Source organism: Lygodium microphyllum, chromosome 12 (assembly GCF_053477565.2).
Source record: "Lygodium microphyllum isolate KBCC chromosome 12, Lygodium_microphyllum_v1.1.10, whole genome shotgun sequence".
Classification (NCBI taxonomy): domain Eukaryota; kingdom Viridiplantae; phylum Streptophyta; class Polypodiopsida; order Schizaeales; family Lygodiaceae; genus Lygodium; species Lygodium microphyllum.
Genome location: NC_141146.1, coordinates 59,781,647 through 59,853,735, shown reverse-complemented (window position 1 = coordinate 59,853,735; position 72,089 = coordinate 59,781,647). Strand labels below are relative to the sequence as shown.

General features: G+C 42.6%; 1 protein-coding gene across 7 annotated transcripts; it reads right to left on the bottom strand.

Annotated features, from left to right (window-relative positions):
• Positions 1-60,463: 60,463 nt before the first annotated feature.
• Positions 60,464-70,858, bottom strand: LOC148027811 (P-loop NTPase domain-containing protein LPA1 homolog 2-like). Of its 7 annotated transcripts, none has more exons than XM_087689509.1 (10): positions 70,364-70,501; positions 69,358-70,112; positions 69,170-69,265; positions 64,102-64,370; positions 63,666-64,009; positions 63,329-63,410; positions 62,736-63,215; positions 61,890-62,630; positions 61,347-61,460; positions 60,464-61,239 (listed from the first exon to the last, which is right to left on the bottom strand). In XM_087689509.1, the coding sequence occupies exons 4-10, from the start codon at positions 64,348-64,350 to the stop codon at positions 60,802-60,804; spliced, it is 2,448 nt and encodes an 815-aa protein (XP_087545635.1). In that variant the 5' UTR covers positions 64,351-64,370; positions 69,170-69,265; positions 69,358-70,112; positions 70,364-70,501; the 3' UTR covers positions 60,464-60,801. The 7 variants fall into 7 exon arrangements, with proteins under 7 accessions (XP_087545635.1, XP_087545637.1, XP_087545636.1 ...); XM_087689511.1 differs by having other exon boundaries at positions 69,358-69,539; positions 70,364-70,499; XM_087689510.1 differs by having other exon boundaries at positions 69,170-70,112.
• Positions 70,859-72,089: the final 1,231 nt, after the last annotated feature.

Below are 72,089 nucleotides of genomic sequence, written 5' to 3'. Positions count from 1 at the left end.
AAGCTGATCTTTTATTTTTATCCCTCCAAAAGAAAAAATTATTGAAACATATCAATGGCGTGAAACTTGATTTTCTGAAGTTAACCATAGAGGGTCACAACTCATGAGTTGATGGTGCCCCATACATAAGTTGCAACTTCTGGCACACTTTTGAAGATGTCTTGTAGGAGGGAATCACCAAAAGAACTACTTAAGACATGCATTGAAGAAGAGCATGCACAAGAATCCTTTGTCTTCCAAGTAAGAAATACCCCCTCACAATTGTCTTCATCCCAATCATCTAGAATAGGAGAGGGCATCTATAAATGTAAGATAGCTCCTAAAATGGCATACCGCATATGCTTCTACACAAACCAATCTCTCATAATAGCACTTCAATGAGATATTCAACTCCCTCAAGCCTGTCCTCAATAGAGCAATATGGCATTTAGATTAGGTGCAAAGACAATGAAAGAAGGGGTTCGAGAGTAAGAGGCACTTGTGAAAACACCACCCATACCACAAGTTCAACAATTCAAGCAAGATAGTTCAAAGCACAAAGGTAGGAATAGATCTAAAAGAGTATATTGGCAAAAACATGACAACCATATACATGTGATCCTTCATTTGGATCAAGTTGAAAATGCAAACATGGCTAAAAACATAGGCTAAAGATTGGAGGAAGAGAATGCTCATGAAAAAAGTGAAAGTTTGATTGGAAGATAACAAATCATCACATACAAAAAAAAAGTAAAAATTGAATCAAAACACAGGTTGAAATAACAAAATCTAGAAATTAGCACCAAAATCCAAGTAGAAATCAAGTCGAATAGGGTTGAAAATTGCCATCTAACATTGTATATTATTGCTTAGATCTGACCAAGTGAGATCAGCAAATGTAAGATGTTGTAAGAGTCAAAAGCACGACCAAAACTAAAATAGCAATTGAAAACAATAGGCATCATGAGAACCAAGAGGCATAAGCTCTAATAGCATGTCAAAAAAGTATGGAGCAATGGAAGCAAAGAGACACTACTAATATAGATTGCCATGAACACAATTTTATATTAGCAAGAACACAAAAAAGCAAAGAAAATAGACTCAAGAAACAGAATCCATATACCAAGGCTCAAGAATGGTACAATGACATGAATAGTGAGTCATAATAGCATGCACCAATCTCTCTCTCTCCATCTAGAATCAATCATGCTGATGGAATTGTATGATGATGACTTAATAACTAAGGAGGAGGGAGACTGAATATAAATAGGAAAATTTAGTGCCAAAAAAATACCAATCATTGTAAGCTACAAATGGAACCCAAAAAACAAGTTAACCAACCTAAATGGCTCTAATATAAAATCAAAATGCACATTGGACACAACTCTAACATCCAAGAGATGTACTCTACTAACAAACCCCCCCTCCCCCGAGGCTTGCATTATCAATAGCCCTAAGTTTTCCTTGATCCCAACTAAAACCAAAGTTATTGATAGTCCCTTATGTTGAGATTTGAAATCACATCCATGCTGCCCCTTTGTGAGAGCAGATGGTGACGGATGATTTTTTATGCCAAGAAGTGCTTTAAAATAGCCAAAATTTCTAAATTTTAGGGGAAAAATAGACTTCGTCGAAGGCGGCGATGGCAATCAGTACAATTTTAAGCGGTAATGGCCAAAAGTGCTTAAAAGACCCACTAGATGAAAGTTGGTGAATTTTCATAATTTTTTGGCATGTCAAACGAGACCCTGGGAGATGCCCAACAGTGGAGGACTTCAAGATGGGCACCCAAGATTTTTCGGACCACGAATCGAGTACCAGATGATGGAGAGGGAGTGTCTAGGAGACCAAGACCCAAGGTCAAGTGAGAATGGACTTTAAAAGTCCCAAAGGTCATGCCTTTTGGGGGCTCCCTTTGGGAGCCAACAAACTCAAAATCGGGGGGGGGGGGGAGTGGGGGGACATCCATTTTTTTCAGGCGTGAGCAGAAAGAAGGCATCATCATGGCCACGATTGATGGAGGGGGCTATGTGGCCTGCAAACAACCCCCCCAACTGACCGGATGCTTGAGATGCACTCTATCTTCACTCCTCATTGCCTATCTTTGTGCGTGTAATACCTACCCGGTTGTGGAGATGCAGTTTTAGTCTTTCTCTCTCCTGCATAGAGGCACTTCATGTGGCAAGAATAAAGAAGAGAATCGGGAGATGGATGCTTGTCCGGGAGGCACCGGATTGTTCCAAGAGGCTGAGGAGGCTGAAGGCTGAAGATCTATGCTGAAATTCATGGCTAGTTGGTCGATACACAGTCCCAATTAAATATCCAAAAAACCCGAAACACGCAAAAAGACGGTATGCTCTATTTTATGAAAGAATTTTGCTTATTTTTTATCGTTCATGGTCTAAATGGTTTGCACATGAGTTGAAATTGTATTTGAATGTTCCTTACATTATGTTTGAGGGCTGCAATCACTGTTATGCAGAACCCGTATTAATTTACAGCAATTATAAATTTTCAAAACCCAAAAAACCACAAATTTTGATGAAAATTGATAGTTTCTTTGATTTTGAGTGGGGGGAAATGAGTGGACATGGAGTACAATAAGAGAAAATACTGAGTTTAAGTTCCAATGATCAATCATCATTAAAAAACCAGAAAATACCTATTTTCTATTAAAAATAAATAGAAAAAAATAGAGAAAAATGAAAAAAATAGGTTTCTTGCATTCAAAAAAATAAAAAAATAAGATATATGTATGTGAATGTCTGACGGGGCTGAAGCATGAGGTTAAGCCTCAGTTTAGCCCTTTTCCTTTGTGTTAAAATGCGTATTTATTGCTTTTACATACAAAAAATGACATAGAAGAACCTCTACACCTTTGCACCATATAAAAATCTAAACGATGAGGGGGAGGATGATGTTATACCACAGTTTAAGCGCTGAAATAATACAAAGTTTGATTGTTCTCTTTATGCATAACATTTAGGATGCGGTTTATTTGGAAATAATGGATCTAACAGCATGAGGTTCACCTTGGTGCTAGGTTCCTGCAACGAAGCATTGCGTATTAGCGAAAATTCATTAAAACAGTTGTTTTTGCACGACACATGGGCTGATTTCAAACTATAATTATTTGTGCACAATAACGCATGCACCATTGCATGAATCATACACATGGTATCTATTCTTGCATGCATAGCAATTAGTTGAGTTATAAATGACCCACGTTGGAGAGACTAAGGCGCCCAAGCTGTAGGTATAGACGGTGGGTCCAAGGGGACAAGTAAGTGAGGACTGGTACATTCCTGGAACGATATAATATTGGTACTAAGAGCGCAGTCTGTTTCGTATGTGTTATATGTGTTAGCGACACATCGAGGGGCCAATCCCCAAGGTGTAGGAGGGTCGTAATGGGGCCACAACAATCAGCCAAGGGGTGCCTCCTATGTTGTTCTACATGGTGAATTACACCAAAATGTGTAGGGTCTCCCTTTGAGGATTCTGAGAAGTTTAAGGGTTGGACTACAAACATGATACAAACGCAAAATGTACGTACGATGGCAGGGAAATGTGTCATGTAGACGCTCCTAGCCACAAGGCCGTGGGGTATCTTGTGCATGTCAGAGGACTGGCTAGTGCTATAGCTAGTGCTGGCCTATTTTAGGTCCCATCAAATGGGCTGAAGACATGCATGCTGCAAGAATCCCATATGCATAGAGAGGAAGACTATTGCACCTACCCATCTCTCTATAACATTGTACTTGGATGTCACTTTCATATATGATGAATGCAATGTTGAGATATCGAGCTCCACTCCTGATACGCCAGGGTGACCATTGTGTATTTATGTCACCGACTTGTCAATTACAGATGCGGTTGGTACACCGCCCCTAAATAATAGCTACATGATAGCTATCCTTATCTACTCTAGTTCGTGGCTCAGTTAGTATGCCACCTTAGTTAGTTGAGTTTGGTTTGAGACCCATATATAGGGTTCTTCTATTTCTTTGTACTTGAGTTCTTTTGGCTTACACAACTAAGAAGAGAAAAACTGTTTTCAGCCTCCACCCTTGTGTGTCTTCCCCCATTGTGCAAGCAAGAAAGCTTCAAGCGAGACTCCTTCCTTCTCTCCCACAATCTTGACATGGTATCAGAGCCTTGTTCATGGTAAGGAGCTCAAGAAAGCAAGCCAAGCTCACGGTGTTCTGGTAAGAGGAGCAGTGTTGCTTTCATTTTCTGTTTCGGGAGCAGATCTCTGCAGGTAGCACAGCCGGAAAGTGCAGGAGTGCATTGTCTCAGGTTGAGACGCCCTTCGCGGTGAAGCAAGAGGGCAGTATATGCTGCGGGATAAGGGCTTTAGCCCTTGGCGACCTTGTTTTTTTTATTTGAGGCCATTTCGGGGCCTGTTTTGGAGGCGGAAGTTTTCTGCACGCACTCAGGAAAAGGCCCAGTTTTATGCTGTGCAGCCACTGTTCTACAGGTCGGTCAATAGTTACTGTAAAAATTGCATTGTATGCTTGTGCGCAGAGACATTGGGAGTTACAGAATCATCCCTGTTGCCTGTTGATGCAAAATCGTCACTAGGAAGTGACTGTGTGGTCAAATACCACTTTCGCCAGTTTTGCAGATTTTCCCTTGTGAGGGTGAAGCTGTGGTTTTTGCAGTGACAGAATTTTTTGCAGTCTTCTGTAATGGCATCTGATTCTCTTTCACAGATTGTCACTGAAAAGCTTGACAAGAACAACTTCCAAGCATGGAAGTTTAGAATGACGAATTTCCTTATGGGAAAAGGATATTGGAAATTTGTTGCAGGAAATGAAGAAGAACCAGTTCTTCCTGATGTTCCCAATCAACAGCAAATGCAGGCATTTAAAGCATGGCATGAGAGAGCCAGGAAAGTTATGTATTGGCTGTCTATCAGCATTTCAGACTCTATGATTGTGCATATTCAAGATGCAAGTATGCCAAAGGAGGCATGGGATACTTTGTCAAAAATGTATAGCACAAATACGCAAGCCAGGAAAATGCAGCTCAAGCAAGAGTTGCACAATGTGCAAAGAGAAAATATGAGCATCAATGACTACCACATGAAGGTGAAGAAGATTGCAGATGCACTTGCTTCCATTGGGTCACCAGTGGAAGATGATGATTTAGTTTCTGTGACCTTGAATGGTCTAGGAAAGGATTATGCACAGTTTCGGACATCCATTTCAGTTCGTGAAAGATTTCCTGATTTTGAGGAGTTGATTGCTCTTCTAATTTCTGAGGAACAGAGAAATGGTGGTGCATCTTCTTCAGGAGGAACTTCAAAAGAAGCTGTCTTCTACTCAAATGCTGGAAGAGGTAGAGGCAGAGGTAGAGGAGGCCGATTTGGAGGCCATGATAGAAATCAGAATATGCAGCAAACTCAAGAAAACCAGTCCTATGGAGGACGTGGTAACTCTAGAGGCAGGGGGAGCCAAAGAGGTCATGGTGGATGGCAAAGAGGCCAAAATGCAAACAGTAATGTTGAATGCTACTATTGTGGTAAAATGGGTCATATGGCTAAAGACTGCTATAAAAAGCAGAATGACATCATGAATGGAAAACTGCAACAAGGAAATTATGCATCCTCTAGTAGACAGGGTGATGACAGAAATGAGCATCTGTTTATGGTGCAGCACATGAACAATTCTGTGACAAGTGCAGAAGAAAGCAACGATGTATGGTATGTTGACTCAAGTGCATCAAACCACATGACAGGTCATGCAGAATGGATGGAGGATGCAAGGAAAATGGAAAAACCAGGATTTGTGGAGACTGGTGATGATACTGCACATCCTATTGTGCAGATTGGAAAAATTCCCTTGTCTATGCAGGATGGGAAAAAGAAATACCTGTCCGATGTATTTCATGTCCCGAATATCACCAAGAATCTGGTTTCTGTTGGTCAAATGGTTGAACAGGGCTTGCAGGTCAGATTTAATCCTCATGGATGCTTTGTTGAGGATATGAAAAATAAAGGTCGCTTGATAGCAAAAGGAAAGAAGAAGGGCAGAATGTTTACATTGGATGCAAACATGTCTGAATTGAGTGCAGCAATGTTTGCACATGGGACCGGTGTAGTTGCAGATATTGATATCTGGCATAAACGCATTGGTCATGTTAATGTACAGCGACTTAAATCAATGCAGGCCCAAAATATTGTTGCAGGATTGCCAAAATTCAAGGTTGCAGAAATGCATAAGGTATGTGAAGCCTGTCAGTTTGGAAAACAGGCAAGGAAACCATTTCCTAGACATGTTCAAGAGAGTAAGAAGCCATTGGAATTAATCCACTCTGATGTGTGGACAACTAAAGCTGCATCTCTTGGAGGCTGTCATTATTTTGTCAGTTTTATTGATGACTATAGCAGAAAAGTTTGGGTGTATTTTATGAAAAAGAAAAGTGAAGTTTTTGGGCATTTCAAAACTCTTAAAGCGATGGTTGAAAAAGAAACAGGCCTGCAGATAAAATGCCTAAGGTCAGATGGAGAGGGAGAGTACCTCTCAAATGAGTTTGCAAGGTTCCTGCAGGAGCATGGCATAAAGCAGCAATACTCATGCAGTCATACCCCACAACAAAATGGAATTGCAGAAAGGAAAAACAGGCATATTAGAGAGGTATCTCGTGCCATGCTCAATGAAAAAGACTTGCCAGATTTTTATTGGGCTGAAGCAGTTGCTACAGCAGTCTACATAATGAACACGACTCCCACTGCAGCAATGCATGGAATGACTCCAGAGGAGAGGTATACTGGTAGGAAACCAGATATTTCTCATTTGAAAATTTTTGGTTGCATTGCCTATGTACATGTGCCAGATGAGCTGAGATCCAAGTTGGATCCAAAAGCTGAGAAGTGCATCTTTATTGGTTACTCTCTGCAGCAAAAAGGGTATAGATGCTATAACCCTTCTACTCGTAAGTTTACAGTGAGCAGAGATGTTGTTTTTTATGAGATGAGTAGCTGGTATAAACTAGTAAATGTGATTGATGATGTAGATGCACAAAATGGTAATGCTGCACAGAATTCACAGCAGCAGTCACAAAATATTAGTGGACCTGGAGCATCCTCTAGCAGTGGTTCACATTCTTCGCCATGGATAGGCAGATTGAGATCAGGAGAATCTTCTCAAAGTAATGCAGATAGTGGTATGCTTGTAAAAGAGAAGGTTGATCAGCCCATGTTTGATGTGAATGCAGGTCACTCTTATGTGGATGGTGAATTCAGTGGCTCAGAACAGAGCATTGATGATGAGTTGGGTATTCCTTCTATTGTTACACCTGGAGTAAGGAAGACCAAGGATGTTTTGAGAGCACCTGGGAGTGAACCTACTTTGCGCAGGTCTACGAGAGCTAGGTATCCTGTGGATAGGCTGCAATATGATGGATTTACAGCCATTCACTATGCATATATGGTCAAAGTGAAACAGGAACCAGAACCCACTTCTTTGAGGAAGCCATGGGAAAAGAAAAATGGGAGAAAGCCATGGATGAAGAAATGGATGCCTTGGAAGCTAATGCTACATGGGAATTGGTACCTTTGCCTAAAGGTAAAAATGCAATTGGCTGTAAGTGGGTTTATAAGGTGAAGCACCATGCAGATGGTTCTGTGAACAGATACAAGGCAAGATTAGTAGTCAAGGGGTATGCACAAACATATGGTATTGACTATGAAGAAACATTCAGTCTGATTGCAAGGATGGCAACCGTAAGAGCGGTCATTGCTATGGCTGCATCAAAGGGATGGTCTTTACATCAGATGGATGTAAAGAATGCCTTCTTGCATGGTGATTTGCAAGAAGAGGTCTATATGGAGCAGCCACCAGGTTATGTGCATGCTGTTCATCCTGAGTTTGTTTGCAGGTTGAAGAAAGCCTTGTATGGCTTGAAGCAAGCACCTAGAGCATGGTCTGACAAGATAGGATAGCATCTTGTCACTATTGGCTTTCAGATTTCCAAGGCAGATTTCTCACTTTATGTGAGAAAAACAGAGAAAGGTATTATGCTACTTGTCATTTATGTTGATGATTTGATTATGACAGGTGACAGTGATGAAGATATCCTTCATGTGAAAATGCTATTGAAGCAGAAGTTTGAGATGAAGGATTTGGGAGAGCTGCGTTATTTCTTGGGCATTGAGGTGATTAGATCACCAAGTGGGATACAGCTCTTGCAGAGGCAGTATGGATTGGACATGCTGTCCAAATATGGGATGACAGACTGTAAGCCTATTTCAGTTCCTTTGGAGCAGAATGTGAAGCTGAGCACAGATACAGGTGAGCTTTTAGAAGACCCTACTATGTACAGACGCATAGTATGAAGTTTGATTTATATGACTATTACCAGGCCCAATTTGAGCTATGCTGTTGGATTGGTAAGTCAGTTTATGCAGGCTCCAAGGAAACCACATTTGGATGCGGCTAGACGCATACTCAGGTATGTGAAGTCCACATTGCAATATGGACTATTTTATGAGACTGGGGTTCAGATACAGTTGCATGGATACACTGATGCTGATTGGGCTGGTAGTATTTCTGATAGAAGATCTACCAGTGGATATGTGTTCTCTTTTGGGAGTGCTGCAGCCACTTGGAGCAGCAAGAAACAGCCTACAGTTGCCTTGTTGAGCACAGAGGCTGAGTACAGGGGTGCAGCAATGGCTGCATGTGAGGTAGCTTGGTTGCATAAGCTACTTTATGATATGCATCAGTCTACAGATGGGCCAGTTGTCATTTATTGTGACAACATGAGTAGTATACACTTGGCAAATAACCCAGTCTATCATGCTAAAACAAAGCACATTGAGGTGCATTATCACTATGTGCGAGAGAGGGTTTTACTAGGTCTTATTGATCTAGTTTATGTCAGCACAGAGGATCAGGTAGCTGACATATTCACGAAGGCATTGGGCGCAGAGAAGCTGCGCAAGTTCAGAGACCTGCTTGGTGTGCAAGAATTGGGATTGAGCTCGAGGGGGAGTGTTGAGATATTGAGCTCCACTCGTGATACGCCAGGGTGACCGTTGTGTATTTATGTCACCGACTTGTCAGTTGCAGATGCGGTTGGTACACCGCCCCTAAATAATAGCTACATGATAGCTATCCTTATCTACTCTAGTTCGTGGCTCAGTTAGTATGCCACCTTAGTTAGTTGAGTTTGGTTTGAGACCCATATATAGGGTTCTTCTATTTCTTTGTACTTGAGTTCTTTTGGCTTACACAACTAAGAAGAGAAAAACTGTTTTCAGCCTCCACCCTTGTGTGTCTTCCCCCATTGTGCAAGCAAGAAAGCTTCAAGCGAGACTCCTTCCTTCTCTCCCACAATCTTGACATGCAATAGCATGATACTTTCCCATTTCAGCTACTAGTGTCTTGGTCATTGTCAATCTTATACACAAGATTGTGTTTATGAGTCCAAGTCTCAATCTTGGAACCGAATTCACTTGTGTAACAAGGAGGTCAAGTCTTTGTCGATGTCATCATGAGCTTAATCTTTATCTTCCATCCACCATAGCTCTTGTCATGCTGTAGATCCCTCATCGTTTGACATGGTATCAAAGCCCACCAGTCGGGCATGGCACTGTGTCTCCAACTCTCTTTTACTGTCATGTAGCTTGGCTTGGGCTCAGTCCCCAGCTTAGGACCTAATCTTCCACTTCTTCTTCTCACTTCCCTGCTTGGCAGCCATAGCCACCTTGCTTTAAGCTCTTAGATCTCTTCAACATGAAAAGATCTTGGCATGCTTCCCTCTAGAGATCTCTACTCTTGCTCCTAAAGCTCCCCTTTGTCATCTCAGAGCTCAACATTAGGCCATCTATAGCTCAGCATTGTCAACTCTGTCAACTTCTATTCTATGTGACCTCCATAGCCAATAGGACCTAATGTACTTGGAGCTTTCACAACTCTATCTACACGCCACATCTTAAGTCGATCTCTTCTAGGAAGTTGTTCTACAAATTAGGGCACTTTAGTCCATCACAAAAATCCCAACATTATGCGCATCAAAAGGCAGGATTGTGGAAATTCAAACTTGCTGACGAGTCTTCATCCATACGCTCTATGCTGCTAGCATCCACCACGGTTTACCCTGTGGCTATAGGGCTTTGGAAGCTTACTACATAAGCTTCATCTTCATCAAATATTTCATCATAAGATTGTGTGTACGCGCTGCTACAAGTAGAAATTCAAACAGCCAGAAACCCTAATCACAGTCTACCATAGCCAAAGTTGACTAAGCTTCATTTCTCACTTCATTTGCTTATCTTTGCTAGTTGGAAGGCTCAAGGGACCCCTACAAATCTCATCTACTCAATGCCACTGATTAATCAACAAGGAGGACAAGTTTTTTAGGATTTTTGAAGATTTCAAGATCTCAAGCTCAACAAGGAGCTTAAGCTCTTTTTCAACCTCTTCCCACTCTTCTGATTGGAGATCTTGCCTCTCTCTCTCTGAACTGATTTACCATCAAGATTTTACATGCAAGGAGGGGACTCAAGCATTGAAGGGTTCACATTAAATCATCAAGCAAGAAGAATCAAGATCAACACCAAGCTCATCAAGATAGTATCTCTTGATACTAAGTTAGTGCTTCTTGGCACTTGTGCTCTTTAGCACATTCAAGATCAACTCTTTGCTAGTCATTTGGAGCTGATATCCTATCATGGGAATGTCAAATAAGAAAATTTCTATATGGCTACTTCCAACAAAGAGTAAGATTACTCTTGTTGCTCATTTCAAACACATAGAAAATGTGCTTGTCTTACTTGTAGGGAATGATGGAGTTGTGACCATTCAAGTGCTATCACTATTTGAAGAAATTCCTCCTACCTTGGAGAAAGTACAAGAGTTTGAAGTCATTTCCATTTCCTCAAAGATGATACCTTTTCTTGAGGGGGACATGAACATGAAGATTGATGCAACTGTTGCAAGCAAAGTCAATGAAGTAGAAGACCAGAAGGACCTAAAAGAAGAGGACCAAAAGATCAAAGCGGTGGACACTGACGTTGCAAGCAAAGTGAAGAACAAGTACAATATCAAAAAGAGCAAGCTAGATTACACCGACAAGAATACCTACAATAAATTGAAGATCTATGCGAAAAGAAATACTGAAAACTGCAAGGGCCTGCTGGTCCTTGACCCAATTTTTTACTAGACTTTTTTAGCCTTGTAATGCCTAGCCCTAATGCTTATGACATAAGCTTGTAGACTCCTCACTCTGGATGTCCACCATGTTTGTGGTACCCACACTTAGCCTTTTCTGCGATGGCCTCTAGTGTTTTTCCATGTTTATGGTGTGCCCACACTTTGCGGGTGTTGCTTTCACTAAAGCCTCTACAAACTTTGTACTTTTGGTTGTGATTAAGGAGGGGTATTGAGATTTGGAATCACATCCATGCTGCCCCTTTGTGAGAGCAAATGGGCTGAAGACATGCAAGCTGCAAGAATCCCATATGCATAGAGAGGAAGACTGGCACCTAGCTACCCATCTCTATATAACATTGTACTTGGATGTCACTTTCATATATAATGAATGCAATATCATGATGCTTTCCCATTTTAGCTAGTGTCTCATGGTCATTGTCAATCTTATACACAAGATTGTGTTTATGAGTCCAAGTCTCAATCTTGAAACCTAATTCACTTGTGTAACAAGGAGGTCAAGTCTTTATCGATGTCATCATGAGCTTAATCTTCATCTTCCATCCACCATAGCTCCTATCATGCTCTAGACCTACGTCTTTTGACACCTTAGTCAATCCTCCTTTTGTGCAAACATCCAAACTAGTTTATTATTAATGCAAATATTTTAATGCTTTGAGGATATTGTGCATTTCATATGTGATATTGTAGCTAGCTACTACATCTAATTGATGTATGTGCTCCTTAACAATCTATGTAAATAATGTGCTAAGTATTCTATACCTTAAATAGATAGGTTGTACTTGCATTCAATACTACTTGAAGATATGAGACATCTTCGAGGACTTTGGAAAATTTTCAACTCAAAAGGGAGAACTTATCATGAGGTTAAGATTAAATCCTATTTTGTGATATATATCATTAAAAAGATATTGATGAGTAGATTTCTAAAGACATTTTGACTTTTTATGCTTAAGTTAGACTAATTAGATTGAAATTATAATTTCCAAAAATCCTCCAAATGTCTAGAATCATGTGTTATCCTTCCACTTTCTCTTTCTTGGCATTCTTACTTCATCATATATGAGTCTATGCACTCCTAAGAACTAACCTTAGAGTCAAAAGAAAGGCTTTCTTAGTTGTGAACCTTTAACCTTTCCTCCTCCTCCTTATTGAGTAGTGTTTGTGTGTAGTCCCCTTATGTGGGCATTCTTACTTCGTTTTATATGAGTCTATGCACTCGTAAGAACCAACCTTGGAGTCAAAACAAATGCTTTTTTAGTTGTGAACCTTGATCATTTCCTCATCCTTATTATTGAGTCATCTTTGTGTGTAGTTCCCTTATGTGTCATTGTTTCACCTTTTGAATAAGAATTTAGTGAGAGAAGAGTGACTAGGGAGGAAGAGGAGGAAGAGGACAAACATTCCAAAGAGCCCCTCATCTCTTTTGCCTATCACAAAGGTGTTCTTTTCATCATTTTATATTAGGATTTTTGATTTGGGATTTGAATTATGTGGCATGCCACTTTATGTTTCACACACCATTCAATGGTCTATAATTGATTTGTGTGTCACATGCTTATAGTTCTTCGCATGTGTATGACATGCATCACTGTGTCATCTTATCAAGTTTCTTGTTTGTGTTTCTTAATTTAAAGCTTTGATTGCAACCAAACTTGGGTAGCTCTTAACACCCCACCCATCTTTATTTGAATTCAGGTAGTTGTTTCAAACTTTGCCCTACCATTAATTGGGGCTTGCTTGACCACTCATTGAACCAATTCTCCAATGATGCCCAAAACACTCGAGCATCACAATTGGAAAAAGTCACTTGTTTGGGATATTCTTCTTTCAATGAGAAATTAGATCATACTAACTATTCAAATGGTGTTTATCAACATCAATGGTGCCATTTGTAACAAACCATATGTGCATACCATGCTTGCTAGATTGTTAAAATTATCCCAAATTTTTTCTTGCAACTACTTGCTTAGTTGCAACACTCGATTCCGACTTACATATATATTTGACAACATGCTGTTTGTTGCTGCAAAAACTATGCTAATACAACTCATTAGCCCATACAAAAGCAAATGGAAGTTGTTTGGATCATCATTGTATTATAAATGTAAGAGCAAGGCTCAATCCTCTGATTTCATGAAAAAAACCATGGCATAAAGGAGAAAGTAATAATTGCAAGGAGAGTCACCATCCTCTAATACTCTAAATGCAAACAAACAAACAAACAAAAAAATATAATTATAGCATGAAGCATAATCATGCTATTGAGAATATTGCAAATGCATAGGGTGAGATACCCTCAACGTGGAACAATCGAGAGCAACCTTCAATAGTTTTCCATTTCATTATTCTAATATCAATATTACTAGGCCCTAACCAAGACACATGGAATCTAGTTAACTAAACGAATATAACTCTGTCACATCAAGGAAACACATTAAGGGAACCAACTCTACACTTGATTCAAAGACAATTTTTTCTCTTAACAAGTAATTCATGGCCATCATGATAGTCTCCTACAAAAGATCGGATGGGTTCTTGGCCTTCTTAACAAGCTATCTCTATAAAAAGGTAAAGTTGTCCAAACAATTTGGTCCACCCACTATATAATGGTTACTATTAAGATATCCACCCACCCAACCTACATAAATCATTTTAGCTAATAAGCAAGTTATGGTACCAAGGTTCATCTGCAAAAAGTCTAGCAAGATATACATAACAAATTCTATTCTAGAAAAACTTGCATTGTCTTGATTCATAAAAGCCCATGTGAAGGCTTCTTATTTTACCATATTAGGATCTCCTTCCAACCAAGTAACCTATCATTGGGACCTAAAACGGGCTCGACACTAGCTCTATGGCACTAATGGGGCCTCTACTACACACCCAAGCCACACTTCACGGCCTCGTGGCCAAGAGTATCTAAGGGGTATACTACCCTAATCTCTAATGTAAAACTTCTCATTTGTATGGATTTTAATCCAACGGATAAACTTCTCATTTGTATGGATTTTAATCCAACGGATATCCCTTCCCACACTCCTCAAAGGGAGTCTTGCACATATCAATGTAATACACCATGTAAGCACAGACAAAGGGAGCGCCCCTTGGCTGATTGCTATGGCCCCACTACAACTCTCCTATACCTCAGCACAAGGATTGGCCCCAAGATGCACCGCACATACATAGAACACATACAATACATTCTCCCCTCTTTTAATGAATTGTTTTAGGATATATAATATATTCCTCGCTAAATATTCCCCAAAGGAAACAAACCACTAACCCTACAACTTAGGGTAACTCGCCTCCTTCTGTGATCAAATTTGAGAATTTGGTATTGATTTATTGTTGTTCCAGCCACTCCAGCATAGGCAAAGACTCTTCAATAGTTCTCTTCAAAGGAGTCGGGTTTCATACCTGGTAGACCCGCATCTTGATTAAGAAGAGCCTATGGACCATCACAAATGCCAAAGAGAAGAAGCCCCGAAATGTAGATCTTGTAGCTACTTGGTAGAAGAATGATGACAAAGAAAAGGCCATCATCACATTGGAGTTGGATGACAACTACATCTATCATATGGATGCTTACGACACATCCCATGACACTTGGGATAGCTTGGATACTTTGTTTGGTGCATAGTCCAAGTCCTCAAAGTATGTTTATTGATTGAATTTTTTTAACTTGACATGAAGCCTCATACATCCCTAGCATCCCATCTAAACTACATGGAAAGTCTTCTAACCCAGCTTGCAGGAATACATCTAAAAATGGATGAAGATATATGTATTGGTGCCTTGTCTAAAAGTTTGCCTCATGATTATGATAATGTTTCAACCACTTTAATCAACGTGCCAAACCATAAACTAGTTGACATTAAGGCCTCTCTATTGGAATAATAAAAGAAGATCAAAAATAAAGAATAGTCAAGTACTTCTAAGGATGAAAAAATGTTGTATGTCAACAGGAACAAACGAAAAAAGGACCATATATTTTATGACTTCTACAAAAGGAGTGAACACTCTAAGAAGTTCTGTCATGCCAAAAAGTGGTCTCAAAAATCCTATCTTGCAACTATAATAGAAGAAGAAGATCATGGAGCAAAGAAAGAAGAAGAAGAAGAAGAAGAAGAAGAAGAAGAAGAAGAAGACCATTAGGAGAAGAAGGACAAGCCTCACCAATCCTTCTATTTCCAATTTTCTGATAGACTTTTTTGAAACCTTGTATAACCTTGCCCTAATGCTTCTATCTTAAGCTTTGTAAACTCCTCATATAACCTGGCATTGCAGCCTCTATACACTTTGTGAGGCCCTTGTTACAACCTCTGGATGTCCACCATATCTTTGGTACCCACACCTAGCCTTTTCTACGACAGTCTCTGGTGTTTACCATGTTTGTGGTGTGCCCACACTTTGCAAGTGATACTCACTAAAGCCTCTACATACTTTGTTCCTTTCTAGTTGTGATTGAGGATGGGTGTTGAGATTTAGGCAATCACACCTTGTGTGTCTCTTTGTATGGATCAGTTGGCTAAGGACATGTATGATTACTAGATCCCATAAGCATAATGGTAGATAGTGCTACTTATCCTGAACCTATAAAGCATTGTACTTTCCTTTCATTTTGAATGTAATATGATGGTACTTTTGTCCTTTCAGTCAAGTATCTGAGTCATTCTCCAGCCACACAGGATTTTTTGAATAAGTCCAAGTCTCAATCTTGGAACCTATTTCACTTGTGTGACATTCTATCTTCAACTCTATGTCTTCATGAGTTCACTCTATGTCTTCAAGCCACCATACCTATACTCTAGATCCGTGTTTTTCACAATTTAGAGTGCTCAAACATTTTTTTCATCAACAACCATCATTGTGAAGTATCAAAAGCATTTCTTTTCATGCCTTTACTCTAAAGGGGGCTGTCGCGTTACCTAGGGTGCCAACACGCACCAAGTATGCTTGTGCTATTAGACCCTCAATTTTCAAAACCACGTGTCCCATATGCCATGCATCAAAAAAATATATTAGAATTCAATGCATTATCAGCCCTTAACATCCCCCTTCTCCCTACTACTTAAGTTTATCTATTCAATTGTAGGTTTAGAAAGCATTTTTATGTATTTTTCCTTCATAAAAGCAGTAAATACCCACTTTAACATAAAGATAGGGTTGAACCTCATGCCTCAGTCTTATCATGCATTCACAAATACAACTGTGATTTTTTCCTATTTTTCGAACGCAAAAAAAAACCTATTTTTTCTTTTTTTCTTTTTATCTATTTATTTATTGATAAATATTGATATTTTTTATTTATTTATTACAACCAATTAAGGTTGTGGAGAATTTTTTGTCAATCACATTCCATCCCATGTGAATACCATTTACACAACAAAACCCCAAAAACTCATGATTTTTCTTAAAACCGCAATGTTGCGGGTTTTGCGTTTTATAAAGAAATTATTAAATGACTGATTTTTATTGATTTCCTTAACATTTTTGATAGATCACAGCATTGACAACCAATTACAACCATTTTCAATCATTTACCAACAACAGAGTTTATCATAAAACAATTGAATTTACAACATACTCATTGAACAATGCCTTATGTATCATATGTATCTCATGATTGGAGACCCATTGACACTTCCCAACAACCATTGACGCTCCTTCCAGCCTTGATCTACGCTTCTGCATCATCCCACGATCAAAATCTCTCATTTCAGCCCACCCCCTTCTCTCATAGAATCAACCATGGAAACACACAAGAGGAGAGAGGAGAGAGGAGAGAGGAAGACTAGAATTTGATCTTTCCATTTACTGCATCATTTTTTGCACGGATTGAAGCGATTGGATGCATAGAAATTGTTCATCTTGCTGCCCTCTCCATTCCTTCTAATGCCTATAGTTGTGCCAACTCCCATTTTTTAATCAAAAAATGGGGTGCCGAAAAAAAGGCACCCCCTCCCATGTCATTCAGTTTTTGGGCTTTTTGCCTCTTAACTAAGTCATTAAGGCTTAATCATTAACATGTTTAGCTCAAATTTTAGATTTTCACACTACATGAAAGTGGGTTTTTTCCGAACGGAAGCCTATACGAACTTTGATTCAAGATCTGACTAGATAGGCAGCTTCATAGTGCCGAAATCTATCAACTTGGCCTCCATCACACACTTTTTGGCTCTCGGATCACATAGCTGCTTTATAACGCGAAACCTTTGCGGGGGATTAAATGGGGGTCAAATGGACTCCGATCGACAAACCGATACTTGCATTGCATTCTTGGCATCAAACTCTATCGAGAAAAACTCTAGCTCATCGATCGACAATTGTTTCATATTCCATGAAAATTTGGTCTTTTATGCCTCTTGAGCACTTTTTCGCATTAAAGTGGGCTCCGAAAATCCTCTCATTGGCAACCATGGGATAAGGTGACTCAGCTGTCAAATCCAACAAATTGGTCTACACAAACAACAACCATAAAGAGCATCAAGCTACCACAAAATAGAAGACTCAACAAAGCACAAGCACAACTTCACCCTACCCCCTGAAAAAATCAAGGCATGAAAATCCTCAAGGGATAGGCCTAGCATAATCTGATAGAAATCCAAAGTGAGTTGCTAACCAACTACTCCAACATAGACATGGGCTAAAAAGAACCATCAAAGAAGTCATCCTAGGTGGTGGCCTAAACTACCTACCCAACTTAGGATAACTAGACCAGGAACTCCTACAAAGGACTCGTATAGCCTAGTTAGTATATATTTTCATTTAAACACATTTTTCTTTCAAGGTTTCCATACTCGAACGTGTAAAAAGAAGGAAGCTAAGCGTAGTGACCCAAGGAGAACAGGGCATCGCCCTCAAGTTTTGACTTGGTACCCAAGAACCTACCAAGCTCTCGCAAGACGACACTTTAATCTTTTTGTCTTTTGCTCACTTTTGTTTTTGCTCCAACCTTCCTTAGTATTTCTTTTCCAGCTAGATGCCATCCCTAGGAAGACAAGGCATCAGTCCCGGGTCAACTCATCCCCAAGAACCTACCAAGCCTTCGCAAAGCGGTAATCAATTGCTCTTAGGATTTTTCTTTCTTTTCTTTCCTATTTTAGGGGTTAGAACCCCTTTTTACACATCTATGGATTTTTATATTGCAAATATATCCATGCTTATTGCTTCCTTTTATTTCGGCAAGCTTCTCTAACTATCTTACACTAGCAAGGACTCCTAGAATAGTTGCCTAGCAGGCTAGCAGAAGAGGGTCGCTATGACTACCTTCGAAAAACAGGTCTTAGAATGCATGACAATGTCTTTACAGGAGATAGACAACTACTCAAACCTCCCCTAGATATACCTAACCTAACCCTGGGACTTCATGTCTTGAATATCGATTCCAAAAAAAAAATCCCCGCAAGTATATAAATACATATAGCATAGAGAGAAAGTACTCAAAAAGGAAAAATATCACCTAGACTAGGCCATAAGAAGCTTCTACATAGCAAGAGACTCCCTCCAGGTTCTGTTAAATATGCTTAGCACAACACTAAGACAAAACCATTAACCATACCTTCACTAAATAGACACATGGCCCTCTTGGCCTAATGAAATGTGACGTTTTACTGCAGAATGACTGGCCCTCTTGGCCTAACAAGATAATTCACAAAATGACCATTCAACAGCATACTGCTAAAACAAGCCCTTGGTCCTAACATAACTCTACTATTGAAGCACAAGACCAACCAAGGATAAGGGCTCCTCAAGCCCTACACTAAATGCATTAAGTTATTGGCTAACCCCCTGCATAAATAGCAAGGGGTGTCTGATGAATATGACGATAAATGATCCTATGCTTCCACGATAGAATAGGAAGGTGCTCATTTGCTACCTGACTCATGACTCAAACTAGCCATCGACGGGCCAAAATAGGACATGTCAGCAAGAAGACCCCAAAGTAGTTACGGCCTAATGTTAGAAGGTAATTGTAAGAGCTCCCCCAGACCACGATTGAAAAATACATCTTGAACAAAAGCATAATTGACTAGGGAATCCACAAAGTGATTCCACTATGTCAAGGAACTAGCTAATAAGTCATCGTATCAAAAATATGCAACATATCCATGGCTGCACGATGGTACATCCGTAGGATGGGATCCCACACAATATGGGTCCATTCAACTGGTTGATCACTAACTACGAGTCACCTTTCACCAATAATTGGTGGATACCACCACATCGGGCTACATTCAGCCCCATGATCAAGGCCTTTTATTCTTCTATACTATTAGTAAAAGAGTGTCCTAAATGTACTCCCATTTTCATAACAAGCCTACATCTGGGATCTTGAATGACCATACCAATACTCGTATGCTTAGTGGGCCCTCTAGAAGCTCTATCAAAATACAAAGTATAGACCCAATCTTCATTGATAGGCCACACCATACTAATTAGCTTACTCGTACTTGTGATAATCAAAGTCGAGCCGAGGGAGAGGATGTATGACAAGTGCAATCCTTCCTTCCTTATCATTGAACTCAATATGATCACTTGTAATAAGAATCCTTTAACAATGGTGGTAGTAGACCTGAATATCCCATGTGAAAGATCCATCTTGCCACTCAATAACATGATAACCTTTACTCCACCAGATCACTTGACCTTGGTGGTAACATTGCTCTAAATATGGATGCTCAAGATAAGGAATAATTCTTCCCATCCGATCGTCTTGTTACCTCCTGCAAGTTAAAGCTAAATCATGAAGGACTTGCACACAGGCACCAAGTCCGCGATGTCAGTCCTTACATGTAGTAAGGCTTCAGCTTATTAAAGTTAACTTTATTTTTAAACTCTATCCCTTGCAAGTCTATTAAAAGGGCTTTAGAGCCATTTTTTCCTATACAAACAATTTTATACAGCCCATCCCATTTGGATTCTAGTTTACCAATAAATAGCTCACGACGAGCATCATAGTACCGCACCAATTGACCCTTTACAAATTTACATTTCTTAGCTTAAAGTTCATGAAGTTCCTTCGTTCTCTTCTTCCCTACCTCTTGATATAATAAAGCCTACAATAGAATTTCATCAAGATGCACAAGAGAAATAAATCTTTCTTGCAATACTTTTGCCCCACCCAATGAATTATTGAGAGCAAATCGCACAATGGGCAGCTTTATTTCCAATGGTAAGACACACTCTTCCCAATATACCAACTTGAACGAGGTGTGGCATGTAGCTCTCTTGAATGTCATATTGTAAGCCCAAACTACCACATACAATTTCTTATCCCGATCTCGCTTACTTTCAAACACTATCATGGATCTACAAGCTGTTTATTCATACTCTCAACTACTTAACCATTTTCTTGCAGATTATATGGGGCAGTTTAATTGTGTTTAATCTTCATAGCTTTTGTCAAGGCTACTATAACCTTATTCAAGAAGTGTGTCCCTCGATCAAATACTAACTCCTTAGGTGGACCAAGATGGCAAACAATCTACTCCATAATAAAATTGGCCATCTTCTTAGTGTTATCCTTCATCATTGCCCAAGCTTCAAATCACTTTGTAAAGTAGTCTATCACTACAATGATATAACACTTTCGGATAGTCGATGAAGAGTATATTGGTCCAACAAAATTAATACCGCATTTTTCAAAGGGTAACGTAACTAAAATAGGGTTTGGCGGCCACCTAAATTTCTCCCTGGCATCGTGTCTTTGGCAGACATCATAGCACTTAACATAATTGAAAGCATCCTGGAAAATTGATGGCCACCATGTTAAGTTAGCTACAATGGAGCTTCTGTGTAGAGATGTAGGTTGAGAGAGATAAGAGATAGAAAAACAATATTTGTGGTACAGAAGAGTGTACCTCAATAATGATTTTAGATAGGTATATGTACTATGTACAAGCTGACCCTTACGGTAGACACGAGCACTGCCCTTTATCCCAATAGCCTCCCCCCTAAAGGCAATGTTCCCAAAGGTAGAGGAAAAAAATCGGCTAATTCTAAGTATGTACAAAACTAAAGAGACTATACCTATCCAATACCCATCATATATCGGAAATAGGCAAACCTCTCTATTGGAAGACCCTTCATGAGAAGGTTTGCAGGGTTATCATCATCAGTGTGCACCTTGACAAGCTCAATGCTCTTGCTATCAAGTACCTCTCTGATGAAATGATACTTTTGCAACCTAGATATCCAAGAGACAGATCCCCCTGTGAAGTTAAACACATACCCTAGTGGACTTCCTGCAATCCGCATGTCCAGTAAAGTCTACATCTATAAAGCCAATGACAGATATCTTATGCTTACCAAAGCAAAGGCACGACTCCTTTGTGCCCTTAAGGTATCTCATAATGCCTTTCACTGCTTCCCAATGCTTCTTGTCAGGGTTTTCCATGTACCTGCTAACCACTCCCATTGCAAAGGCAATGTCAGGATGTATAGCAACCATAGTATACATCAAATTGCCAAAGTCTGAAGCATGCAGAATCTTGGCCATTTTAGCCTTCTCATCATCAGATGCAGGGTTGTCCTCTGCACTAAGTTTCACATATGGAGGCAATGAAACTCTGATTGCTTTCCCCCCTCCATATTGAAACGCTGCAAAAACTTGGATACATACTCCTGCTGAGATAGATAGAGTAACCCCTTCGATCTATCTCTGAGTATTTGCATCCCAAGAATGTGATTGGCATCACCAAGATCCTTCATGTCAAAGCTGCTTTGAAGGCTTTGCTTCAATGAATCCAAGGCATGAGTATCCCTGCCAGTAATCAACATGTCATCAACATACAGAACTAAGATAATCAGGCTGCCATTTTCTGCCTTCTTGGTGTATAAGCAATGATCAACTTGACTTCTTTGAAAGCCTTGAGATTGCATGAAAGTATCAAACTTGACTTCTTGGTGTACAAGAAATGATCAACTTGACTTCTTTGAAAGCCTTGAGACTGCATGAAAGTATCAAACTTATGATACCGTTCCCTCAGTGCCTATTTCAGCCCATACAAACTTCATTTCAGTTTACAGACCATCATCTCTTTGCCTTTAGCAACAAAACCTTCAAGTTGCTACATATATATGTCCTCATACAAATCACCATGTAAGAATGCAGTCTTTACATCCATTTGTATGAGCTCCATATCTTCAACTGCAACCAAGCCCAAAATGGTTGTTAGAGTAGTCATCTTACGGGAAAGAAGATCTCGTCAAAGTCAATTCCATGTTCTTACTTGTACCCCTTTGCAACTAACCATGCTTTGTACTTTAGCGAAGAACCAGAAGTGACCTTCATCTTGTAAACCCACTTGCATGGAAGAGTTTTCTACCCTTTAGGCAGCAGTTGCACCAAGTCCCAAGTACCATTCTTATCAAGTGGTTCCATTTCCGATAGCATGGCCTTGAACCACTTCTTGTTGTCCAGTCTAATCGTTGCTTCCTTGAAGCATGATGGCTCACCATAGTCAGTAACCATGACATAATCAGTAGCATACTGTGCACCAAGAACAAACCTGTCAGATGGCCTCGATGGTCGGGTCGACCTACAGAACAAAGACTTAGCATTTGCAAGCTGTTGAACTCACAAACTTGCATTTTTAGCTTGATGTCTTGAAATTTCAACATGCTTTCTAGTCCCTCTACTGGCTATCCTTAACTACATATTTTCTTGCTGCAACTATGGATCATTCTAGGCAATACTTTGCCCTTTGCCTAGTCTGGGAAATACTTTGCCCAAGATGATCCTAATCATTTTTAGCACCATTCCCTGCATTTTTAGGGTCATTTACAACAGGGTTATGTTTCTGTCCACTGGGCACAAATGGCTATCTAAAAGGTACATCCTCCCTAAAAACAACCCTCCTGACTTTCGCAATCTTCTTGAGTTGCTTATGCATGTGATCTTCATGGAAGATGACGTCATTGTTGCATACTATCTTTCTTTTCTCGGGACCACAAAGTTTATAACCCATCTCACCCTCATCACCATATTCTTGGAATATGCATTTACAAGTCTTTAGTTCCAGCTTGCTACGCTTTTCTTTCCTTATGTGCACAAAAGCCTCGCAACCAAACACTCGCAAATGAGCATAAGGTGGCTTGCCTGACCACTCTTATTGAGGGACTCTCCCTCCCAAAGACCTGTTCGGTGACCTATTAATCAGATGAACATCTGTCATAAAATAGCCTCTTCCCAAAATCCATGGGGTAATGCATCATGAGACAGCATTGTACGAACCTTATTCTGTATGTTCCGATTCATGTGCTCTGCAACTCCATTTTGGGATGGATTATGAGGGGCAGTGAGATCCCTCTTTATCCCCTTACCATCACAAAATGCCCGAAAGGCTTTGGACACATACTCCCCACTGTTGTCAGAGTAAAGACACTTAAGTGTCTTATTAGTCTGGTTCTCAACCAATGTCAAGAATTTCTGAAACTTGTCAAGCACTTTGTCCTTGCTACAAATAGGGTAAACCCATACCTTTTGAGTAGCACCATTGACAAATGTGACAAAGTATTTCTTTTCTCCTAGAGATAACCCTGGCATCTGACATTTATCAAAATGTACTAACTCTAAAGGTAAGGATTTCAGTGAAATAGACTTTTTATGAGATGTCTGCGCATGCTTACCATAAACACAATGATCATAGTGCTCAAAATCAACATAATGAAGACAAGGCAAGTAACCCAAATGAGAAAGTACTTTCATTCCTATTTGACCCATCTGTCCCAACCAGCCATGCCACAAGGAAACACTTGGCTGCTCGATCATGGCAACAACATGGTCTCACCATTATGCTTATATGGTGAAACTAGTTGAGGATGCTGAGCCCACTTGTTTTGAGGATGTTGTTGGTCATGCTCATTGGGATGCAGTAATGGATGAGGAGATGGCTACACTGTTTATCATTTTTAGCTCGTCTTCCTCAACAATAGCCATTTTTTATATCCTGCAAAGCAATCCATAAATGAATAAATTTTCCTACATGTGCTGATTGATCTAAAATCTAATCAATGGATGGTAATGGATAGTAATCCTTAACCGTATGCTTATTAAGCTCTTTGAAATACATAAAGCCGAATTTGATTATTCTTCTTCTTCCTAATAACAACTGGTAAATACCACTCTATGTGTTGTACCGAAAATATCAAGCCAGCTTTTCATAGTTTTGTCAATTCGTCAAACAGCCCATCCCTTAGTTTGAAAGGCATATGCCTTACTTTTATCACATAAGGCGGCTACCTTCCTTTAAGGGAATGGTATAAACAACTAGGTTGGGTGGAGTACCTCTCAACTCATCAAAACTCCAAGCATAGATGTCGCAGAATTCCTAAATCAAGGACACATAGTACTTCCTTTCTTCCAAAGTGAGCATGGACCCTAATTTGATTGCCCATGCATCATTCAGTGTATCAAGGTCCAACTCAATTACATCTACATCTCTTATCCTCTCTTGAGCCTCTATTGGCTCATTCAAAGTTACTCGATACATATCCTCTATAGTGGATCCCTCATTGGATTCATCACTTGATGATGTCACAGTACTAGCTACATCCTCTAATGTATCTATCTCTGTAGAGGATAAAGGAACTCTCTCACTTTGAGGAGATTCAGGATAGGTATCTACTACTACACGTGTAGCACCTTTGCCAAAGATCAACTGACTAGCAGGTATATCAACCTGATAGTTCACTTGTAAGATCCATGGCCTACCTAGCAATACTTGATATCTAGGCCACCCCACAAACCTAATCACCCTAAAGTCCAAAATGCATTCCACATTTGCAATGGCGACGTGAACTTAGTGATGCAACCTTCAAGTTGTCTAAACTATCATTAGCCATTCAAAGAATCATGGAGGCATCTTTATTTATTTCTAGACCTAGCCTCTCCATCAATTCTGAACTCATAAAAGGATCATGTGTCCATAATAGCATATTCCACTAATATGCCATCAGCATATGCTTCTATCCTTGGACAATGTTTTTTAGCATTCTCAAACCAATCATCTCCTACTTGCACTATTCCCAACAGCTCCACGATATACCCCGTGCTCAAAATATTTTTAAATTCCTTGCATACTCGGGAGAAAACTTAATCAATTGCAGGAGGTTTATATATGGCTTAACTTTGCAAAGAGAACTCGCTAAATCAAATTCATGATAGCTAGCAAGAGCTCTCTTTTCCAGCTAGACAGTTCCCTTTGGCCTTTGAATAGGCTTTGGTGCCTCTTTCTTGGCTTTTGCCTTCTTCTTTGCAATCCCTTATCCTTTTTTTCATCATCTTTACCATCAATGGCTTTTAGAGGTCTGCCTCTTCCACGTCAAGGTTAAGGACTTGCGTCCCTTTATCATCTTGCTTAGGGTTTCCCTCGATAGGTTTTACATTGTCTTTTTCACCTTCTCTACCCTTTTGACATCTTGTAATGACCCATAAATTAGAAGCTTTAGTGCCCTTGACACAAACAACTTCAATAAGGCTAACTCCATTGCCACTAGTCAACTCCTCTAGAATAGCTTTCTCGCTTTGCAATATTTGTTTTGGTCCCTCATCTTAATAAAGATTATTTCCTTGTGCTCGATGGTTGAGTAGACTTGGATGTTTACTTCCTTTCTAGAGAGAGCTAATCTTGCTCCAATAGGTACTAGCTAAATGGCCAGACTTCCCACATATGTCACATTTAACATTTGGACAATTCCTAGGGAAATGTTGGCCACCACACCACTTAGAGCATCTGAATCTTGAGGAAGCACCCTCTTTCAGAGCGACGACTCCCTATCAAATTATGTTACTTCTTTAGGAAATTGACATCAACAGCTATTTGTTTATATTTTTTGGTGATCATGTCAGTATAGTGCTTCATCATATCCTTAACTTCACCAAAGACATTCAAGGCACTTGACTCATAGCCGTGATCATCTACCTATCGTTCCATTGGCCCAACCACTTGATTAGGAATTGACTAGTGATTCCCTGAAACCACATTAGGCTTTATTGTTTGGCCTCCAACACTTGGTGCAGCCATTTGACTAGCCATATGCATGGTGACACTAGGAGGAGCTGGCAACATGGGCACGTTCTGAATCATGCTTCCTCTCCCATTGGAAGTACTCGTGGCCGTCCTTTGACCTCCATTTGTCAATGCTAAAGTATTTTTAGCACCTAGATCGAATTCCAATTTGCCCTAGAGGTATAGGATGCTTGTAATTGCGACTCTACCTCCTCTCTCATGTAATAAACGTATCAATGTCAGCAAGAGCAACACTACTCTCTTGCACTCTATCCATTTGTTTGGGGGTGATATGTAGTGGATAGAGCAAGCTTAGTGTCCACAGATGTGAAAACTATCTGCCAAAAGTTGCTCATAGACTTAACATCCTAATCATGCACTATGACTTGTGTCAAGCCATGCAACTTGAAGACATACTCCATAAACTGAGTAGCCACCTGAGAGGCAGTGTATTGTGTCTTAGTGGGGATCAAGTGGGTAGCTTTGGTGAGGCGATCAACTATTACCTATATGCTATTCCATTCTTTCTTGGTAATGGGGAGGCATGTGATGAAGTCCGCGGTGATATGTGTCCATTTCCCTTTAGGAATAGGAAGGGCTTGCAAGAGGCCAGTGAGCCTAAGCATGCTATCCTTGTTTTGTTGGCATGGAACACATTTGGTCACAAAATCCTTGACATCCCTCCATAAGCCTTACTAGTGAAAGCTCTTAGCAATCCTATCATATGTTTTGAAAACACCCAAGTGACCAGCAATGGGGCAAGAATGCATCTCTTCCATGATCTTTTATGTGGAAGGAGAAGTATGGGGGATGATAATCTTGCCATGAGACCAAATAAGGCCATTCTTGGGCTAGTATTTGGGAGTTTTCATCCATTATCCGATGCTGTAATTTTTGGAAGATGTGGTTGAAGTCCTCATCCATAGATAAGCTTCTTGAATATCCCCAATCTAATCACTATGCAACTTTGAAATGGAGGATACTCTGCATGTCCACATCCGAGAGAGTGAATTAGCCATGATATTATCTTTTCCCTGAGTGTGAGAAATATCAAAATCATAGTTTTGCAATGTCGCCACCCATCTCCTTTGCTTAGGAGTTAAATCAGACTGAGTCAGGAAGTACTGGAGGACTCGATGGTCACTCTTTACTTGAAAGCGGCTGCCATACAAATACTGGTGCCATTTCTTGATAGCATGGAGGATGGCCAACATCTCCTAGTCATACACATTCATTTACATATCCTTGTCATCAAGCTTGTGGCTCTCAAAAGCAATTACACCATGCTCTTGCAGCAAGGCCGCACCAATACCCTTACCATTGGCATCACACTGAATAGTAAACATCTCGGAGAAATCAAGGTATACGAGGATGGGGCTGAAGTAAGCATTTCCTGCAATTGTTTGAAGCTATGATCAATAGTGACATCCCAAAAGAAAGATTCTTTTTTTAGTCGATCAATCAAAGGTGCTACAATGGTGGCATAATGCTTAATGAAGCTTCTATAAAATGAGAAGAGACTAAGAAAACCATGTACTGGAATAGTGGTGGATGGAGTGGGCTAGTCCTTGACACATTGCACCTTCTGGGGATCATCCTGCATGCCACTTTTACTAACAATGTATCCCAAGTATTTCAGAGAGAGAACTAGGGAGAGAAACAGAGGAGAGAGAAGACTGAAGAAGAGAGAGAAAGACTGCAGGAAGAGAGAGAAGAAGAGTGATGAGGAGAGAGAAAGACTAGATTTAGAGAGAGAAAGGCAGGAAAGAAGGGGAAGCCATAGAAGCTGTGAGCAAGAAGGGAGAGAAAGTCTGTAATTGTATTATTGTGTCAAAAAGATGTGAAAATTTACATCTCCTCTCCTTTTATACCAATGTCAGTGTGACATGGCATAATATCAATGTTATTACACTAATTTGTTATTCCCAGCTTCTTACAATCCATCCCTTCCCAAAAGTTTTTGTCCTCAAAAACAAACCTAGAAATAACTAGAAAGAAGATGGATAGAACAGAGTACTACTCTGTTTTTACAGCTTTACAAATGGGAAACATATGAAGTATAACCACTACATGAGCTAAAATTGAAGAACAGAAGTAAGCCCCAACTATATACATGATTTGAAATACTTCAGAAGCAAATGGAGCCATAAAGTCTTCAACAGATAATCTCGAAACAAAGTAGACAGCTTGCTGAGTAAACAGACCTTGTTGGACCAAATCTACCATAACTTTTGGTAGGAGTGTCCAAATGAGATGTACCATATATCAAAATGAAGCTCTTGAAGAGTACTTTAAGCCCATATAGATAGCTTAACTCTGAAAATTAGGTACGATAAAAACTATTCTAAAATAGCGTGATGTCCTGAACCAGTCTGCATCATTACTAGCTCCATAAGCAATAGGCTTCAGCCACACCAATGTCTCCCTCAAGTATGGATACTCATCCAATATAGAATCAGGTCTCCAAGAAGGCTCTTCAGATGGTAAACCTCTCCATTTGATCAAATATTCCACAATAGAACGTGATCAAAGTTTCTTTTCACACTGACCTATGACAGCTTCTGGAATGTACTGAATAAGACCATCTTCATCAATGGGTGGCAGCTCATCAACTATATCCATTGGATCACCATAATAGGGCTTGAGCTAACTAACATGGAAGACGTTATGAATCTTTGTAGAAGGGGGAATCTCTAGTTTGTATGTCAAATCTCCAATTCGCTTGAGGATTTGGTAAGGGCCATAAAACCTGTGGGCAAGCTTATTACTAGATCCATCTTTTAACGTAGAGTACTTGGATTTGGGCACCTTCAACAAAACCAACTCTCCTTCTTGGAACTCTAAAGGCCTCCTCTTCTCATCAGCATACATCTTCATTTGATCTTGAGCCTTCCTTAAATTCACCTTCTATTGTGCTGAAGAAGGTTTTGCATTCTTTCCAACTCCTCCTTCCCATGAGGATTGATCTTTTCATTAAAGATGATTGTGGATAAGGGCACCTTGTAACCATACAAAGCCTCAAAGGGTGAAACTCCTATGCTCGCATGAGTGGAATTGTTATAAGCAAACTCAGCCAAGTGTAACCAAGAATCCCATGAGGTTTGGATATCATAGCAAAAATGGTGAAGATAAGTCTCCAACCACTTATTAACTATCTCTATCTGTCCATGAGTTTGAGGATGATAAGCCGTAGATGGAGCCAATTTAGTGCCCATAGATGTAAATACTACCTTCCAAAAGTTACTCATAAACTTTGAGTCTCTATCATGGACAATCACCTGCGGTAATCCATGTAGTCTAAAAATATGCTCCATAAACTGGTTGGCCACTTGAGAAGCAGTAAACTGAATCTTGGTTGGAATAAAATGAGCTCCCTTTGTGAGCCTGTCTACCACCACATAAATACTATTCCATCCCTTCTTGGTAGTAGGTAAACCAGTAATGAAATCCATAGTAATATGAGTCCATTTACCTGTAGGAATAAGCAATGGCTGTAACAAACCTCCTGGATTATGGGTGCTGTCCTTATTTTGTTGACAAGGCATACACTTCATAACAAAGTCCTTGACATCTTTCCACAGTCCTTTCCAATAAAAGCTTTTACTGATCCTGTCATATGTCTTGAAAACTCCTAAGTGTCCAACTAGAGGCGAAGAATGTAACTCCTCCATAATTTTTCGCTTAAAAGAAGAAGTAGAGAGAATACAATCTTGCCTTTCCACCAAATAAGACCATTTTTAAGCTGATAATGCGAGTTTTCTTCCATAAGACCTTGCTCTAATTTCTGAAAGATTTGGCTGAATTCCTCATCTAAAAGATAGGCCTCATGTAGTTCTTCAATCCAGTCATTATGTAATTCTGTCAAAGCTGAAACTTTGCAAGCCCACATATAAGAAAGAGAATCAGCCACTATGTTATCTTTGCCCCTTGTATGAGTGATGTCAAAATCATAATTTTGTAATGTAGCTACCCAACGACGTTGCTTTGGAGTGAGATTTGACTGAGTAAAGAAATACTTGAGTACCCTGTGATCACTATGTACTCTAAATTGGCTGCCATATAAGTAATGGTGCCACTTCTTGATCGCATGCAAGATAGCCAATATCTCCTGGTCATAAACATTCATGGCCATTTCCTTATCTGTAAGCTTACGGCTCTCAAATGCAATTACTCCATGCTCCTGAAGCAAAACAGCCCCAATGCCACGGCCACTAGCATCACACTGTATAGTAAACTCTTTGGAGAAATCCGGGCATACTAAGATAGGAGCAGAGGTAAGGAGTTCCTTTAACTGGTTGAAGCTGCTATCTGCAAGAGCATCCCAAAAGAAAGCCTCCTTCTTCAACCTGTCAGTCAAAGGAGCTGAAATTGCTGCATAATGCTTAATAAATCGGCGATAGAATGAAGATAGACCAAGGAATCCTCTAAGAGAGGTAGTAGTAGTAGGCGTTGGCCAATCTCTTATGCATTGCACCTTCTTGGGATCAGCCTGTATTCCTTTTTCACTGACAATATGTCCCAAGTATTCCACTTCAGTCTGCATGAAAGAGCACTTCTTCTCCTTAGCAAAAAGCCTATGATGTCTCAATACATCAAAAACCTTCCTCATATGCGCCAAGTGATCCTGTAAAGTCTTGCTATAGATCAAGATGTCATCAAAGAACACCAAGACAAACTGAAAGAGGAAAGGTTGTAAGATCTTATTCATCAGGCTTTGGAAGGTAGCTGGAGCGTTTGTAAGCCCAAATGGCCTCACCAAGCAATGATAGAGCCCAGGATCAGTCCTGAAAGCAGTCTTGACTTCATCACCCTCTCGCATGCGAATCTGATGTTACCCTGACCTCAAATCAATCTTCGTGAAGAATCGAGCCCCCTTAAGCTCATCAAGCAAATCATCAATCCTGGGTATAGGATACCTGTTCTTCACTGTTATCTTATTGAGATCCCTGTAGTCAATGCACATTCTGAAAGATCCATCTTTATTTTTGACTAACAGGATTAGAGATGCGTAAGGTGAAGAACTTGGTTCAATGAATCCCATTTCAAGAAGTTTTTTTATTTGCTTGGCTACTTCCTCTCATTCACACTTTGACAATCTGTAAGGTGGCTTATTGATTGTCTTTGAGTTGGGCTCCAAATCAATGGGGTGATCCACTACTCTCTTAGGAGGCAATGAAGTAGGTACTTCAAACAGATCTCTATACTCCTCAAGAAGAGCTGTCAAAGCTAGATGATTTGCTGAATTATTGGGCTGATCCTGTGTTTCTTTATTCAAATGCAAAACAAATATTTGTGAGTGCTTCTTGTACTCTCTTTTGAGTTGTTGAATGGTAATAAGCTAAAAATCCGATCTACTAGGAATCGCCTGTAAATGGATAAGCTGTCCATTGGAGATAAACTCCATATATAACTGTGAGAAATCCATAGTGATCCTGCCTAATATCATCAACCAATCACAACCGAGTACAATATCTATGGGCCCCATTTCCAGAGTGATCAAGTTTACCTTGGCTTCAAAATTTTCAGCCACCTGTAAAGAAACATGTGGGCAAATCTGTGTGATGATTTCTTCTTCACCATTAGCCACTTGAACTCTAATGGGCTATTGTAAGTCTGTGGAAACACAATTTAGCTTGTCCATGATGGACTTATTCACAAAACTATGAGTACTGCCACTGTCTATCAGGATAAACACTGGCTTTCCACATATGCTTCCCTTCATACGAAGCGTATTAGAGCTCTTAGATCCCGTCCAAGCATCCATAGAGATAGAACAATTAGTGGCAGCAAGCGACTCATCACAAGATCCACCAGGGTCAAACGGAACATTTCCACCTGGATCAAAAGGAAAAGAGTCGGCTGGATCATAAAAATACATTTTCCACCAGGCTGAAATGAAGATTCTTTTCTATACTTTCTTCCATAGCGCTCCGCAAGCTCAATAGCCTTAAAAAGTGAAGTAGGATTTTGTGCCATAACATCAGCTGATAATGATGGTTCCAAACCATACATAAACTTGTGAAGCTTAGCCTCATCACTGATGCTTTCCACATACATGGTCAAGTTGAGGAATTGGTTTGTATATTCTCTTACACTCAGCCCCTTTGTTCCAAACCATACCATCTCCGTGCTAACTTCTCTTTCTCAAGAGGCGAAACAAAGACTTCAGCCATAAGTGCCTTGAAAGCTTCCCAATTCTCTACAAGTATATTTTCTTTCTTGATATACCTCCACCAAGTATGGGCAAATCCCTCCAGATGCAAGGAAGCAAAGTGAATCTTCATATCATCAGTTTTAGGGTATATATCAAAGTAGGACTCCATCTTAGAGGTCCATTCCTCTAAATCAGATGGTGAAGATGACTCGCCATTAAATTTGGCTAAAACAATTTTGTCTTTAAACTCCCTTTCATGAAAGGGTTGCTGTCCCAAAATTGGCTGATCAGGTGTTACCGTGTTTCCGACCACGTTACCGCAGCACAGAGGAGCGAAAACTGGGAAGAAGGAAAAAGAGCAAAAAAGGTGCAAGAGCAAAAAAGGCGCCTTGACCGGCAACCAATCCCTGAAAAATTCAAATGTTCGGACACGACCCTCAAGAGGCTTTGGTGTTGGGCCATGGCAATGAAAGAGAAAAAGGCGCACCATTAAAATGCGGGAGTGCCCCCAAATCTGTGTAAAAGAGTGCTAGGCTCGCTCCTGTGCAAAGTGTATGCATTAGTGGGAATAGGATAAATTAGAATGGTGGGAAATGGGAAAAAGGGCCTAGGCTACGGCCGGCCATGTAAAAGAGGAAAAGGGGATGACCGCTCGAAAGGGATTGAGGGTTTTGTATATAAAGTTGAAAAGTGAATGAGAAGCTGATTCTTTGGTGTGTGGCAAAAGGAGTCCTCTTCTTCCTCTCTTCTTCTCTCCTTCTTGCTTGTGTGTGCTCTTGAGAGAGGGAGTGTGAGAGTGTGAGGGAGTGAGTGTATGTGAGGGTGAGGGATCAAGAGGATGAAGCTCTTCACCATCTCCTCTCCTCTTCTTCTCTTCTCTCCCCTTCTCTTCTCTTGCGTATGCGGCTATGGAGGATGGAGCTTGGAGATGGAGGAGGCTTGAGGATGCTTGCGCTAGCATCTAGGATCGTTGAGCTACCGGAGTGCAAGAGAGAGGAGGGTACTCGATCGAGCATCAAGGTAAGCTCACTAAGCTCGTAGGATCGACGGCGCGTTGGCTAGGTGAGAGATAGCCATTAGAGCTCACTTGAAACGCTTGAAACAATAAGCGGTCCAAGGGCCTTGGCGGCTGAGCGAAAGCTCCCACATTTTGGTTCCATTGCCGGGACCAACGGATTCAAGCTTGAGCACTTGTGTGCCTCACATCGAGCATCGAAGTAGGGTATTCATCCTCGAAACGAAGCTTGAGATAGGTAGGAAGTTGGGTGCTTTTAATCTTCGGAACAAGTAAGTATTTTGGATATTTTGGTTGTTTGATGATTGGAAAGCATGGAGAATCTATTCCAATTTTTTACCTTCGATTTTTGTTGCATTTAGCATACGTTAGAGCTAGGAGATCGAACCGGAAAAGGGTAGGGTTCACTATTTCAAAACAGGGTAAAAACAGGGAAAAAGTCATGCAAATGCGCAAAATGCTCTCTAGTGAGGACTAAGATCAACAAGAGAGGGATCAAGGCTGTCAATGCCACAGCTGGGAGGGCATATAAGAACCGGGAGGCCAAAAGGAAATTCATTTGTGCCATTTCAGTGTGAGAGAAAGAGAGAGAGAGAGCTAGAAAGCCCCATGCCGTGTGATTCAATCGCAGCACCGACGCACTCACTGACCCATTCAGGTATATGAATCCCTCCCTCAAACCCCCTAGATGGTATCTGGAGGTTTGTGCTTGTAATGGTTGAGTAAATCATAAGAATCGAGCAAGATTGGCATCGCGCTATTTCCGTCGCGCCGTTTTCGGCCCGTCCGAGCTATTACTTCTGGGCCGAGGCCCAAAATCGGCCTTCGGCCCCTTCCCATTTGGCCACTCGACCGGAACCCTAGTCGGCACTCGGACCCGTCCGAGTCAACTCGTCCGAGAGACCCTCCTCGAACCGTCCGAGCCAGAACTTTTTGACCACGTGGCACATTCGACCTTGTGCCATTCGGCCCGTCCGAATGACCCATCCGAATCCCAAAATTGGAACTCGGCCACACCCGGGATTCGACCCTCGGCCAACTGTGATTCGACCTGTCCGAATTAGCCTGTCCGAATCTGTCAAACCTGCCATTCGGCCCGTTCGAGTAAAAATCACCCGATCCAGATTTGGAGATTCGACCCTTGACCCCATGCCATTCGGCCCGTCCGAGTGACCCACTCGGATCCTGCAATTTGGACCACTTGGTCCGAATGCAACTTTTTGTCAAAGTTGTCAGAAATTTGAACCCAACCGGCAAAAGCGCATTAGCGCAACTTGTTGAAACCCTTCGGGCGTTCAGAACTTGATTCTGGCACATGGGATAAGAGAAATTGTAGTACACAGCCGCTTAGCGGTGGGTAGTAGACAGTTGAGGGATCCACGGACTAGGACGCAAGCCGCTGAGCCACAAAGACCTGATCGATCGGAAGCAAACAAGGAAACATACAAGGAGTCCTAAACCCTACAAGCCTATCAGGCCAGAAACGAGCGAGAGTGAGTGAGGCGCCGAGGAATTGCTTGCTACACTCACATTGAATTTTGCACTTGAAGTACACTTAAGGAAACTGAAAGCTTGATTGGGCACAAGTGCACGAGGAACAACACACTCACCGAGTGGCTGTAAATTAAGAATTGTATTCAGTAAATAAGGGAACTCACTCAGATAAATCGCTCAAGGAACCCACCAATAGGAGAGGACCCAGGACGTAGACAAACACGCAAAGCGCAGGAGAGAACCAAGCGAGGAGCGCCAACAACAAGGACCTGTCACGACTAGTCAGCCTGATCGACAGCACAGTGAGGCACAAGAATTCGACCATGACGGAGGAAGGCTCAGACCATCGGTTTACTGAGGATCTCAATGTGAACGCATTCCCAGACACTATACAACAAATGGTGAGCAATTACGATGCGCATGCCCGGTACGAGCACCGTGACAGGATGGCAGATGCAATCATTGCAGACCTAGAGGAGGAGAGAAGGCTAGCCCGCAAGGCATTGCAAGGCATAGCCGAGTATAATAGGGGTCAACAAGCCAAGAGCCTAAGGCAAAGCATGGAGCTGCATGAGGTGCAGCGAGTGCTAAACTTGGCTGGCTGGAACCGAACAGACAAGGAAAGAGCACTAGAGGGAGACCTGACGCTGAGCGAGCTCCTCATGAAACGGTTGCTCGATAACACCGCAGTAGAGCAGAGTGCCACTGCACTAGCGACATCACTGCTTGCAGGGTTAGGGGCAAACCAGGGCTCAAAGAGCTAAGCCAAAATACCGATTGTTGCCAAGCAACTCGACAAGTACCAGCCACATGACGATCCGTACAGCTTTGTCGAGCAGTTTGAGCAAGTCTGCAAAGCCAATGGCCTCAACAACCAGACTCAACGTTCGCAAGCATTCGGACTTTGCTTAAGCGATAAGGGTAGGACATGGTATACAAGCCTGGATGCCATAGAACGAGCCAACTTCAATAACCTCAAGGATCTCTTCGTCAAGAGGTTTGCCGAGCCCGGATACTCCGACAACCTGCTACGCTTGATGAATGTCAAACAGAAGGAGAAGGAGGGCATCCACGACTATGTGACCCACATGAGAAGTCTCTTTAAAAGAATCCCCTTAGGAGGGTGACCGACTGACAGAGCAGTATCAACTGTATTCATCAGCGGAATTAGAGATGAGGAGTTATATAAGGCACTGGCAGGAAACTCAAGCTTGCAGCGAGACATGGTGGCTAGGGTTTTTAAGGAAGCCATCAGAGTCGATGACCAGCTGAAAGAGCGGAGCTCTAGGAGCTCAAATCTAGAAGAAACCAACCCGCGGAGTTTAGAGAGAATGCCAGCCTCTAATGAGCGGTCGAACACATCATCCCAAGATAAGGGGAAAGCGACCGAGACAGATCAAGGCCTAGCGGAGGTCAAGATGGAATTAGCCAAGATACAGGACATGCTGAGACGACCAACGTGCCCGCACATCCAGTGTGTGTACTGTGGAGGAAGCCACTTGCCGGGCGAGTGTCAAGACCCTAGGTCAAGACCTTGCGCCAACTGCGGGAGGTTTGGCCACGATGCCGCACAATGTAGACTACCAAGAAGGTTTCCATACTCGCAACACTACGGCCAGCCTTATCTAGCTAACAGGCCGCAGCCATTCTTCGGAAGGGGAGCCCCATTGGCTCTACCCGCGCCTAACAATATGAAACCCGCCGTCCCTAGAATGGACATAAATCCCACCGGCATTCCTAGACCGCCTGGTCCTTATGTGACCCACCCACCGAGCGACGCTCCAGTTCATTACGTGGAGGAGCCAAATGATGAAGAGACCTACATATACCCTTACGTCTCGCATGACGACGAGGGTAACGCGGTCCTCATGGATTATCGACCCGTGCCGGTGATGGCGTTAGGACGAGGACGGGGTAGAGGCCTAGGAGGGCAGCCACAGGATCCAGTCACTTGTTGCACTTGCGGACACCCCGGTCATGTCTCATCACACTGCCCTGAAAGAGAGCAGAAAAACAGGGACAGGGCTGATCAAAGGTGCGCAGAGTGCGGAATCACCCATCATTTCATTGATTGCCCAAAGCGAAAGCCATCTTCTAGCACAGCTAATTTGCCATCCGTCCCATTAGGGCTGTTTGGTGTTGAAAACCCCGATGGGGAGGCCACACCTATTCCCTTACGAGTTATGACCCGAGCCCAAACCAAGCAGGCCGGCATCTCTCTGCCAAGACCTAGCAATCTGGACGCAGCCTCAATAGGGAAGAAAAGCCGTAGGCGGAAAAAGAAGAGATCTGATGCTAAGGTCGCATTGAAGACCGAGAGTGCTACAACTTTAACTGCTGGGAAGAAAGTCTCAGACGCGGAGGTAGAGACTTCAGCCCCTAAGACAGCTGAAAAGGGAAGCGCTAAGATAGGGGAATACCCGCACCCCAAGCGACAATTGGAGGCCATAGAAAAGGTGAAGAAATGGGTGAGGGAGGCTCAACAGCATCTCAAAGATGCTGAACCCATCACGGAGGATGAGATCGATGATCTCTCTAGCATAAGCACGCCAATGTCACCGCCTCAACCTAAGTCAGCCGAGGCTACTATGCCACGAGCAGTGCCACTGAGACCAAGCCTAGACGCAACAGACCCGCAGATCAGCTGCGGCCATTGGCCCGGACAGTCTAGGTTAAAGGAGGGACAAGTATTTAGCAATCTCCTGACCACACTACTGACCACCCATGTAACATTTGGCCTGGGAGATCTGCTTAAGCAGCACCCTGCCCTATGGCAAGACCTTAGGCAGTGGGTCGAGGGCTCACAAGAGCAGGTCACAGTAGACCTCAAGACCAGGATGCAGAAACACAATTGCCCAGTCTAACACTACACGTCAACACCTTTTGGGAAGGCTCTAAGATGCATGCAGTCCTGCTGGTCCTAGCCCTGGGTGACGCAACAAGGAAGGGAATCGTAGACACGGGAGCCGAGGTTAGTGTGCTTAGACACATGGTGCTGTAGACTTGGGGAAACCCGCCTGTCGAAGCTGCTAGGTTTAACGTCACGCTAGCAAGCGGTATGAGAGTGAAACCATTCGGGGTCCTGAAAAATTGGCCAGTGAAGATCGTAGGAGTCCAATTCTCTGTTGACTTTATAGTCATGAAGGGAGTAGACTACGATGTCCTATTAGGCCGACCCTGGATGCGCAATGCTAGAGTCATCAAAGACTGGGGTAACGGCTTGATCTTCCTTGGCAATAAAACTAACGCCGTACGAATAGAGATGGACACTTGGAAGACCTCACCAGTCGACCTGGATGCCATCTCTGCTATGCTCAAAGGAAACACTCAGGTCAGGAAGCCCTATGAGTCCTTGACCAAGTATATCCCATACCCAGAGGATGAGCGGGATTGGATGCATGTCCTTGCTACAATTCACCTGCCGTTCTCTAACCAGGAGGCATACGAGCAGGCCGTCAAAACGGTCGGCAAGACAAACGGAACACTTCCTACGCCACTCTACATGATGGCAACAAGCCCCCATGGAGGGCTTAAGCCTGTTACCTTCCAAGTGCCTTCCAAAAAAAGGGAACTCCAGGGAATACTGGAATACTTAACGGACCAGCTAGCGGGCAACTCAGCCGCCAACTTCAAGCCGCTCTAGGACCTCCTGGAGGATTCCGAGTGGCAGTGGACCAGGGTGCACGAGCTGAACCTCATGTATAACTGGGCCTTGGTTCCCGACCAACGAGATGAGGCAGAGCAAGCCTTGGGAGACGATGAGCAGTCGAGTGATAAAGATTCCTGTGATGAATACGAAGACTGCCAAGCCTTCGGTGATGAAAGCGAGGGTGAAGTGGATACCATAGAGTACGACACTGAAGGATGAGAAATTGAGCAGATACGGGCAGACGCCAAGCCGCAAAAAAAACAGGCCCTTAGAATGGACCAAGGAGTCATGTGTATGAAATGTGATCGTGCTTGGTTGGAATGCATAGGAGCCGTAGACCTTGAGCAAGCCGGCCTAGCCCAACCAGGAACGACATCAATACTTAGAACCGAATCGCCATCTAAACTGCGGCCACAGGGGAGACCACCTCTTCTAGTGAAAATGGAGGGTTTGACTCGGAATCGGAAGTTACTTCTAATAGCAACCCAGAAATCCCCAGGCCGCCCATGACCAGACGCACCAAGGGGGACTTACCCGTCCACCTGAGGTGCAGACGGTTACGGCAGGATGAGGCAAAGCGTGCACAATCAGAGGAACAGCAAAAGCCGCAAGACCTCCCTAAACGCTTCACTAAATTCAAAAAAGGGGATAGGGTAGTGGTTCTGCTAGGTGCCAAGTGCCAAGGGCAAACAAGCGAACCAATCGAAGGGCCAGCCAAGGTCAAGGAGGTAAACCTAGCCCTGGAAGGGGAAGTACCCCGACCGGTGTTCATTGCCGAGGACTTGACTACTGAAGAAGAGTTGAGTCTTGTCACTCTCTTGTGGGAGTACATAGACGTATTTGCTTGGTCCTTTGATGAGCTACGAGGGGTAGATCCGAGTATTGTGACTCACAACATACCTATGACGTCGGATGCAATGCCGGTCAAGCAGCAACCGTACCCCATGAATCCAAAGCACGCTCATGCTGTCAAAGAAGAAATCGACAAGCTGATGAGAGCTGGATTCATTTACGAAATTGAGCACATAGATTGGGTGTCACCCATAGTCATTGTGATGAAGAAGAACGGCAAGATTCGAGTGTGCGTCAATTACAAGAAGGTGAACGCTGCTACGAAGAGAGACAACTACCCCTTGCCGTACACCGAGCACATGCTTGAGAGAGTGGCAGGCAAGGAAGCCTACAGTTTTCTGGATGGCTTCTCGGGGTACAACCAGGTGCAAGTGCATCCTGCAGACAGGCACAAGACCGCCTTTGCCACTGAGTGGGGCGTCTTTGCGTACGTAGTCATGCCCTTCGGGTTAACCAATGCCTCCGCCACCTTTCAATGCCTTATGTGTACCATATTCAAGGACATGCTTCGCAAGGAGTTGGAGATCTTTGTCGATGACCTGTGTGTCCATTCGACTTGGATTGAACACCTAGACAAACTCCGCACGGTCTTTGAATGGTGTCGCTTATATCGCCTCTCCCTGAACCCCTTGAAATGTCAGTTTTGGGTGAAGCACGGATGCATCTTAGGACACGTGGTGTCGAAGAACAGCATTGCCACGGACTTCTCGAAGGTCAGGGTTATCGTTGACCTTCCACCCCCAAGTAATTACAAGGGAGTTCAATGCTTCTTAGGTCACACAGGATACTATCGGCGGTTTGTACTGAACTACGCGCTGATCGCTAGGCCATTGTACAAGCTACTAATTGCCTTCGAGTGGACCGAAGCATGCCAACGGGCGTACGAACAATTGAAAAAGGCTCTAACAACGGCACCGATTCTACGAGCCCCGGACTGGACCACTACCTTCCACGTACACATTGATGCCTCTAAGTTTGCCGTGGGAGCAGTGTTGTGCCAACCGGGTGAGCATAACTTGGACTACCCAGTGAGCTTTGCTAGCAGACAACTCACTGAGACGGAGGTGAATTATTCAACAACAGAAAGGGAGGGACTAGCCATGGTGTTTGCCGTGAAGAAATTCTGGCACTATCTACTGGCCACACCTTTCATTTTCTTCATGGACCATCAAGCCCTGCTCTACTTAGTGAACAAACCTTGTGCTACAGGATGCATAGCTCAATGGCTCCTCCTGCTCCTAGAGTTCGATTTCTCCGTGGTGGTACGAAAGGGAAAACAGCATTACATGGCTGATCACATGTCCCGTATACCCACAGGAGAAGCAGTTGGACAAGGCATCATTGACGAGTTACCTGACGCCCACTTATTCCACTTGTCCAGAGAGAGAGACCTATTTAAGGCTGATCTGACGCCATACTGGGCAGATGACATAGTCCAAGTGCTCGAGCACGGACTACCTGAGCGACCAATAGAAAAGGCATGACTTAGGCGCTTGATATTGAAGCTCCAGCCCTACCAACTGATTGTGCAGGCCAACTCTATAGGTTGGGGCAAGACGGATTGCTGCGAAGGTGTGTGTGTGAACATGAGATGCATGATGTGCTCTCAGAAGCGCACAACGGCATTGCAGGTGGACACTTTAGCGGAGACATGACAGCACGGAAGGTGTTGCAGTCCCAACTATGGTGGCCCACACTTTTCCGCGACGCCAAGCGATTTGTCAAGCATTGTGACGAGTGCCAGCAGCGGGAAAAAGTTCCGATTCGTAAGGATCAAATGGAGTTAACCCCAATTATTGCTCGCCAACCCTTCGAAAAATGGGGAATTGACTTCATAGGACCAATCAGCCCCGCAACGCAGTACTCACAAGCCAAGTACATCGTGGTGGCCACGGATTACCTCACAAAATGGGCAGAGGCAAGAGCAACATGAAAAAACGACACTAGAACAACTGCCAAGTTCTTATGGGAGCAAGTGATCTCGCGCTTCGGTTGCCCCATCGAACTGGTTAGTGACCAAGGCACACACTTCATCAACGAAGTGATAGCACATCTATCCACCTTTCTTATCATCCATCGCAAATCCTCACCATACTACCCTCAGGCTAATGGCCAGGCAGAATCAACTAACAAAATTCTTCTTAACATCCTGACTAAGGTATCTCAGCCTCAAGAAGTGACTGGGACAACAAGTTGATGGCAGTCTTGTGGGCCTACCGCACAGCTTATAAAACGACCGTTGGTCAAACCCCCTTTAGGCTGACCTATGGGACTGAAGCAATTCTACCAGTAGAATTCTTCATCCCTAGCCTGAGAATAGCACTCCAAGAACAATGGGAAGGGAAGGAAGCATGGACGCAACGCCTGACCGAGCTGGAACACCTATCAGAAACTCGTCTTCTAGCCACCCACACGCTCATCTGCGAGAAGGCTCGACGAAAGATGTGGTTTGACAAGCATGTCAAGCAGCAAGACTTCGAAAAATGGGATCTTGTTCTGCTATACTCAGTAAAAGGACACAAACGAAAGATGAAGTTCCGAGGACTAGGCCCTTTTAGAGTACGCATGATTGGTAAAATCGGGAATGTTGAGTTGAAGACCCTTGACGGTGAAGGAGTAGGCTTTTTTAATGGCAGCCGCATAAAGAAGTACTATCCTCCTTCCCATCCATTACATAATCCACCCATGCTAGAAGCCCTGCTGAACGTCCAAATGGCAACTATAACCGACCTTACGGATCAGGACGAGGAAGCAGTGGCATCGGCGTATCTACGAATCACAGTCACAGCAGGTGCGGTGTATTCTTTTGATGCCTTGATTGATGAAGGGGCTGACTACAACATCTTGACGCATGACCATTGGACACGCATTGGTCAACCGACGCTACAGCCCACTAATGCCAACCTCACCCCGTTTGGGGGTGCTGCCTATTCACTCCTGGGGAAGTGCAAGGTACTTGTTTCCATCGAGACTGAAAGTTTACCAGCCTTCTTCCATGTGTTGCCTAACACTAAAGAAGTCGGTAATGTGTCACTATTGGGTCGCACCTTCAAGAAGCTAATGCATTGTAATGTGGATTACAACCTAAACCGCATTCATCTTGCCATCGACAACACCCGTATAGTGATGACCTTCAGCAAGGGCTGTCATGATTCCTCCACCATCACGACGCCACCGGTAGAAACCCCTAGGACCACGCTCCAGACCCAGTCTAAACTGGGGAAACCTGTGGCTTTGTGCCACGCACTCGACCCTAGGCCCAAATCCACCAAGAATACTCACAAGGTCAAGGAGCCCAGACTTATGTGGGTGCCAAAACGGCAGGAACCACATTCGGGTACACCAACCAAACGGGACCCTAACCGCCAGAAACATTAGTCGTTCCGGCCTAAGAGGCGGTATAGACTCTATTGCCATAGACAAACAACCATGCTGCTATGGATTTCTAAGGATCTCTTGCGGACACAAGGATACTACGAGGGCAACCCCTAGATTTGGGTGCCTAAAAATGGCCAACTAAAAAGCTCATCTACAAGTGATATCACCCTAGAAAGGAAGACTTGCACACGTGGTACCTAGCACATAAGCAGCACGCCATTGCCAGCTACGGCTAGTAAGCCTCAACTCATCTATCGACCAAAGCAAACGCCACAAGCCTTAAACCTTCTTAATCTAGAGGGCTTAAAAAGCCCTATGACTACTCACTCAGAACCCAGCCCAACCCCTAGGCCCCCAAAGCTTCCTGCAGCTCCTCAATGTGCTTCCGCGTACAAAGCCCAACCTGTGACACCAATGAGGGAGTCACCATTGTCCAGTCCAGTTGCACCATCCCCACCAGCAAGTCTTAAACCCTCATACGCGATACGACCTTTCCTCTCCTTGGCTAACGACCTTGCCGCGACCTCTGGGGATGGCTTAATAACCTGCATCAAGATGTTGGACGACAATTTCACCACATTCGCTAGAAGCTATGAGAGGCTAGACCTAGGCCTCCTTGACAGAACCCTTGCTTCGGAGGTTCGTGCATTACCATGCACATGGGAGGAATACGAACTTATAACTACTAAATCCCCCAAGATCGCTGCAGAACTAATAGCAAACGATGAAATCTCAAAGGCACAAGCGGAGCTTAGACGCCTAATCACTTCATATCGAAAGCCTCCCCGTTCTGTTCCTGAACACGAGATGCACGAGCTCATGCAGATGGCAAGCTCGCCCTCCACGTTCTTGCAGCAGTGGTTTGCTCTCCGAATCCAATGGGAGAAAAAAGGTTGCCGAATAATGACCAATGCTGAGCAACGCAGGGCAATTAAAACAATTGAATACGACCCCACTTATGTGGCACCCATCTCGTTTAGGGTTTTGGCCATCACCCGCAATCAACAATTGGACGACCATGTGCTCGCCCACCCCTATATTGACCAAATCCTCACCAAAGAGGAATTACATGTCGCCAGCCGCCTTAATACTGGGGATCTCTTTCATGATGTCTTGACCTACATCTCCCAGGTCTCTATCCAACCGGCTGCTCTCGATTGCCATGCGCAACTGGAATACAACCCACGATTCTACACGTGGCTTCTTCACACGTAAATTCCTACCCCAACAGGACCAACGCCACCCTTTAACTCCCAATCCTAGAAAGGATTCTTCTCTCAGCCGGAAGAAAGGTGGGTATGTATGTGGGAAATACGGTGAAAGGAATTAGATAGGAAATGAATAAAAAGGGGGTATGGTAAAGTAGAAGTAGTGAAAGACATAAGCATTAGTATGAGAAAAATGGCTTCCAAAAATTCAGTAGAGTTTAAAAATAGCAAAGTGCTATGTGGAAAATACTAACGGAAGTTACGAATTATGGCAGGAGCAGAAAATGTCGCAGCAAGACCACGCCCATCGACTCCCGTTCACTGACGAGGAAAGGGAGCTATATTGCATCCAATTGGAGAACCGCGCCTTCGGCCAGCTGAAGTTCCGAACCATCCACAACATCGGAGTCATGGTGGCGAAGGAGGAGGCAGCCAGAAGGGTGGTAGAACAGTGCAAGCTGACAAAATACATTGAAAAATTCTCGCAGGAGTCGGATCACTTCAAATGCGTGGAATTCCTACAATTCGAACCAGGAAGGGGGCATTGTAACAGTAGGCCGAGGAGAGGGCGCAAAGAAGGTACAGGTCCGATTGGACCCAGTCTTGGTGGAAAAAGCTCTGGGATTGGTACCTAGGACAGAAAGGCGGCAAAAAGGGACGTTTATGCCTTGGTGAAAATGAAGAAGGAAGAGGTACTTACGAACGACAGCATAAGCATCCAGGACATCCCTGACACTGACGCCAGCTGCAGGCCAAGTTGGTGCACGTGCTCTTCTCCAGCCAACGATACAATTCCTTAATGCATCGGATTAGTGTGCCCATGTTGGAGAATGTAGCAGCCCACACTCTAGATGAGGTGGATTGGAATGGCTACGTGCGGAAGACTATCGATCAAGCGGCCAAAGCACTAGCCCTGGGAAGTGCACCAACAGGAGGAGAATCTCCTACTTCTAAGATGACGGAAAGGAAGAAAGCCTCCTCCAAGGCCTCTTTCATCAACTACGGAGGAGTCTTGACTGCACTAATTCAGGAGGCAGTAAAGGCAGCACAGGAGTCGGAGGAGGGAGAAGGAGAAACGTCGGAGAAGTCGCCCCCTCGACAGGACAAATACAGGTCCATCGACAGAACAGAAACAGAAGAAGAAGGGGAAGGACAAACTAGTAAGAAGGCAATCAGGACAACGAAGAAAAAGGCGGCGCAGGGGAAGAAAAAGGGTGATGAAGGCAGGAAGAAAGAAAGGGAAGACTTGGAAAGGGCGAAGAAGGAATCCCTGAAAGAAGCAAAAGAGAGAGAGAGGATGAAAAAACAGGAGGAGCAAAGGGGAAGAGAGGAGTTGCAGAAAGCCAAGGAGGCGTCAAAACAAGAAGCTGAAGCGAAGAAAAGAAGGGAAAAATAACAAAAAGGGAAAAAACAGGAGGAGCAGAAGAAAAGGCAGGAGGAAAGGAAGAGGAAAGCGGAGGAAGAAGAGGAGGAGCTGTGAAGGAAAGAGCAGGAGGACCTGGCAGAGGCCACACAACGGTCCATCGAACAGTAGTGCCGAGCAGACGAACTAAGGAACCTGAGCCCATGCAGAGAAGAGGGGCCTGGATCTAGCACACAAGTGCCAGAGTTCGTGCCACCCCCAGTCTCCGAAGGCAAAGGCAAGGCCCCGCTTCATCCGATCCCTACCCTCCTGGTACCTCCTGCGGAACTCACCACCGTCACCCCCAGCATCCCCACTAGCGCAGATGTGTCAGATTTCGTGGCGTGGATGCAGTATTTTATCAACAAAGAAATGGGCCAGGGGCAGAGCACGGAAACTACAGCCACAGGACAGAAAAGGCCAGCCACGGATGCAGAGTCCAGGCAAGAACCCAAAAAGCAAAAAGTCGAAGCCTCCACCTCGCCTATTCACACAACGATGATGCCACCGGCTAATTACAATGAATACATCGCAGAGCTGCTCTCCCAGTTGGAGAGAGCGAAGGAGAAACGCAAAACAGCTGCGGCTGAGTTGGCAGCCGAGAAGGAAACCATGGCCGTCTTCCAGTTGGACAAGACAAGAATGGTAGCCTTGAAGCAGCACGAAATTGCATAACTGAAACAGGAACTAAAGGCTAGGGATGAGAGGGAGGAACATTGGAGACAGCTACTCGAGAATGAGACGCAAGAGTTAGTAAACATGCAAAGAGGGCACAAGCTTCTAATAGGGCAGTACTAGGAGCTTGCTGCGAAAGCTGCTAAGGTGGATGCACTCAGGGAGGAGCTGAGTGCTAGGGACGAAGAAAGGCAACGAGGCATGGAGGAGCAGGAGGAGGAGCTCAAGCACCTAACAGATCTGCTGACCTCTGAACGACAAGAACAAGAGAGGCTGGTCAGGAAACTAGAGGATTATGGATAGAAAATCATGATGTTGACCTTGAGACAAGGGGAAGGCCTGGAAGTGATGAACAAAAGGGCAGAGGAGTGGGCCGCGCATAACGAGAAGAGGGTGAAGAACTAGCGCGCCGCCTTGCTTTAACAGAAAAAGAGAAAATCGTCGCGGAGAGCAAGGCAGAGGCAACCCAAGTGGCCTTCAGCACTCAACAGAAGAGCTTCCTCGATACCATCTTGGACGCCACCCACACAGCACAAGGAGAGCCGCTGGAAGCAATACAGAGGAAGCTTGGCATGGCAAGAAGAGCCCTACACGTTGGACTACAGATGCCACCACTACCGGCGGAGGTTAGGCTGGGTCTGGAGGAACAACGGAAATACCTGACGAGAGCCGGCCTAAACCTCCAAGAAATAGATGCCCTCGAGTTCGAGGAAGAAGTAGTACACGCAGAACGGCAGGGGGAAGAAGTAGAGCTGGAAATCAATGTGAATCGCTTCAGGGAAGATGTGGTCCCGCAACACCCCTCGCCACAGGCCCAAGATCCGCCACGAGTAGACCCAGCTGTTGCAAAAAGGAAAGCCATCTCTAAAGAAAGGCGGAAAAAGCTGGTGGAGGAGGCCAGACAGAAGCTGAGAGCCAAACCAGCCGTGCTACCATCCACGCCTCTCCCTCGGTGCCCAGATGACCTCCCGACGGGATTCCATGCAGAACTGGTGGTGTGGGAGGTGCAGGAACTAGGAAAGGAGCCATTCTCCTTCAGTTTCCTCCTACCCAACAGTCTGCGGAGGGTCCTTCCCCTCAAAGTGATGGACGAGGTGATCGCGGTCGGGGGCCGGCTGGGGAAAAGATGGCTGGAAGAGCGGGAAAAGACCCCAACCTCTTGGGGCACCGAAGCGGCCGACTACTGGCACGATAAAGTTTTTGAAATCCCCCACACTGTACAAAACTATAGGGACCAACCCCTGTGGAGGAGACAAGTATGCGATATAAGCATACTCGCCTGGATGGCTTTTTGTAATACCATGCCGTTCAAGCGGAACGACCCTACTTATATGGCATACCCTCAAAGGGTAGGCGTAGATTTTGATGCCACCCTCCACGGGCGCTATGACTTCCCCGTCATTTATAACTCCACTGTAGCATCCTTCGACAACGCCCTTCTATTTACTGCAGAAAGCCTAGACGAATCTATGATGCGCTTCCTTGCGAACTTTTCCTCATGTCCTGACCCCGTCTTTATAAACCACATGTAACTATCTTAGGCTACTTAGGCTACTCCTTAAGCAGGACTCGACTCCACAAGAGCATGGCCTGTCTCCCCTATTCTTCGACCCTAATGCTATAGATAATTGTGCCATGGCTCATCTCATGATGAGGGCTACTCTCCTCCCTTCTTTTTGCCTAGCCCTCCTAGAGGACATGAACGACAGCCAGTTCACTAGATGCAACCACCCCTTCCTCTCCACTACCTCCCTACATGTCTGCATGAATCTAAAGAATTACATGCAAAGTCGCCAATTTTTGAGCAAGTCTCTCCGCCCACCTTCTCCTCTTCATTCCGACTAAGATACTTGGGCCTATGTCTCATCTCCACACACACAAAAAAAAAAGCACCTAGGGATCTCCATAGCCCCCTCCCCCACTTCACGCCTAGGGCACATCAAGGGCAGGACTTTCAGACCTATCACCCTAAGGCTTGCACCGCACCATCAATGAAGCACAAGCTGGGTCCTCAAGTGTGGGACATTACCAAGGGCTTGCCCAAGGTTAGACCCATCTCCCAGTTCCACTGCCACGAGCACAACACACTACACGGCAAGCAGCACACCCCTTAGGGAGGGCACAACTTTTCTTGTAGGTTATGTCGACTCTCAAGGGATGGCTACCCGCGGAAGACTGTCACCCCTGGCACCCTTTAAGGACCCAAAGCATGCCGGCCTCCAGTCACCCACTTGGTGCTGATGGCCACCATGATCGAACCAGCTCAAGGTGAGACTGTCATTGGCATAGATCTTGGAACTGTATTGTCCAACGATCCATGCCCTACGCCTCAAGATCCACGGATAGCTTATTGATTCCACCGGCCTGAGGACCTTCAAATCCAAGGCACAAATCTTCAATCAAAGCCACGGGGTTCAAGCCAAACCGAGTTCAAGGGGTTTTACCAGAATAAATTTCCCCAACACCATCATTGCATTGCTTCAAGCGCTTCTCCTACTCACAAGACGACCGGCTACAACCGTGTGACAAATGCCGAGTGTCTTCATGGAGCTTACCATACGCCGAACTCATCCTGGGTCATCATCCCTAACCACCCACCTACCTATTCCGCCTACCAGCCGACCTAACTTGCCCCCTTGTCCCACCGCAGTGCCATGGGACTGGCACTTGGCTAGGAGGTGGATAATGTTACCATGTTTCCGACCACGTTACCGCAGCACAGAGGAGCGGAAACTGGGAAGAAGGAAAAAGAGAAAAAAAGGCGCAAGAGCAAAAAAGGCGCCTTGACCGGTAACCAATCCCTGAAAAATTCAAATGTTCGGACACGACCCTCAAGAGGCTTCGGTGTTGGGCCACCGCAATGAAAGAGGAAAAGGCGCACCATTAAAATGCGGGAGTGCCCCCAAAACTGTGTAAAAGAGTGCCAGGATCGCTCCTGTGCAAAGTGTATACATTAGTGGGAATAGGATAAATTAGAATGGTGGGAAATGGAAAAAAGGGCCTAGGCTACGGCCGGCCATATAAAAGAGGAAAAGGGGATGACCGCCCGAAAGGGATTTAGGGTTTTATATATAAAGTTGAAAAGTGAATGAGAAGCTCATTCTTTGGTGTATGGCAAAAGGAGTCCTCTTCTTCCTCTCTTCTTCTCTCCTTCTTGCTTGTGTGTGCTCTTGAGAGAGGGAGTGTGAGAGTGTGAGGGAGTGAGTGTGTGTGAGGGTGAGGGATCAAGAGGGTGAAGCTCTTCACCATCTCCTCTCCTCTTCTTCTCTTCTCTCCCCTTCTCTTCTCTTGCATCCGCGGCTATGGAGGATGGAGCTTGGAGATGGAGGAGGCTTGAGGATGCTTGCGCTAGCATCTAGGATCGTGGAGCTACCGGAGTGCAAGAGAGAGGAGGATACTCGATCGAGCATCAAGGTAAGCTCACTACACTCCTAGGATCGACGGCGCGTCGGCTAGGTGAGAGATAGCCATTAGAGCTCGCTTGAAACGCTTGAAAGAATAAGCGGTCCGAGGGTCTTGCCGGTTGAGCGAAAGCTCCCACATCAGGATTACCAAGTGCAGAGCCTTCAAATTGAGACGAAATTCTTCCAACAGAAGGTGGCTGAGAATTACTATGTAATCTTCCTGTTGATAGAGCACCCTTGGAATTTTGAGTATGCAGTCCAAAAGCTTGAGTATTGGCCCCATTCAAACTACCCAAATAGTCAGCATGCCTCTGTGAAGCCTCTCCTACTTCATACTGACTATTGGGAATGCCTCTTCTTCCAATAATCCCATATCCATGACCATTTTGGTTAGATGGCTGAAGTGGAGCTGAAGGGCCACTGTTTGAACAAGCATTTTCATTAGCTTCTCTTGATGCTATTTGCAACTGCATGAATTTAGAAATTTGTGCCATGAGTTGTTCATTGGATTCCACCAACTTATCAATAGAAGCCTTGGTTTGATTCAGTAGATAGAACCATCTGTTCCATTCTTGACAAGATGGCCTCATGTCATTCCCTATGTCTTTGTTCAGAGCACACAAAGTATTATTGAGTATACTAGCTTCTCCTTGTTGTTGAAGCTCTTCAGGGTTCTCTTGAAGTGTACTATCCATCATGGAATCCCTGATTTGCTGAGCATAATCTTCCTGGACCTTATTTTTGCCTTTATGTCCTGTCATATTAGTGCAGTCCTGCAGTACCCCCTGTCAGAAAAACAGCTATAACTTTTGCTAGGGAGCTCCGATTTCAGAACTTTTTAGTGCAAATCAAAGCTAATAATGCCCTCTTCAAGATGAGCTATAGCACGCTATAACAAGTTTAGGACAGAAAATTCTGTAGCTGGATTTCAGAGTCTGAACTGTCCAGTCCTACACCCTGTCTAGACCTGTAAGTACCCTGTTTTGACCCTGTAGTGCAAGATAGTAACCCCAAATGGCTACCAAACCCTGCAAAAGGGTATATAGGACCTGTGGATACCCTGTAGTACCTGCACCTGTGCTTCAGTAATGAAGGGTGTACCTATAACTACCTGTAAGTACCCTGTAAGTGACCTGTAAATTCCCTGTTTTACCATGTTTTGATCCTGTAGGTACTTGAGCCCTTGGAAAGTCTTCAATCTTCAATTCTCCACTCAATGTACCTGTGTGAGGGATAAAACGGCATGACAGGCTCCCTACATGGGCTCCGAATCACCGGGAGGTGGGCAAAATCCCCCCAAGTCAGTTGGTTGCACCTCTTCGGGATCTTCGATAGTGAGGGAGGGTCACCTCTCTTTTGTCCCACTATCTCCCCCGGCATCCACATTTTTTCCTCGGTGGGAATATCAACATGGAAAAGGCTAGTGTTCTAAGCAATCAGCATGATATGCATTTTTGAAATATTCATTCAGCCTTTCATGAGATGCAATTGAATAAGATTTTGAAAATTGGGATAGGAGAAGGGTCTTACCAATGCAATTCAGTGACTCACTGATTACTAGTACTTACCCTTTTATAATATTTCAACTTAGGCAAAAGAAATTCAGCCAATCAATTGGATTAGAGTAAACAAGTTCATCAATCAATGGGATTCAAGTGTTATGCTGAAATTTCAGATTGAAGCCTCTAATTCACTGATTGGAACTAGTATGCATAAAGCAAGCATTGCATTCATGAATAGATGCAAAGGTTGGCTGAAAATTTGATGAATATTGTTCAATTCTTTAATCTCTCAATCAAATGGATTAAACTCAGCAATTGGATTAATGAGAGAGATTAAGAATTGAAGAAAAATACCTTTGACATGGCTGATGATGACTTGATCAATCTCATATGCTTGATAGAACCTCCGGTTGTCCAATGTTGGTAAAATAATCCCCAATACTTGTTTATCCAGGACTTAGGAACAATCTTGGAGCCTCAAATGCTTGAAATTGAAGCATTAGACCCGTTTCCCCCAAATTTCTGCTCCATAGAAGCTCTTGATCTTCAATCTTTAACCATTTCGTGCTTAATCCTTGCAATTTGTTGAAGAATCCTTGCTGAGATGATCCCACGGGCTAAAAGGATGAAGAATCTTTAAGAAATTGTTGAAAATTGGAAGGTCGGGATGAAGCTTTCATGGCTACCATGGACTGTTCACCTAGGGTTTAAGAAGAGGCTGAAGAACCTTCAATAGGGCTGAGAACCTCCATCTTGCTGAAGATTTCTGCTTGCAAAAGACCAGGAAGAGTGCCAGAGCTGAAGGGAAGAGCAGGCTGAGCAGGGAGCAGGCTGGAATCAGCCCGAAAATTGCGCCGCAATTTTCAGGGCTGCTCCTAGTTGCCTAGCTGGAGCAACCTTGTGCTCATTCTAGAGCTTATGATCAGGGGAAGCTACTCCAGGTGATTCTTGGCCAAGAAGATCAGGGGTTTGAGAGGAATGAACTGATCTTGGTGCTGAACTTCCATGAAACCTGTAGGAAACTCCAGGAAAGGGGAAAGAGAACTCCCTCTTTTCAAAGTAACCACAGTTTGTTCCCAAACTAAGCCCGGTTAACCATCCTTTACCCTAATTACCCCAATTTTGCATAAAATTTGATGACGTCCTGCCATTTAAGCCATTATCCGCCATATCTGACCTTGGATATCTTCAGATGTAGTCTCTTACTAACTGTAGATGATCTGCAACACTCCACTAGTCACTGTCTTGTACCATTTTTTGTCTAAAATTGATTTGAAATAGGAAAATGGGACTGAAAATGGAAGAAAAGAATGGATCAAAGACTCAAGCTCTGATACCACTTGTCAGAGAGAGAACTAGGGAGAGAGAAAGAGGAGAGAGAAGACTACAGAAGAGAGAGAAAGACTGCAAGAAGAGAGAGAAGAGTGACGAGGAGAGAGAAAGACAGGAAAGAAGGGGAAGCCATAGAAGCTGTGAGCAAGAAGGGAGAGAAAGTCTGTAATTGTATTATTGTGTCAAAAAGATGTGAAATTTTACATCTCCTCTCCTTTTATACCAATGTCAGTGTGACGTGGCATAATATCAATGTTATTACACTAATTTGTTATTCCCAGCTTCTTACAAAGTACTCCACAAATGTCTTCATGAAGATACACTTACTTTCCTTAGCAAAGATTCGATGCCCTCTCAATATATCAAACACCCTTCTAACATGTGCCAAGTTCTCCTCTTGTGACTTGTCATAAATGAGGATGTCGTCAAAAAAAATGAGCACAAACTTGAACAAGAAGGGGTGAATAATTTTATTCATGAGGCTCTGAAATGTGGTGAGGGTATTAGTCAACCCAAAAGGCATGACTAGAAAATGATAGAGTCCATGATCAGCCCTGAAAGCCGTTTTGATCTCATCATTATCTCTCATATGGATTTGATGGTAGCCGAAGCACAAATCAATCTTAGTGAAAAAGCATGCCTCTTCCAACTTATCTAGCAAATCATCAATATGTGGGATGGGATAGCAATTCTTCACTGTGATTTTGTTTAAGTCTCTGTAGTCGATGCACATGTGGAAAGAGCCATCTTTCTTTTTTTACTAAAACAGGATAAGGATGCATAAGGGGAAGAACTCCATTCAATGAAACTCATATCAAGAAACTCCTTGGCTTGCTTTGCAACCTCTTCATGTTCACACTTGGAGAGTCTATAAGGTGGCTTGTTCATTAGCTTAGAATGGGGCTCTAAATCAAGTGGGTGGTCCACTTGCCTCTTAGGAGGAAGGGCTGTAGGTATCTGAAATAAATAATTGTACTCCTCAAGTAAGGCCTGCAAGGCTAAATCCTTGGATACTTTAGAGGGTTGATCTGAATTTTCCTTATTCAAGCGTAAGAAAAATATCTGTGAGCATTTCTTAAACTCCTGTTTGAGTTGCTTTGCTATAATGAGCTAAAAATCAGTTTTATCTTGAACTTCCTCTAAGCGAATGAGTTATCCATGCATCAAAAACTCCATATAGAGATAAGTGAAGTCCATAGCGATTTTTCCCAATTGTTTCAGTCAATCATAGCCCAAGACAACATCAATGGGGCCCAAATCTAAGGCAATCAGGTCAACCAATACCACATAATTTTCAGCCAAGCATAGGGAGACTGCAAGACATATAGCGTGCTGATTTCTTCCTCTCCATTTGCTACTTGAACTTTTGGGGGGTGTTGTAATTTGGTAGGGGTGCACTTCAGCTGGTCAATGACTGATTTATTAACAAAACTATGAGTACTAGCATTGTCCACAAGGATAAAGACATGCTTCCCATGAATACTTGCACAGGGTGCTCGTGGTGAGAACCCATCCAAGCATCCAAGGATATGGAGCAAAGGGAGGTGGTAGTTAGGTGGGATGTCAATTCAAGTGCCTGGGATGGACAACCACCCCGTTCAAAGGGGAACCCATCCTTTGGGTCATAGAACTACTCGTGACCCACATCCTCAATATGCTCATCATTGTCAACAAGTAAGTCATCCTCTTCATTGTGTCTATCTTCCATTACATACATGCTATGAACCTTAAACTTGGTTGTCTTATAAGGGCACTTGGAGGCACGGTCAACAATGTACTCATCCCCACATTTTAAACATAGGCCTTTTTCCTTCCGTTCCCTCACAACATCTAGTAAAATGAACCCTTGGCCACTAGAGCCATTGGAGGGTGATGCAGTGGAGAGTGTCTATTTTCAGCATACTTACTCTCAGTATTAGAGCCAAATGTTGTCCCAAAAGTGCCATATTTTCTTTCAGCATGAAAGGAGGAGTAAGTGGGTATTTTGGAGTTGCTATTAGGCATGGAATTGCCTCTAAAACCACTTCCATATGGGGTTGATCTCAAAGGGATATGGGGTTGTCCATAACCTTACTGAAAACTTTCATTCTTACTGTACTTTCTTGCATATCTTTCAGCCAATTCAATTGCATCAAATAGTATGGTAGGCTTTTGAGCCATGACATCTATCGATAGTATCAATTTCAACCCATACATGTACTTATGCAATTTGGCATCATCACTAATGCTCTCCACATACATGGTCAAGTTCATAAAGTGATTTGTGTACTCTTGCATAGTGAGATTACGTTGGTCAAGAGTGTGCCATCGTCTTGCCAACCGCTCTTTTTTCAGGGGGGATACAAATACTTGAACCATATGTATTTAAAAGTCTTCTCAATCAATGAACTAATGATTCTCTCGATTGATATAGTGCCACATGTGTGGGAAAATCCTTCCAAGTGGAGAGAAGCAAAGATAATTTTCTGATCATTAATGCGGAGGTAGATATTGAAGTAGGACTCTAACTCGATTGATATAGTGCCACATGTGTGGGAAAATCCTTCCAAGTGGAGAGAAGCAAATATAATTTTCTAATCATTAATGTGGAGGTAGATATTGAAGTAGGACTCTAACTCGGAGGTCCATTCCTCCAAGTCTGATGGGAAGGGAGATTGCCCATTGTACTTAGTGAGTAGAATCTTGTCATGGAGATCATGAGAGCCTTGCTGCCCATGAAACCCTTTTTGTCCATACATACCATGATGGACATACATACCTTGCTGCCCATACATAACATGTTGTGCATTTATCCCATGCTACCCATTACAGCCATGCTACCCATGATTGCCATGTTTGCCATTAATACCATATTGTCTATGATGGGACTAATTCATATAAGTTCTGTTGGGGCTCTGAGGAGGGAGAGTAGGGGAGCTTGTACCAATGGTGGGAAAGGGCCTCACTAGAGGGTTGGCTACATGGTTGATGGGGAGCTCAACAGAGGCTTTTCATGACCCTTAGATCGAAGAATGCCCTGTGGATCATGTAATGTCTCCATTGGAGGAGGGTGTCGAGACTCACGCTTGGATTCATTTGCCTTCTCTTGGGATGAATTTGTAGCTAGCTGAGCTACAAGAGTAGTGAGTTGCTCCAAGGTTTTCTGAGTCCTAGAGTTCGAGAGGGCCATTTTCTCGATTGTTTCATCAGATTTGGACATCATTTGGCAGTGGTTGGTGACCATGTCATTATGCCTCTCCATGTGACGACACTCATGCTGACATAAAGTGTGGTTGGGAAGGCTGTAGGGATCCGGATCGGGCACTTCCTCATGCATATCACCATGGTAATCTTGTGCCAAGCTAGGTTCATCATTCATGGAGGTCTTGGAGTCTCTAATCTCCCTCTAGAGTTCTTCATGGGCCTTATTTTTGCATTTCTAGCTAGCCATCTGGATGCAGTCTACAAGACCCACTGTCAATTAAATGGGGTGTAACTTTTGGTCGAAAACTCCGATCGATGAGATTTTTTATTCAAATCAAAGGGGAGGAAGACCTCTTTGAGATGAGCTATTAGTCTTTGTGACTAAAAATGATCGGAATTTTTTGCAATTGGATTTTTTTGTCTGTACCGAAGTAGTCTACACCCTATCCACAATGACCTTAGTGTGCAAAAATGGCCATAACTTTCAGATGATAGCTCCGATTGGAGATATTTTTTTATTTAAACCGAAGGAGACAAAGCCCTCTTCGAGAGGAGCTATAGAGTTCACTTCCAAGTGTAATACAATTTTTTTTGTAATTGAAACTATATGATTGTCTTGATTGACTGACTAAAAACATTGTCTATCCCTTGATGCAAATACACTGTATGAATGGCTCATAGGTTGAGGAGCCTGATGAGAAACATTATAAATAGCATCATGAGCATGCTAATCACAATCCCCATCACATTTACATGTCCATCTGCTCTGTCATCACTACATAAGTGGAGCTTAATTCCATACATCTCTTCTAACTGCTTACACCTCAAGTGTCATACATGGGTATCATAAGCACTGAAAGGGTGCCCAAAGGGGATTATTTCATCATCAGGAGTGGTGGTAACCATAGGAGAGTACTTGCACCTCCATACAAGTATTGAGCTCCAGATCATCGGGAGGTGGTTAAAGTTCCCCCTGGGCCAAGTTGTGCACCCCTTCAAGGTCTTAAGTGGTAAGGGAGGGTCACCTCTCTTTTGGCTTACCAACTAACCTGGCATAGGTCTTTTTCCTCAACCAAAGTATACATGGTAGATATTTTTATTAAGCAATCAATATGAGATGCATTTTAAGGGAAATATTGGGTTGTTTCATGAGATGCAAGGAGCTTGGATAGGGATTACCTTGGTAGTCTAGTAACTCACTAGCTACTACTTACACGTTTACAAAGAATTATTACTCACTTGGGATTAATCCAAAGCACACAAGATCAAGGAGTTAATGTCAACAAATGCAATTGATTTAGGATTAGTCACGATGCATTAGGAGGCAAACGGGGTATAAATTTCAGTGGCACGTGCATACAATAATGGATTGAACTAGTGAAGCCTATGCAACCTTAATCTCTCTAACAAAAGGAATTAATCTCAACAAGTGGATTAAGATGAGAGATTAAGAATCAGATTGATATACCTCTTCAATGTTTGGGAAAGATAGTTGAAGCATGATCCACCATGATGCCTGACCTTAGAGTATCGTCCTAACGGTGTAAAATTCTTTCAGACATAAGGAACTCTTATGTTTCTTCTATGTCAGGTAAATCTTCCTTGATTGGTTCCATTGGAGGTTCTCCAATAGGGACATAGCAAACTTATTTGAAAAGCATTATGAATGTTCCAATGACTTGGTAGATCCATCAAGCAAGCCTGATTGGTTGGAGCACTCTAATGGATGAAGCCTTGAAGCATTTGAATGCTTCCACTAATGATGACGGCTCCTGAGCTTGTACCAAGCTTAACCTTCAGTTGTGATGGAAAGCTTCAAAGAGAGATTTCATGGATGCCCACAAGAATTCTTGCATTTGAGCTCCAATGTCTTCAATCTGGGTAAAAGGAGGCAAAAGGGGCTAAAGAATCTCTTGAGGGTTGAGCTTCCAAAGATTGTGGGCTGAATTAAGAGCTTGGACTAAGCTTTAATGGTTGTCCCCAAGCAATGTACAACAAGGTGCTTCACCAAGAAAAAGGCCAACAAAGAGGGGACAGGAAGAGGTCAAGTTTGCCAAGGGGGGAGTATTGCATGCCCCAAGGATTCCTTGCACCAAGACCAGCAGGGAAAGAGTAAAGACTAAGGAGGAGACAACATGCAGCTAAGCACAATATGCGCAGCATTTTGCGGGTTGCTACCCTGCTATCCACATGGCCTAGATCTGAGTCTCCAACCATAGCTTCTGCTTGCTCCAAAAAGCTGAGACTAACAGTGGTTCTTCCTGCTATACCTATACTTGTAACCTAAGTAACTAGGGTTTTGGGATTTGAAAAGGGACTGGGTGGAGAAAGAGGAAATGAGAAAAGGACCAAAGCATGATGCTTTGATACCACTTATAATGAATGAAGTTGAGAGGAGAGAGGAGAGAGGAGAACGAGCTAAAGAGAGAGAAAGAGAGAAAGAGAGAAAGAGAGAAAGAGAGACTAGAAGAGGAGAGAAAGATAGAAAAGAGGGGAGAAAGGAGGAAGCCATCGAAGCTAGGGATAAAGGTGAAGAGTATGTTCTTAATAATAACTAATTGCCCTAAATTGGAACTCTTACCCCTTATATACCTCGGTTAGTGTGACTGGGTGTCTAACCCCTAGTTCCTATGTATCTCGCTCATTACACTTTTGAATTTGTCAAGAGAGATAATAGTGATGTCTATCTTGATGATGTTGTGGTTGCAGTGAAACAGGGCAATGTGGACATACCTAAAGTTAAAGGTCAAATGTATTCTAAAAAGAAGCACAAATTTGGAAAGATTTGGCTATGCAGTATGCATATGCTAGAAGGTGAGCATCAAAATGTTTCTTTTCATTCTAAACTTCATACTAAGGATCAATCTATTGATGAGCATGTGGATGCTAATGTGGTTAATGTTCCATGTACTTCTAAGCATTCTATGATTGATGGTTTGATTGTTACCAATGTTATTGATGCACTTGATGTTATGCAAAAGATAATGGGCTATTTGCAACAATATGATAAGGACAATAATCAAACTGTGGCAATGATAACTTTGCAAGTTCAGCTAGATACTCAAAAATAGAAATCTAAAAATTTGGCAAGCAGTTACAAGAAAAGCAAGCTGAATGTGATGCATTGGAATCAAAGCATGTTGAGAAGAGACAAAGATGCAAGTAGGTGATTGATAAGGAAAAAATGTCTAGTACTTTTTTTGAGAGATGGACCCATGAACTTCGAAGTAGATGTGTGGTTGAAATGGAGAGTTTTATGGAGATGTATGTCAAGTTACAGGTTGAGCATAAACTCTTGTTAGAGAGGTTTCAGTCTTTAAAAGAGATGGAAATTTTGATTTTGCAAAACCTAAAGGTTGATGTGAATGCATCAGTAGTGTTGAAATTTGAATTTCAAGATATTATAAATGTTTTATTGGGTGATGTCAAAAATGCATTGGAAAATCGTTGTTGAGAAACTTGATGGTATTATATCTACGTCACATACCATGCTTAAGGGTTGGTTTGTTTCAATAGAAAATGGCTCAATATTGCACGACATGCAAGCATTGGCTCATAAGGTCCATGAGTTAGAGACTAAATACTTGGACTTCATAGAAATTTTGGACAATGCCTTAGCAAAAAAAAAAACAAAGTGATGACTGTGGCTTTCTTGTTGCAGTAGAAAGACTTTAAGTTTGTTGACAAGCATGATGTACTTCAAGAGGTGCTTCATGAAGTAAATGGAGAATTCAAAGCCATGGATCATGATTCTACAATAGTGCTTGGTGCTAATCAACCAATTGAGTTGTCTTCATGCAGGGATATCATACCTTATGTCTTTACATTCACTTTTTAACTTGTATTGTTGTTGTACTTTTTGTTTTCATCTAGGACAAGTTTTAGCAAAATGTGTAGCACGATGATCCCACTATAGGCACAAACTCAAGAAACCAAGTTTTGGCAATGCTTGTTTTGGTCACCTAAGTATACATTGTTCACTTTGTCTACAAAGCACCACATGGTTGTTAACTCTCCTAAGTTGACAATGCAATAAGCAAATAACATGCGTTACCCATTATTTCCCACCAATGCTCCAATACAATTTTGTTCGAAACTGTAGCTAGCACAACATTTGAATTTGGATTAACATTGCATCTATCAAAGGCTATTGCTACTACTATTTAACCATCAGGCTCTAAGCCATGTAGCATGGGTCTCTTCATTAAAGCTCTAATTGGATGACATTGAATGTTTCAAACATCCTTGCTAATGGCTGAAATTTTCTGCAATCATAATCTTCATACTCCACAATAAAAATAGGAAGAGTAATTATGAAAAGAACTATGCATGCTTAGCTAAGCACATCATTGAATGCTGTACACCCAACGTTGGGGAGCATACAGCCTAGTTTTATCAATCTTCTAGGGTTGTGCATACCCTCTAGGTTTTTCTAGGTCTTTCTATTGTGTTTGCACACCGATTGCAGTCTTTGACATCAAAGAGGCTTCATTTAGGCTCACTTGATAGACATCCCTTGTGGTGGAGCCCCCTTCTAATGAACTTGAGCAGCATGAGGCTTCATTCGTAGTCCCCCCCAATATTTCCCACTCTATGGTGGTTATTGGAGCTCTTTCAAGAGCACAAGGTATAGACATGGCATGATGCATGGTGAAAGGACTCTTTAGGTATAAAATCATTCGTCAGTCATCAAAGACACATGACAGCCACAACTAGATTTCTCTAGCTCTAATAACCAGTAAATGCATCTTTCTAGAATATAGCTCAAAAGAGCAAGGATTATTGTTTGTATCTCAATTGGAAAGCTCAATGTTAACGTAGGTCATGCTTGGTGTAAGATTCCACACTTCTGTTTTGAGAAATTGATATGCCCCATTCGAGGGGATGACCAATAGGGAAACTGCTAGTGTGGATCGTGCATGCCCGCTCTTCAGACTAATATTTGGAGGGGAAGGTGACCTCCTCATTAGAGTTCAGGGGTGTCTTATCTCATGGGGGAAAAGAACAACAAAGAATTGCCATCCAAAATATAATTCAAATGACTTTTGAAGAATCAAGAGTCATGCTGTTTCAAAAAATTAGGATTGCCAGAAAATAGTATCCAAACACATTGTGCCCCTTAAAAAGTTCCTGCTCCATAGGTCTGAGTTTTCTCGAGATTTATGTACAGTTTTTCGAAATGGATTTATACTAGTAAAGCAACAAGTCCAAGCAACCTTCACTTTCCCCCTTGGACTCCAAATCTTAGGAAAAGCCTACCTCTTTAGCTTTCACAGTGGCGGGCACAACTGGGATACAAAGTTGATTTGGGTGGATGGTAAGATGGGAGTAAACTTTCTTCACAACCTACTCTGTTTGGGTGGATGGTAAGATGGGACTAAACTCTCTTCACAACCTCCAAAACATGAGAACTGTCCCAAGCTGTGCTGCAGTTTCCAAAGAAAGGAGGCAGGCTTTTTGAACGGCCATGTAGATGCTTCAGATTTGCCTCCTTGAAAACAGATTGGGTGTTAAAGTTCATTATATTGCTTGGAACTGTTATCCTATCAGCGTGACTGAATGCTCCACCATTAGATTGGCCTGATTCTTGAAGAGACTGTTTTCTCAAGTTAGATTGACCTGATTCTTGAAAAGACTGTTTTCTTAAGTTCTTCTCAGCCTCAGTAGCTCTGTAGACGTTCCTATTTGTACAATCTAATGAATCCAACCTTTGAGCATCAGAGGAACGACCATCCTGATCAGTCTCTGCATACTCATCTGTACAATCATCATCATCTTCTGATCCGATGCTTTGATCATCCACAGAACCTTCAAGCTGTATGTTCCCATTCATAAAGATAAGAGTAAATCTGAAAATTGATCTGAAACACTCAAAGCAGAATCAAGCCAACAACAATTGTGGCTAAGATCCTAGATCTATACCTCCTCTTCAAGCCGTTGTCCCCTCCCATCTGTGAGCTCTTCCTCACTGTCAGCATCCAGTGGTTCCTCCTCTTGCTCCTCATCACTTCCAGAGACTGCATTTTCATTAACAAGCTGTGGAACAAGAAAAACCACAAGTCATCTTTGAGTTCGTGATTACTAAAATTGCAAATTGGGTATGCTACCAGTCAAAGACCTATGGCCCTCAATATTACTCATAAAATCAAGGAGCTCAAATAATGTAACTTTGAAGCTTTTTCTATGAGAAGTTAGTAAAGACAGGGTAAAAGAGACCTTTTAAGAATGCATTTAAAAGCTGAATAAGCACATAATGTCAGTAAGTACCACAGAGGCATCAGGACTTGGGCATGATATGTTCCAAAAAAGCCCCCATATAGTGATAGCATAAACTTCATCAGGCAACAAGCAAACGTGACTAGTATAACAAAAGCTACCAAAAGTAACTAATAGAAATAACCTGATGACAAAATAACATTACAGCAAGCCAACTTGGAACAACAAAGCAAGGTAAATAATGAGCACCTCTTTCTCCGTTCCTTCACCTAACCGAGGTGAACTGGAGCATGATGAGCCATATCGACTACTTCGCTGACTAGGGTTGTCAGTTCCATCACCCCTCGAGCTTAAACCATCTATGCTACCATTATGGCTCGGTTCTCCAATATCATTTGGCCAAGCACTAAGTCCAAAGTTACCAAACTGCAGATTTACAGGGCTCACTTCCAGCCCGTATCTGAGCAGGGTGCTGGAATTCCCATTGTAAGTTGAAGGTACCCTACCAGCATCATCAGCAGTAAAAGGCCAAGTTTTTGCAACTGAACCATCTGTATTAACCAATGCCATGAATTGACCACAAGAGCCTTTCCGTTGTAAAACTTGAAGCATCCCCTTGGAGCCCAATGAATATGCGGCACACTGATTTCTGTACTCCTCATCCACAACTTTGACAGTATTCGTGGTCTGGTCATAAAAGGATTCTCCTGCCTCTCTTCTACGCAAGCAACCAAAAATGGTTGCATGGATGCACGCTACACTTTTGTCCATGTTTGTATTATTCACTTTAGGAATCAAATGCTTATCAGCTCTTTTGTATTGATAATCTTGTATCGCCCTGATATTACGTATGTACTTCACATATTTATTTTTTGCAGGATCCAATGTCATATATTTGGCACGAACGGCAAATCTTTCCAAATGCTTCTCTTCATTTGCAATGTACACCATGAAAGGAATTACTGATGGATGCTTTTTCACTAGTCCCATCTGTACAGTCATTCAATAAACAAATACTAGAGCAGACTCGTAATGTAATCAAAGAAGATGAAGATCCTTTCTGTTGAAAATGAAGGAAAAAACAAGAAAGCATACCACAAAATTCAAGCTCAAATGCACACCCTCAATGATAACTGACTCGCATTTCTGCTCCCAGGAAGTGATCAACCTATCTAGACTATCAATGACCATCTCACTCTGAGCCTTATACCCTTGCACTGCCATTGTTTTTGCACTTACACCCGCCTCCAATACCTCATTCAGCAAAAGAGACTTGCCCTTGATATCTTTTTCTGACCTATTAAGATGATCCACTGCAAAACATGATGGTTCATTCGCTCTTGTTGAGGCTACAGAAGTCTGTGCAGTATCAAGATGAGAATCAACTGAAACTCTTGCCATCTTCTTTGCTTTCTTTTTAGCCTTTGCTTCTGCAACAGCCATTGGGTCAAGGTGCTCTCCTGCAGAGTATGTTGAGGCCCACAAAAGTGGGTTCTGCTTTTCATCAGCAAAGCTTCTCATCATGTGCCGTATTGAGTCTGTTGAAACCACTGTAGTGATGCCTAGCCTACTTGCCTGTAACGCATTGCTAATCAGTAGAAGAACAAAAGAACACATAATAGACCAAAGCATACCCCTCCTAACTTGTTAAGTTTGCACTGGAGTAACCTAGCAATTTAGAATCTCACCAGTAAAGTTGACAATGTTGACTTGCCACAACCACTCGTTCCACACAACAAAACCGTCATTGAGGCTTTTTTTTCTCGAATCCTGAAATAAAAGAACAGCTTTAAACAATACACAAACGACTAGACTGGAAAACGAGAGTCACTGTTAAGTTAAATATCATCAATGTAATCAAGACTCTTAAATGGTCTTTGCAAAAGAGAGGATGAATCATGACACTTGAAGGAAAAGCAACCACAGTGCATAAGTAAAAGTGATAGTAAAAGGCAGTCTGACCAGAAAAGTAAACAGTCAAACCATATTTGCTTTGCTTATTGAGAGTATAAATATTCCATTCACCTGGATGCTAAAGCAAAGTCACTTCTCTGATTTGGGCCCACGTATCGGTACTCTGACATAGCATCACAAACAACATCCATGAAGTCTGCTCTAGTGAGAACAACCGTGGAGCGTCTCTTCTGAACAGTGAACAGCTTCTTAGTTATCTCTTTTAGACGAATTTCATTTTCTATAGCTGCTCTTTTAATGTCTTCATGTGTATAATCCCTGTTGTTGTCAACTTCAGAATCAGATAGGTGTCTTGAGAAGTCGTGCCTACAAAAATCTTGGGATGCTGAAGCACCCTTTTCTATAACCTTTACTGGGTTTTCTTCTCTCAAGATTTCAAAAACCCTCTTGCTAATCTGATCAGAGACAAACAATCCAATTTATTACAATGAGCAAAGTATGCACATGCAATGTTTCAAAGTAATATGCTATACAAACACAACCACACCTTGAATGCATGGCGGGCTTTGCAGCCAATTAGCTGCAAGGTACTCTGCAGCACAGGTCGAGTATATCTAAACGTACTAGAGGACATCTTTCCAACCTTGCCTGTGCATGCAGTGTCTGAACTCAAGGCCATCATTCTTCCGTTGTTTCTACTGTCAGAAAATTCATCTAAATTTCTTTTGCCCATGTCCATGAAGTCAACAGACTCATCTTGGACAATAATGTAGAGCAGTTTCGGTCGCTCTGCCATGGGATTGCTTCAACAGAATTCTGACCACATAAGACATGAGATTGTAATAAGTAACAAGATGGACCTTGTAACAAAAATAAGAACTTATAATGCAGAGATAGATCGACACACAAAGGTCTGCAATTGTAACAGAAAGAAGAAAGTAATAAATGCAAAAACAAATCCGCACATTCATGAGGAACGTTCATTTTTGGACTTCCAGGCTGCGGGGAGGGTAGCTTCATTCTATTCCACATCCCACTCAACATGACCATATATTCACATGGGATGGCCATTCCTCCCTGTTCCCCATCCCATTTTTAATCCCATGTGACGATGCAAATCTAGATGATATCTCTGTTTTTCCCTGTGCATATAAATGTTTGGGATCAAAATACGCTGCCTTTTTGGGCATAGAGCAGCAGTGCTCAACTTCTACACCCATTTGTTGCTGGATCTATCCTCCAGTTTGGCACATTCCCTCTCAGTCAATGATTTTTCTACATATTATCAGACCTGACAGTAGACAAGTGCTTTTGATGCTTGGCCATGCCATCACATTGTCATCATCAACAATTGTCTTCATAAATTTTGATCCCTACTTCTGGGATTTTAGGCCCTTTATTTCAATATATTTAGTACTTTGTATGATGGAGCTGCATTGATGGGTAACCTAGGGTGGCGCATTGTGACTTCTTGATTAATTAGCAGGCATGGTACCTTACAAGTGTCCATTGGTTGATCTTTCTTCAGCATGCTTTCTACATGTGTCTGTTTCAGGGCCTAAAGGGGATTGTTGGGGGTTGTACCAGAGATCTTTGTCGCCATTCTGTCTCAAGCACTAGTCTTCATAAAGCCTGGCAGGTTCTAGATTTTCTAGTCTAGCCATTGTTGTGTGCTTCTTCATAACTGCACGACCCTAGTGGAGCCTTTGCATGTCCCATAAATGTCCAAAGGAAGGGGGCATCTTGATATGGGACAGCTTCTGCTCATGGGTTACCTTGAGATCTCTAGAGCATTGATTATAGCTAATTTGCAATGCTCTGTTCTTGGATGTTGCAAATGATGTATGACCTTCCAATGTTCACTTTCTAAGAATCAACTTCTATGGCTGCACTGCAAAATCAATGTTTGGCATTCTTTTACTCGATTTTCGAGAAGGCTTATAACAGGGCTGATTGGCAGCCCCTAGCAGGTACTATGAGGCATACATATTTTCCTTTGCAAGGAGACATACATGATAAGAATTGGTCCTAGCCTCTATACAAAATAAAATATGGAAGGGCACAACCTTACCCAACAGATAGCTTGGGGCTAACTTTGCTTGCTATGCATGAGTATATCTAATGTAGAATCAAAGTAAATGAGCTATTTTTGTGGAAGAAAGACAGTGCAACGAGGGAAAGTAAACTAGCACAAGGCAAGTGTCCAACCACATGCAGACAACTGGTGGGAAACTTGGAATCTTACACAACAAGTGTCCTATGGCTTTCCATTTTTGGCTGAGAATTATCAATAATTGGAAACGACCACATTTAGTTAGGAATTTCAAAACACTAACTTACCATTTTTAAGTGTCATTCCTATTTTATAGTGTTGGAATTTTTAGACCAATGTGAGGCTCCTAAAATATAGGAATATACCATTTTTTAGCAATCCCCTAAAATTTAGGAGTGTCGTGAAGGGACCTCAGAGGAGAGAAGACTGCAAGAAAGAGAAGAAGAGTGCAAAGAAGAGAGTCTAGACTGAGAGAGAGAGAGAGAGAGAGAGAGAGAGAAAGAGAGAGAGACTAGAAACTAAGAGAGAAAGACAAGAAGAGGAAGAGAGATGGCTAGAAGCCATGAAAGGACACGAGGACCTAGAGAGATGAAGGACGAGTTGTATTATTGTGTAAAAAAATGATGTCCTATACATATGTTCTTTGCTCCTAACCCCTCCTATACATATGTTCTTTGCTCCTAACCCCTCTCTTACAAAGAGAGCCCCTAATATCAATATCATGTGAAAGCTTTTCTCAAGTACATCGCAAAAATATTCCTAAAATCCTCTTATGAGTTTTCTAAGATATGTGCATTTCAAACTTTGCACAAACTTTTCATGATTGTATCACCTTGCTAATTGGAATTGTCTATTCTCATGGATCTAGCCCACACTCCAAGACATTAATCCATTCTGTATGTAAGTCTTTTAAAAATTACAGGGCATAGCATATAGAATCTGAGCAAGGAATAGAGAGTGCACAAAAAATTAGAGAAGAACAAAAATTTCTTTAATTTCAAATAGATTGATACAAGATGGCTTTATCCACCCATGCACTTCCACTATGAAGCTTAGATGGCAATCTGGACAAATGATAGATGAAAAGCTTAAAGCTAGCTAGAAGTGCTTTAACTGGGTGAAAGAAAGATGATCACAGATCTAGCCCACACTCCAAGACATTAATCCATTCTATGTGCAAGTCTTCTAAAGTTATAAGGCATAGCATATAGAATCTCAACAAGGAATAAAGAGTGCACAACAAATTAGAGAAGAACAAAAAATTCTTTAATTTCAAATAGATAGATACAAGAGATGGCTCTATCCACTCATGCGCTTCCACTATGAAGCTTAGATGACAATCTAGACAAATGATAGATGAAGAGCTTAAAGCTAGCTAAGAGGACTTTAACTAGGCCAAAGAAAGATGATCATGGTTCTGAGGGGGTTTCTCTTTTATAGCTTACAAAGATGGTCAAGTCGGCCTAACTAGCATACCTATAGACCTCCACTAGTTAACTAGGGAATATTCCCTTTATCATCGCAACGAGGTCGTTGCCCCCAAAATACTTGCCAGAAGGCCCTATCCTAATGTGCTCAAGTTCCAATAACAAGTGCTCAATAGGGTTATATACATGGAATTGTGCACTATCTTTTCTCTAATCCACTACATGGATCCATCATAATCTATGACCACTCCTCAATGGCTAACTCTAATGTACTTTTCTAGATATCTATTAACTACAAAGAAAACAAGTTCAATAAGTAATTGACTATGCAAACTACAAAGATACAAAGATACAAGCTCGTTTTCTGTTTTGTTTTAATGCCTCTCCCAAGGCGGTCCTTGGTTATATTGAGCATACAACAAATCAGCCCATGTTCTCCATGGTGGATATTTTCACTCAAGAGTTTTGATAGATGTCACCAAGTATATCTCAAAGATGCCTTGACTCGTGGAGGGCTATTATTGCCATATTTCCAAGGGAGTAATCAGCCCATATTCTTCACAATGGATATTCTCATTGTCACTAGCTAAAGGGTTTTGATAGATACCAAACGTACATCATAAAGATACCTTGACCCAGTGGCTATTGACATTTTTTCCAAAGGAGTAATCAACCCATGTTCTCCGTAATGGATATTCCTCCATTCTCATTTGGATCAAAAAGTATCTTCTCATTTAAAAAGTTTCTCTACGATTTGTCCGCCCACTATGTGCCAAGGTGGCTTTGGAGGTGATCCTATTCAAGGAGGTCTTGGTTATATTGAGCATAAAATACATAGACAAGCAGAAAACTCTTCTACTATCTTGCATTTCAGACTGCATCCCTTTTCTTGGAGAGTTGCCACCCTAATATTAGGTGTAACTTTTCACATCCCTAGCCATCATGGACCTTCTTTAAAACTGAAGGCATATTTCACTTCAGCCCACTATTTTGCATCCCCTTTCTTGGAAAATTGTCAACCTGGTATATGATCTTGTTTCAAGCTGAAGGACTAATTCATTTTGACCTGCTATTTTACGTAGAAGCATATCCATCCATCCTTGTTTCATATCCCCTACCATGGGGGAAAAAATAGCTTGGAAACCCAATCAAACATTTTGGTTGTGATGTCTTAAGGTCAAATCAACAGCTCCTACACTATATAGCACACATGACCATTGGCATTGCCCCCAATATATCAGCAGGGTCACACTTCCCAACCTGCCTCTAAATCCTGGGCTGGATATTCACCCATAACTGATCAACAACCTGAACTACTGACATCATGCAAAATATTTTGGCCTATAAAAGGTCCTTTGATGGTGGGGACACATATAGATCTGCCTTACTTACCAATGGTTTCCTCCTGTTACCCACAATTTCTTTTGGAGTATTTCATGGGTGATCAGCACCCTAAACCATTAAAGATCGTGGAAGATACTTCGGCCTATGGAGTTCTATTTGGTGGCGATCCATATCAGTCAACCATAATCATTCTCTCCAAATAGTTTCCTCACATTACCCAAGTGTGACAAACCATGTTACGTTGGCCCTTGCTGCACTTGGGGCTCTCTCTATACTGTGAAAATCTCTGTTTTTCAACATCTACAAGTTTTTAAAGTGAACGTTCTTGTATGAGATCCTAGGAAGTCATATTGACGGAGCCTAACATTGTTCCTCGACACCCACAGGTTCCCTCCATCCGGGCATAGTGCTGCATAACTAGTAGGAATCTTAAGAGACTGTTTGGTACCACCCAAGGGGAATAATTTTTGGGACGGCCTATGGTTGGCTTAGTCGTCACAATTCATACCTTTGAACTGGGCACTTGGCTGGCTCTATGGAATAGCTTTCAGTTCTCTGGTTGGTTGTCACAAATTATACCTTTGCACTGGGCACTCTTCTGATTGATATCTAACAACAGATATCACCATAGCTAGTGGGATTGCCAGGCATCTCAGTTGCTACTATCAGAAAATGTCACTGTGAATTTCTTGGTCCTTTCCATTCACATTATACCCTGCTATTTTACCCCACCCCCACCAAAAAAAAAAGCATCTGGGCAAGAAGTAAAAAGAGGATGGGAAGTAGGGCACCTCTGCAAGCAACCATTTCGGTGTTGTAAAATGTATATGTAATCCAGTCCCAAAGATCACAAATGCAGATGCCAGAAAGGAAGAAGGTAACAATGCCTGGAAATGCCAAGTGAGAAACAAATAGGTAGACAGTACTCAAAGATCAGGATCCCTCCAAACCCAACTGAACATGGGTTGATGTACAGCACCTGAAATGGCTGGCAATTTTGGATGTAAATGTAGATCAAATCAAAACTTGGAGAGCATGAATTCTTGGTGCCAGGAAGGAGAGAGCACCTACAGCAGCCCCTCTCATCGTGTGTGGCTGGGCTATCCAATGAATAATATTGACTGATTGCAGAGAAGCTGGTTGTAATACCATTTCCCTGCCCTGAAAGAATGCCCTCACACACACCCGGCATAGGTTAAAGATCTAGAAAGCCTCTGATTGAACAGTTTCCTGCACATTGATCAACAAAAACCATATTCTCTGACAGATCTGAATTACAACTTCTTCAGAACTGTCTTTTCCTTTCCAACAAACTCATAGTGCTACTGTGCAACAGATTCCAGGCTCTGTAGAACTACATCTTGCCAAAATCAGTTGAATGATCAGAAAAGATCTGAGAAAGCATAAATCACAAGAACGAATCCAACCCATTTGTTGAATAAGAAAACGAGCCCATTTTATGATTGGTCTAATGATGTTCTCAAGCCCATTTTATGGTTGGAGCAATGAATCTGAGAACATCAAAGGGAAAATCCAGAGCGAAGCAAACAAAGTATGGAAGACCTCTATACAGTATGGATTGAGAACTTGTGCTTGAGGCAGATAGGAAGAATGGAGGAAAGAGTGTCGCTTCTAACAAGGGGGAAGAAGATCTCTTGACCTCTATAAAATAGAAGCAATTGTGCTTCTCGCAAAGAGGGCAATGGGCCTTTGTAGCACATTGATTGGGCGCACCTGAGGCAGAAAGAACGAATGGACAAGTCAAAATAACAATACATTCAAAACGCGTTGAATAGCAGAGAAAAAGAGAGAAAGGGTCAAGGCAACAGATCAAGAAAGCAAAAAAAAAAAAAAAAGGCTACAGGAAGGCGGGAGAATGGAGGCAGAAAGAAAACGAATCAGGACGAGCCACTAAGATCTCATAGCACAAGACAGGGGAAATTTTTTATTTGAAAGAAACAGACAGGAGGGGAGGCGAAGCTTACCTTTTGGGGTAATTAAGGAGAGGATGCGGCTGACGGGTGATGCTGCGATGGGCGGATGTCAGGGCTGCTTCTCTGCGTGCGACTGTGATTGCTGGTGATGCTGCTGCTGTTGTTAAGGATGGTGATGGAGGTGATGGTGATGATGGTGGTGGTGTCCTCGGGACTACAAGAGGGAATGTGGGTCTCATAGACGTGCAGGAGGGATGGCCGGCACAAATGGCTGTCAGGCAAGCGCCACTTAACTGCAGGAGGGAGCCCAACAGGAGCCGACGCTAGATTGAATCTCGCCATAGCCAACCAAACAAAAAGAATCCTTCCCCTCCCTCTTGGTTTCTCCTCTCTTCTTTCCTTTTTGGGCCAAACATAGAATTGTGGGCAATCCTTGCAACGTTGCAATTCCTCCTGATTCACAAACTCACCTCCTCACAAAAATCAGTCCTTGATGCAACCTACTTGTTGCTCATCCCCCACCCCCCAAATGAAACCCACCTAGCCTGCTCTAAGGGTCTGGTCACCCCTTGTCACAATCGACTCACTAAGATGCCCTTCTTACACACATCAAACGATCATGAATGCTCAATCTTTTGTTGCATCCCCATGATTAAAATGAGCACGGTAGCTGACCCAAAATCATGGGTCATGAGGAAAAGATGATCTCATGCGAAACGCCACTAAGATGGCCAAGTGTATGCCAATGCCCAATAATCGTGCATATCCATAGAGCCAACTACCTAATGCTGATTTTGAAATACTTGATTGCCAATAAAAACACAATCCAATCCTAACCTAGAGATGGTCATTGTTGAATGCCATGTGTAACTCTCCTAGATATGCGAGTCCAAAATGAACATATCACCTATGCTCAGTGAGGTATTTTTTTACAATTTGCTCACTTGAATATGGACCCTCTCTTGGAAGATTATGTGTTCTACGCAACGAAACTTGTTTTTATAAAAAAAAATGGTAGTATTGCTTGTAACTCAAGATCAATCAATTATCTTGTAGGTGCTGCAGCTCTATCCTTCTTACCCCGGGTGAGTGTCCATTCGCTAAATGTGTCACTTACGTAGATGGTAATCAACCTGAAAGAATATCTTCTCATGTAATTGAATTTTCTTAGTGTGCAAAAATGCTCAAGGAGTACTAATTGAATAAAGAAGAGATACAATAAAGTGGCATGGCAATAGGAAGGATACACAATCAGTCAACGAGGTGTTCAAGGTCAAATTTGCTTTTATTAAAGTCTCGAGACATCTATCTGTATGTGTTTACTTGCTTAAAGATGTCAACTAACGAAACAATCAACAAATGTTTTGTAACTTTTGCTTTTTTTGTGAAAGTTATGAAACTCACAAAACCACACTTGTGTGTTTGGACCTTTGCTACATTTGATTTGCATACATTTCATAAAGGGGTTGTGGGAAGATGCTCTAAATAAATGCATGACCTATGAGAGCCTACTAGCTTTTCCTATCATTTCAACAAGAGTGTAAAGATCAACCACCTTTGTATGACCAAAGCCATACTATTGTTAAACACAAACATAGCACATCCACCTATGAACCCATACATTTATTTTATTGACCTTAAATTTATATCTCATTAAAAAGAAGTTCATAAGATAGGCCAGTGACCACAAATGTAGGTCAAAGGAAAATTTTCCATTAGCTATTATAATGGAGTGAAATGCAAATATGCAACTTCAAAAAAACAAACCATATGGAGA

Excerpts from the sequence above, each read along its gene's own strand:
- LOC148027811 (XM_087689513.1), bottom strand. The coding sequence starts at position 64,350 with ATGGCAGAGCGACCGAAACTGCTCTACATTATTGTCCAAGATGAGTCT. Across the intron at positions 62,631-62,735 it reads ATTTGAGCTTGAATTTTGTG|ATGGGACTAGTGAAAAAGCA; the intron begins GTATGCTTTCTT and ends ATGACTGTACAG. Across the intron at positions 61,461-61,889 it reads GTGAAGGAACGGAGAAAGAG|CTTGTTAATGAAAATGCAGT; the intron begins GTGCTCATTATT and ends CTTGTTCCACAG.